At 41.9% G+C, this 60,000-nt stretch overlaps 4 protein-coding genes across 6 annotated transcripts in view; all 4 read right to left on the reverse strand.

The window, feature by feature from the left end:
* Positions 1 to 10,345: 10,345 nt before the first annotated feature.
* On the reverse strand, positions 10,346 to 17,880 carry LOC117378065 (putative monooxygenase p33MONOX). The gene is made up of 8 exons (XM_033974602.2): positions 17,723 to 17,880; positions 16,786 to 16,859; positions 16,357 to 16,541; positions 16,009 to 16,117; positions 15,734 to 15,861; positions 11,761 to 11,912; positions 11,511 to 11,680; positions 10,346 to 11,122 (listed from the first exon to the last, which is right to left on the reverse strand). The coding sequence occupies exons 2-8, from the start codon at positions 16,811 to 16,813 to the stop codon at positions 10,917 to 10,919; spliced, it is 978 nt and encodes a 325-aa protein (XP_033830493.1). The 5' UTR covers positions 16,814 to 16,859; positions 17,723 to 17,880; the 3' UTR covers positions 10,346 to 10,916.
* Positions 17,881 to 19,370: 1,490 nt separating this feature from the next.
* LOC117377883 (C-X-C motif chemokine 10-like) lies at positions 19,371 to 20,952 on the reverse strand. Of its 2 annotated transcripts, none has more exons than XM_033974395.2 (4): positions 20,824 to 20,952; positions 20,271 to 20,391; positions 20,104 to 20,184; positions 19,371 to 19,960 (listed from the first exon to the last, which is right to left on the reverse strand). In XM_033974395.2, the coding sequence occupies exons 1-4, from the start codon at positions 20,888 to 20,890 to the stop codon at positions 19,948 to 19,950; spliced, it is 282 nt and encodes a 93-aa protein (XP_033830286.1). In that variant the 5' UTR covers positions 20,891 to 20,952; the 3' UTR covers positions 19,371 to 19,947. The 2 variants fall into 2 exon arrangements, with proteins under 2 accessions (XP_033830286.1, XP_033830285.1); XM_033974394.2 differs by having other exon boundaries at positions 19,391 to 19,960; positions 20,092 to 20,184; positions 20,824 to 20,942.
* A 10,871-nt stretch (positions 20,953 to 31,823) lies between these two features.
* Positions 31,824 to 34,520, reverse strand: si:dkeyp-72g9.4 (uncharacterized). The gene is made up of 2 exons (XM_033974415.2): positions 34,448 to 34,520; positions 31,824 to 32,819 (listed from the first exon to the last, which is right to left on the reverse strand). Exon 2 carries the CDS (start codon positions 32,815 to 32,817, stop codon positions 32,260 to 32,262), a length of 558 nt encoding a protein of 185 aa, XP_033830306.1. The 5' UTR covers positions 32,818 to 32,819; positions 34,448 to 34,520; the 3' UTR covers positions 31,824 to 32,259.
* A 5,749-nt stretch (positions 34,521 to 40,269) lies between these two features.
* The window catches only part of LOC117377400 (A disintegrin and metalloproteinase with thrombospondin motifs 2-like), a 135,364-nt gene continuing 115,633 nt past the window's right edge, over positions 40,270 to 60,000 (reverse strand). Inside the window, exons 8-23 of one of the 2 annotated variants that reach the window (XM_055224775.1) lie at positions 58,304 to 58,447; positions 57,817 to 57,949; positions 53,954 to 54,067; positions 53,564 to 53,709; positions 52,611 to 52,786; positions 51,555 to 51,688; positions 50,401 to 50,524; positions 49,673 to 49,753; positions 49,435 to 49,598; positions 49,208 to 49,364; positions 48,316 to 48,451; positions 48,023 to 48,230; positions 46,243 to 46,372; positions 46,090 to 46,173; positions 41,689 to 43,428; positions 40,270 to 41,658 (exon numbers count right to left, since the gene is read on the reverse strand). In XM_055224775.1, the coding sequence (XP_055080750.1) occupies positions 41,174 to 41,658; positions 41,689 to 43,428; positions 46,090 to 46,173; positions 46,243 to 46,372; positions 48,023 to 48,230; positions 48,316 to 48,451; positions 49,208 to 49,364; positions 49,435 to 49,598; positions 49,673 to 49,753; positions 50,401 to 50,524; positions 51,555 to 51,688; positions 52,611 to 52,786; positions 53,564 to 53,709; positions 53,954 to 54,067; positions 57,817 to 57,949; positions 58,304 to 58,447 (4,156 nt within the window). In that variant the 3' untranslated portion in view covers positions 40,270 to 41,173. Of the gene's footprint in view, positions 43,429 to 46,089; positions 46,174 to 46,242; positions 46,373 to 48,022; positions 48,231 to 48,315; positions 48,452 to 49,207; positions 49,365 to 49,434; positions 49,599 to 49,672; positions 49,754 to 50,400; positions 50,525 to 51,554; positions 51,689 to 52,610; positions 52,787 to 53,563; positions 53,710 to 53,953; positions 54,068 to 57,816; positions 57,950 to 58,303; positions 58,448 to 60,000 lie in introns of both variants that reach the window. The other variant, XM_055224774.1, reaches the window with a different exon arrangement.

Raw genomic sequence — 60,000 nt, forward strand, 5'->3', positions numbered from 1 at the left:
TGTGTTACACACCTGTGTCACACACCTGTATCACACACCTGTATCACACACCTGTATCACACACCTGTGTTACACACCTGTATCACACACCTGTATCACACACCTGTATCTCACACACCTGTATCACACACACCTGTGTCACACACCTGTATCACACACCTGTATCACACACACCTGTGTCACACACCTGTCTTACACACTTGTATCACACACCTGTATCACACACCTGTGTCACACACCTGTGTCACACACCTGTATCACACACCTGTGTCACACACCTGTATCACACACCTGTGTCACACACCTGTATCACACACACCTGTCTTACACACTTGTATCACACACCTGTATCACACACCTGTGTCACACACCTGTATCACACACCTGTATCACACACACCTGTGTTACACACCTGTATCACACACCTGTATCACACACACCTGTATCACACACCTGTATCACACACACCTGTGTTACACACCTGTATCACACACCTGTATCACACACACCTGTGTCACACACCTGTATCACACACCTGTGTCACACACCTGTATCACACACCTGTATCACACACCTGTATCACACACCTGTGTCACACACCTGTATCACACACACCTGTCTTACACACTTGTATCACACACCTGTATCACACACCTGTGTCACACACCTGTGTCACACACCTGTATCACACACACCTGTGTCACACACCTGTATCACACACCTGTGTTACACACTTGTATCACACACCTGTGTCACACACACCTGTGTCACACACCTATATCACACACACCTGTGTCACACACTTGTATCACACACCTGTATCACACACCTGTGTCACACACCTGTATCACACACCTGTGTCACACACCTGTATCACACACCTGTATCACACACCTGTATCACACACCTGTGTCACACACACCTGTGTCACACACCTGTATCACACACCTGTATCACACACCTGTGTCACACACACCTGTGTCACACACCTGTATCACACACCTTAAAGGGGCACTCTGTAACTTTTCTTTATCTAGATGTAATTGATTTGCCTGGAAGGTTCCACAGTATGGCATTAAACTTATCTATCTCCCTGGAGAGAAGTTGGGGACACCACAAGGCCAAGTTACAGTTCAGATCTGTGGAGGAGCAAGTGTGTGTATAATTCATGTTTTCAAAGTAATAGAAACACCTGTGTCTGAATAAATGGACACAGCTAAAGTCAAACATCCACTAGAAAAGTGACACAGTGCACCTTTAAAAGATTATTACAGAGCAAAGGTCCCAAAGAAAAAGGCACAAACAGACGAAGATGAAATGATACGAACTATTTCCTCTTTCATGTTTGACACATTTTGGTTTCGTACTTCACCAAATGTAATAATGTTAATGTGCTTTTAATGTACTGTATAAATATATCTCTCTTGACAGTCTGTGGTATTAAAGCTCAGATAGAGATAAGAGGAGGCGTGGCCAAATGTAATGAAAGTCATTATGATGCCAATCTAAGGCGTTGTGTAAATGCTTCAATCTACGATTAATCATACATCATTTTATATATAATTACCTTTGTGGACCAACCCTGATATTTGGTTAATTACATTTACCGTTGTCTTCAGGGAGTTGCCATGAAGTCAGATAGTAGCTGACATGTTTTAAGAACAGGTATCTGGGGACTGCATGTGTGTGATAAAGTACATGTGTGTTAGCCCCTCCTCGAACTGTCACCTTAACGTGGTGCAGGGTTTGAGCCCAAATGATCCTGGGATCTATGTTGTCTGGGGCTTCATGCCCCTGGTCGGGTCACCCATGGTCAACAGGTCTTGGGGGACGGGTCAGACTAAGAGCTGTTCAGAACCGTTTCATGGGACGGATATGTCGCCTGAACCAGCGTCACCGGAAACCCTGAGAACCCTGTGGGGGACACCGGTAGTAAGGGATGCCGTCAGGCAGCTGACAAGTACCGGTGGGCCAAGCTTGCCGCAGCTTACATGGTCGGAATTGGGAGGAGGACGATCAGACGGCCTCAAAGAAATTTTGGCAAACCGTCCGACTCCTCAGGAGGGAGAAGCAGTGCTTCACCAACAATGTTTACAATGCGGGCAGAGAGCTGCTGACCTCCATTGTGGATGCTGTCAGACGGTGGAAGGAATACTTTGAGGATCTCCTCAATCCCACTGTCATGTCTTCCGAAGAAGAAGCAGAGACTGGGGACCAGGAGGCGGACTCCTCCATCAGACTCCTCCATCAGACTCCTCCATCAGACTCCTCCATCCCCCTGGCTGAAGTCAATGAGGTGGTGGGCAAGCTCTTCGGTGGCAAGGCTCCGGGGGTGGACGAGATGTGTCCTGAGTACCTTAGGTCTCTGGATGTTATGGATCTTGACAGACAACAACATGAAACATCGCGTGGCGGTCGGGGACAGTGCCTCTGGACTGGCAGACCGGGGTGGTGGTCCCTCTGTATAAGAAGGGGGACCAGAGGGTGTGTTCCAATTACAGGGGAATCACACTCCTCAGCCTTCCCGGTAAAGTCTGTTCCAGGGACTGGAGAGGAAAAGCTGACAGATAGTTGAACCTTGAATTCAGGATGAGCAGTGTGGTTTTTCCGTCCTGATCGTGGAACACTGGACCAGGTCCTCAAGGCTCATGGGAGTTTAACTGAAGGAGGTCTGGCTCAGGGGCTGGAGGGAGTCCGGTTCGGGAACCGTAGGATCTCATCTCATCTTTTTGCAGATGACGTTGTCAGGACCTGCAGCACTGGGGCAGTTTTCAGGCGAGTGTGAAGCGGCTGGGACGATCACGGATACAAGCAGCCAAAATGGGTTTCCTCCATAGGGTGGCTGGGCGCACCCTTAGAGATAGGGTGAGGACCTCGGAGTAGAGCTGCTGCTCCTCAACGTGAAGTGGAGCAGCTGAGGTGCCTCGGGCATCTGCTCAGGATACCTCCTGCGGGCATGTTCCACTGGGAGGAGGCCCCAGGCGAGACCCAGGACACGCTGGAGGGACTATGTCTCTCTGGCCTGGGAACGCCTTAGTGTCCCACCAGAGTAGCTGAAGGATGTGTCTGGGGTGAGGGAAGTCTGGGAGTACAGAATAGTACATGTGTGTTACAGAGCACGTGTGTGTTACAGAGTACATGTGTGTTACAGACTACGTGTGTTACAGAGCACGTGTGTGTTACAGAGCATGTGTGTGTTACAGAGTATGTGTGTGTTACAGAGTATGTGTGTGTTACAGAGCACGTGTGTTACAGAGTATGTGTGTGTTACAGAGCACATGTGTGTTACAGAGCACATGTGTGTTACAGAGCACGTGTGTTACAGAGTATGTGTGTGTTACAGAGTACGTGTGTGTTATAGAGTATGTGTGTTGTTACAGAGTACGTGTTTTACAGAGTACATGTGTGTTACAGAGCACGTGTGTTACAGAGTACGTGTGTTACAGAGTATGTGTGTGTTACAGAGCACGTGTGTGTTACAGAGCACATGTGTGCTACAGAGAACATGTGTGTTACAGAGTATGTGTGTGTTATAGAGTATGTGCGTGTTACAGAGTACGTGTGTGTTACAGAGCACGTGTGTGTTACAGAGTACATGTGTGTTACAGACTACGTGTGTTACAGAGCACGTGTGTGTTACAGAGCACGTGTGTGTTATAGAGTATGTGTGTGTTACAGAGTATGTGTGTGTTACAGAGTATGTGTGTGTTATAGAGTATGTGTGTGTTACAGAGTACGTGTGTGTTATAGAGTATGTGTGTTGTTACAGAGTACGTGTTTTACAGAGTACATGTGTGTTACAGAGTACGTGTGTTACAGAGTATGTGTGTGTTACAGAGCACGTGTGTGTTACAGAGCACATGTGTGCTACAGAGAACATGTGTGTTACAGAGTATGTGTGTGTTATAGATTATGTGTGTGTTACAGAGTACGTGTGTGTTATAGAGTATGTGTGTGTTACAGAGCACGTGTGTGTTATAGAGTATGTGTGTTACAGAGCACATGTGTGTTACAGAGCACATGTGTGTTACAGAGCACATGTGTGTTACAGAGCACATGTGTGTTACAGAGTATGTGTGTTACAGAGCACATGTGTGTTACAGAGTACATGTGTGTTACAGAGCACATGTGTGTTACAGAGTATGTGTGTTACAGAGCACATGTGTGTTACAGAGCATGTGTGTGTTACAGAGTATGTGTGTTACAGAGAACATGTGTGTTACAGAGCATGTGTGCTACAGAGCACGTGTGTGTTACAGAGCACGTGTGTTACAGAGCACATGTGTGTTACAGAGCACATGTGTGTTACAGAGCACATGTGTGTTACAGAGCACGTGTGTTACAGAGCACATGTGTGTTTTAGAGTACATGGGACACATATGTATGGGTGTAGTACTTTTTCCTCGTTCCTCGCCGCTCCGTGTGCAGAGGGGATCTTGTTTGCAGTCGTACATCTGCTTCCTGTTAGCAGCTTGTGGTCAGTGAATACACAGGGCTCTTCTGCTCTGTGGGGGACGGCAGGAACGTGACAGTCCAGTGACTGTGGGCAGAGCCGGGGTTTGAACCTCAGTCATTAGAATCCACTTAAAGATACACTATGGAACTTCTCGGGTGGGTGACGTGCCACATGTCTCCATGGAGATGTTATTGCGCTGCTTGGAATGTTTCACCATATGGCATTAAACTTTTTTTTTTTTTTTTTTTTTTTTAAGTGAAAGCATATTTGTTTCATTAATAATAGTTTATTTTCAGAGAAAAAGACTCAGAAAAAGACTATTACTCAAAATACTTTGAAAATGTGTATTTTTTTACTGTGAGTTTGCCTGTCTCTCCATGGAGGCAGAGTTAATGCTACACTGTGGAACATTCAAGGCAAAGTGCAATTTCAAAGTTCCTGTCAGTAATACCACTAAATCCTATCTGCTTCTTTTTATGACTGGACTCTGCCTCCTTGGCTCCGTGCCGTTACTGCATGTGTGTACTTCATAATCCAGCTCATTACAGCTCGTGTTTCTGTCGACTAAATAAACAAAGGATAAGAACCTCATTTGTCACAGGATCATTTTAGTTTTATTGCTTTCGATATTACTATATTTGATTCTTTATCAGCTCAAAATAATTCACCCAGAGTTTTCTTCAGTGTTTGTGACACGGAGCAGTGACACGACTCATGTGTGACCTGCATTTTATTATTAAATCAAACCTTTACGACCAAACTGTTCAGGTGTTTCTCCTGTTTCAGTCGTTTCTTCTCGTTGAGTCTGAAGTTTTATTTGGACTGATTCATGTTTGAGTTTAATCTTTAATCCACTATTTTCAAGACGCCATTTTGTCGATCTGCCCCCGTTTAACCTCCACTGTGACACGCCCACTGTGACACGCCCACTGTGACACGCCCACTGTGACACGCCCACTGTGACACGCCCACTGTGACACGCCCACTGTGACACGCCCACTGTGACACGTCTGAGCCCCCCCTCCTCCTCTGAGCCCCCCCCTCCTCTGAGCCCCCCTCCTCCTCTGAGCCCCCCCCTCCTCTGAGCCCCCCTCCTCCTCTCCTCTGAGCCCCCTCCTCCTCTGAGTCTCCCCTCCTCTGAGCCCCCTCCTCCTCCTCTGAGCCTCCTCCCTCCTCCTCTGAGCCCCCTCTCCTCTGAGTCTCCCCTCCTCTGAGCCCCCTCCTCCTCCTCTGAGCCCCCTCCTCTTGGGGGTTCAGCTCCAGGACATCTCACACTCTGAATCCAGCCCAGATGTGACTGAGTAAAGCGCAGAAACCCACCCAGCTGCGTACGTCAGCGCGAGTCCCCGGTGGAGGAGCGAGTCCCCGGTGGAGGATCGTCTGCAGCTGTTCTTCTGGAGCAGGTCACTCACGGCGTTTGTAAAGAGCTTTAAAAAAATCAGCAGACAATGAAAACTCAACACAACAAGAACAGTGTAGAAGACCTATCCAAGCAAGTGCAAAAGCAGTTTTAAAGGTGTATTCTGTCACTTTTCAGGTGTAGTTCACCACCTGCTTGTCTCCATGGAGACAAAGTGGGTGGAGCCTCTTTATGTAGATGACCTTTAATAAGAATAATTTTTATCTCTGTTGTGACTCATGGGTTTTGTCGGTTCTGAACTTTGAAGAACTTTGGTTCTGCTGGTTGTGTTTGGGGCTGGTTGTGGTGGGGCTGGTTATGATGAGGTTGATTGTGTTTGGGGCTGGTTGTGGTGGGGCTGGCTGTGTTTGGGGCTGGTTGTGTTTGGGGCTGGTTGTGTTTGGGGCTGGTTGTGATGGGGCTGGTTGTGGTGGGGCTGGTTGTGTTTGGGGCTCCAGAGACACACTGTGTTATGTCTTTGAACGAGGCCCCGCCCTGTGACCACGCCCCCTCTACAGCAACAACACACTAAACATCTGAAACACACACAGAACACACACACTGAGTACACACACACACACAGAGTACACACACACCCCACACACACACACACACACACCCCGAGTACACACACACACACAGAGTACACACACAGAACACACACAGAGTACACACAGAACACACACTGAGTACACACACACACAGAGTACACACACACACACACAGAGTACACACACACACACACCACACACACACACACACACTGATGTTGTGAGAATTCTTCACGTCACATTTGTTTTGTCTCCAGTAAAACTCTGCGGTTAAAAAGCTCGTACCTGATTTTAATTTAAGATAAATGGTTTTACGTCACGAGCCGCAAAAACAAAATAAAACACACACGGGTCACTCCAAAATAAAACACACACGGGTCACTCCAAAATAAAACACACACGGGTCACTCCAAAATAAAACACACACGGGTCACTCCAAAATAAAACACACACGGGTCACTCCAAAATAAAACACACACGGGTCACTCCAAAATAAAACACACACGGGTCACTCCAAAATAAAACACACACGGGTCACTCCAAAATAAAACACACACGGGTCACTCCAAAATAAAACACACACGGGTCACTCCAAAATACTGACCTTTCATTCATTCAAACACATTTTTATAAATATTCTATTTAACATGAGCTGAAACTCTCCAGACTCCTCCCACTCACAGACGTAAACTTAAAGTGGGCGGAGCTGGGAGTGCTATATGCAGATAACCACATGACACGCCCCCAGACGTCGTGACGCCGTTGTATGACAGAAAGGACAAAGAGGGCGGGGCTCAAAACCAGGTCCAGGCCCTTTAAGACGAGGACACAAGACATGACATCACCCCAAAAGACTCGGCTCTCCACCAAAAAGAATCGGCTCTCCACTTCCACTTTCGTTGGAATCCAGCAGAGCCGGTTGGCCCGGTCAAACGGCTCCCGATCGACCTGCCCCGTGTGTTTTTTAGGTCACGCCCCCTGCAGGTCTGAGCCTTCAGTGTAACATTAAACTTTAAATGAGCCTCACAAAAACAACAACACTGAAACTTTGAGGCTCGTTCAGGGGAGTCATGGAGACGGGACCCTCTCTGTTTAGAGCGAATAATAATAATGCATTTTATTTATCAGCGCCTTTCAAAACACCCAAGGACAAGATAAAAATTAGATAAAAATATACAAATACAATAAAACATGACAAAAAAGTGATTGATAAAAGACGTGTGATTGTTACGAGAGACAGGACAGACTGAAGAGAGGAGTTTGAGTCTGGATTTGAAGAGTGAAGAGTCTAAGGAGATCAGGAGGAGAGAGATCCAGAGCTGAGGAGCAGAGCGGCTCAAAGCCCCGGTCCCCACGGTCAGAAGACGGACAGAGGGGACAGTGAGCTGGAGAGAGGAGGAGGAGCAGAGGAGGAGCAGAGGGGACAGTGAGCTGGAGAGAGGAGGAGGAGCAGAGGGGACAGTGAGCTGGAGAGAGGAGGAGGAGGAGAGGGGACAGTGAGCTGGAGAGAGGAGGAGGAGAGGGGACAGTGAGCTGGAGAGAGGAGGAGGAGGAGGAGAGGAGGAGCAGGAGAGGAGGAGCAGAGGGGACAGTGAGCTGGAGAGAGGAGGAGCAGAGGGGACAGTGAGCTGGAGAGAGGAGGAGGAGAGGGGACAGTGAGCTGGAGAGAGGAGGAGGAGCAGAGGGGACAGTGAGCTGGAGAGAGGAGGAGGAGGAGGAGAGGAGGAGCAGGAGAGGAGGAGCAGAGGGGACAGTGAGCTGGAGAGAGGAGGAGGAGGAGAGGGGACAGTGAGCTGGAGAGAGGAGGAGGAGCAGAGGGGACAGTGAGCTGGAGAGAGGAGGAGGAGGAGGAGAGGAGGAGCAGGAGAGGAGGAGCAGCGGAGGAGGAGCAGCGGAGGAGGTCAGATATGTGTGAAGGGGCTACGTTGTGTATTGCTTAGCTAAAGCGGAACACTGGCAGAACATGAAGAGAACATGAAGAGAACATGAAGAGAACATGAAGAGAACATGAAGAGAACATGAAGAGAACATGAAGACAACATGAAGACAACATGAAGAGAACGTGAGCAGAACATACAAACCTCTGCTCTGGTTTAGTTTAGAGCTGTACTGTCCAGACAAACTGCTGTAATTCTGTGAGTCAAATCATGATGGATTTTAAATAAAGATTTCCCATGTGCCCTGCAAACTGTGTCCGCCCAGTTACTCACAAACCACAGTCATCACAAGCACTGGACACGGCCCCGTCAGTGGACAAGGCCCCGTCAGAGGACACGGCCCCGTCAGTGGACAAGGCCCCGTCAGAGGACAAGGCCCCGTCAGTGGACACGGCCCCGTCAGTGGACACGGCCCCGTCAGTGGACACGGCCCCGTCAGAGGACACGGCCCCGTCAGAGGACAAGGCCCCGTCAGAGGACACGGCCCCGTCAGTGGACACGGCCCCGTCAGTGGACACGGCCCCGTCAGAGGACACGGCCCCGTCAGAGGACACGGCCCCGTCAGAGGACAAGGCCCCGTCGCTGGACACAGCCCTGTCACTGACCGGCCCCACCTGCAGAGAATCCCCAGTAGAAACAGCAGTGACCCTGACACAGACTGAGCTGATTCGAACACGTGGAGTTTTAAATGAGACAAACACATTTGAACTGAATATCGGCAAAAACGAGGACAAGAGTCACGCCCTGAAACAAATCTGCCTCGTTCAGGTACGATCACGTGACCCGAGGCACGTGCAGACGATACACGGCCTAGACCAGGATCTAGACCGGGATCTAGACCAGGATCTAGACCAGGATCTAGACCGAGGCCGTGGATCTAGACCAGACACGGGCAAACTACGGTCCGGGGGCCACATATGGCCCTTTGGGCTTATTAATCTGGCCCGCTGAATGTGACCATTATATTAAAATAGGTGAGGGTAAACTTTGTAAACTTTCAACTGAAATTTATAAATTTATTAATTAACTGAATGCATTTGGAAAACAGTGTGTACAATGAGCCTTGTTATTCATAATATTCATTTGCTACATGTTACAGGCCAAATCTCTAATGTAATGTTTATTTATATATATATATATATATATATATATAAAATCTCCTGCCCCATCCCTATGTCAAATTTTAGAACCTTTTGTGGCCCATGTGTCTAAAGGTTTGCCCGCCCCGGGGTTAGACCAGAGCTCGTACCAGAGGGAGTCGACTCTCCTGACATAGATCTGGATTTACTTTACTCTTTCTCGAGTATTTGTGTGTATTTGTTTTACGCTGTGAAGAGGAATCACCTTGAACCAAACACACAAATATGACAAAGGGGCTTCATAATCCCACTGGACACAGAAAAAGGTGCAACACTACGTCACGTCTCAGGTTTATGACATTTAAAATCTAAATCTCACCTGTGGTTCCTTTAGTACTGACTTGTACATTCTGAAATCAGCTCTTCATTTTATCTGAACTCATTTCCGGTGTGTTTTTTCTGGTCTTTGAGCGCAGTCAAGAAGGTTTATGATTTTTACAACTCCTGCGCCCTCTACTGGCCAATGTTTGCATGTCCATCACGCTGCATTTTAAATGTAATAAACACGAGCTAAACATGTTCAAATCAAATAGAACTTTTACTGATAACAAGGCTAATGTGCATTTATTCTTAATCATAAAAACACTGGACAAGTCGTTTCTTTTGATTCAAAACCAATATCCAGTCAGTAAACAGAATGAGCCTCAGTCTCATTTGTGTTGCCAGGTTCAATGCTGAAATTCAGCTGATTTAAACCCAAAAGGACTCACCCTTAAACCACAAAACCTACAGTCAAATATGAACCAGGTCCAAATAGAAAAAGAAGCTCTTTAAAACCTGAAGAGCACAGGCCACACGCATCTCCTTTATCTGTAAAGATCCTAAATGTTTGAGAAGCACTGAAATAAACACAAGTTCCTCAGTTGTACCATTTTCTGACTGAGACACGGAGCCGTCCAGTCCCACATCAGTTGTTTATTTACAAACTGGAGACGAGCTCCTTGTGCAATCAAACAATTTAATAACACAATTTGTCATTGTACTTTGAAGAACAAAAAACAAAAACACAAAAACTATAGAAGCAATTTCAAATATAAAAAAAATGAAATGGTGGAAATGATTCTGCCATTAAATGAAAGAATTTTACACAATATAGAAAAAAAACCTGATGCAAACATTAAGCAGGAGCAGCAGTCCAATCCCCCGAGTTTACAGGCAGAAGCAATGCTACAACATGGGCACTGAACACGCACGACGGGGACGTCCCGAGACGCGGGGTCCCGAGACGCGGGGTCCCGATCATGAACGGATGACATATTTCAACACAAACAAAACAACACTGGGGATAAGCTTGACTGACAGAAAAGTGAAACATGGAGCTGCAAGGGGACGTCTCGTTTGTTGGTGGTCATCAGAGAGGGGAGAATATTAGAGACATGAGTCTCTGGGTGGCTACAGGGAGGTCAAAGGTCAGCTCCATGAATGGCACAGGGATTAGAAGCCTGATGGGGTGAGCACGTTCATGTCCCGGGGTTTGAGTTTGTGTGGACGGGCCGGAGGTGGTTTGGCCTCGATCCCTGTGATTTCAATCTTAGGAGGCACGAAGTGGGCCGGGTCCTCCACGTTCAGTTTGACCTGTGTGCTGGAGTAGTCCATGGTGGAGGACTTCTGAAGGCCGAAGTAGGCCTGCAGGGAAAAGCCTGAAACAGGCAACTGAGAAGTTATACCAAGAAACACATCACTAAGATACAAGTCTAACCCGACTAACCCTAATAACTATATTAGTTTGACCCCTGCTCGTTATAAAAGACACTTGGATAGCAAAAGGCGAAGTTAAATCTGTCAATAGCAGGGTCTTTGAGGACTGAATAGGGTCCAGCTGAAACTGGAGACAATAGCTGTTTACAGTTTCAGTGTGGTTAGCCCCTCCCCTCAGATTTAAGGCAGTGGCCACCAGCATCTGACCAGAACTGAAGAAACGATTTGTCCAGTTGACAAATTTAACTTTGCCTTTTGCTCTGGGTCAGATCTGGACAACTGAGGGTTTACACAGATAAAAGACACTTGGACTTAAAGCGTGTGACTCACCGGTGCCTGTGTCAGAGCCCGGGTCAGTGGGGGACTTCTGGACCATGGAGCGAGACCCAAAGAAGGTCCATTTGTCTCCTCCCCCTCCCTCATTCCCCATGTCTGCGCTGGGAGCAGGGCTCAGCTCTGGTGCTGTGAGAAAAGAGCCGGGGTTCACCGCAAACCAGTTTCTGTTCACAACAGTTATTTGAGTCAAATACAATCACTGAGACATATTTTGTTGTGTTAAATTTGGATAAATGTGACATACCTGCGGCTGAGGGCAGGTGACGAGTGTGGGGTGACACTGGGGGTGACAGAGGGGGTGACACTGGGGGTGACGGAGGGGGTGCCAACAGGAGTGGACTGTGCGGATGTTGTAAGCCTGTCCTCCCTAAAGTCCCCACTTGGCATCTTCAACTTCTGCAGGAGAAAACCAAAAACACATGTACATCTCAGTTCTTTGAAGGGTTTATCCTGATCGTGGTGGGTCAGAACTTTGAGACGAGGTGGATTTATTTACACATGATAAACACATAATGATCTGAAACCCACATCAGCCACTGCTGTGTCCAGGAAAAATAGACTTCTTGTAGATTCTTTCTACAGCCTGAGCCTCACCCGCAGGCCTCACCCGCAGGCCTCACCCGCAGGCCTCACCCGCAGGCCTCACCCGCAGGCCTCACCCGCAGGCCTCACCCGCAGGCCTCACCCGCAGGCCTCACCCGCAGGCCCGCACTCTGCTGAGGTCAGGGTGGGAGGGCACGTTGATTTAAACGACTTACCAGCAGAACACAGCCTCATGGGCTTTTGAACCTCAGAAGCACCTGAAAGAACGCACTAAACAGAAGCACTTTATTTCACTGTCAATTATGTTTTGATTCATTTGGACACGCCTCAGATGTATCGGCTCTTTTTCCACAGGGAGCTGCTGGTCCAAAGCCTGAGTACAGCCATTTGTATCAATGTATTTTTATACTGAAATTCTGATTCTGCCAAACAGTAAACGTCGTGACACCGGGCCTCCAGAGAGAAAAACACACGTGGAACAGAAGCCACAGAGTCGTCCAGAACAGGAGGCCAGTGACCCCTGGACACACAAAACACTAATGACAAAGTGCGTCAGTGTGTGGTCAGAGCCACTCACCTGAGGCTCTGCTGAAGGACAAAGACTCTGGGAACTGAGCCAGTCCAAACACTCGTGTGACCCCAAACAGAGTCACAGGGACAAAGTCACATTTGAGCCCAGTGTGTCGTAAACACAACTCTGAAAATCAACTGTATTTACTCTGTGTGTAATTTTACACACACACACACTCACACACACAGTCCATTTAGAAAAACAAAGCTGTTTCTGGAGGATTTTTTTCTTTTTCTGCGGTTTGACCTGAAAAAGCTCTAGGTTTTTCTTTACTTTATCTTGAAGTGTTTATATTTAGAGAGGAGTGAACACCTTTACCTCACTGTAAATATAAAGTGTAAATGTAAAGTGCCTCGTGGCTCCAGAGCCGGTTAGGGTCCCTCAGACCCAAAGATCCGAGTCTCAGAGCCGTCGACTCGGCTCTGTCCGGCTCTTTATTTGGAGCCGTTTTTGAATCTTTGAGTCTTTGTCTTTTGTTTGTGCCTGACGCAGATAAATATAATAAATCTAATAAACCCGTGAGAATAAACGGTCTTTAACCTCACAGAAGCGTTAGCCGTTACGCTAGTTAGCCCGTTAGCTTAGCATCAGGCCTTTTTTCCGTCTGGACCAAACGCTCAGACAGAACTCATTTATAAACTCACATTTATGAACTCAGATTTATAAACTCAGATTTACGCTCGTACCTTTTTAAAATTAGTCTTTTGTGTCGATCCTGCTCCGTGTGCGGTGTCATTCTGTCCATAGCTGCTGAGATTAAGAACTGAAAGGAGGAAACAGGACTCCGCTCTGTGCTAACTGTGCTAACTGTGCTAACTCTGCGCTAGCTCAGTTTGCTAACAGGATTTAGGTCACGTGCTCTTGGAAGAAGCGCTGTGATTGGTCCATCTGCCATTTAATTTATGTGCTAATGGGAGACAGGGGTGGGATTTAATACATTTTCTTCTTCCCTCACCTTTTCGAGCTTAAATAAGGATATTTATAAAATGTGCATTAAGTGAACCTGATACATGCGCTCGAAATAAATAAATAAATAAATAAATAAATAAAGTGAAACAATGAAAATGAGGTGGGCTTGTTTCACCTGTTCAAGGAAGAATCGAGTCTGTAGGTCAGTCTGTGCATCAGTCTGTAGGTCAGTCTGTGCATCAGTCTGTAGGTCAGTCTGTACATCAGTCTGTAGGTCAGTCTGTGCATCAGTCTGTAGGTCAGTCTGTGCATCAGTCTGTAGGTCAGTCTGTGCATCAGTCTGTGCATCAGTCTGTAGGTCAGTCTGTGCATCAGTCTGTAGGTCAGTCTGTGCATCAGTCTGTAGGTCAGTCTGTAGGTCAGTCTGTACATCAGTCTGTAGGTCAGTCTGTGCATCAGTCTGTAGGTCAGTCTGTGCATCAGTCTGTAGGTCAGTCTGTGCATCAGTCTGTAGGTCAGTCTGTGCATCAGTCTGTAGGTCAGTCTGTGCATCAGTCTGTAGGTCAGTCTGTGCATCAGTCTGTACATCAGTCTGTAGGTCAGTCTGTGCATCAGTCTGTAGGTCAGTCTGTGCATCAGTCTGTACATCAGTCTGTAGGTCAGTCTGTGCATCAGTCTGTAGGTCAGTCTGTGCATCAGTCTGTAGGTCAGTCTGCTGTCCATCTCCATCTCAAAGACACTGACCACTCCTTTGAAGAGAGTGAGGTTCAGATCTGAGTTAAAGAAACTATTTTTGTTGGGAAAGACAATCCTTCCTTGAACAGGAATGGGGGTGTCAGACATAATCTGTCCTACATCTTTAACTCCATCCTCAGACCCAAAGCAAACAAGGAACACAAAGAGAACAATAGAGTGAGCCAGTAGGCTCATTAAGGATGAATATACTAATTATGACTCGGGCACAGTGCACACTTAGTGTAGCTCCATCGACCCATCCTACAAACAGAAACTGTGAACAGAAGCTGTTTCAGTTTCAGTGTCGTTAGCGCCTCCTTCAGACAGATATGAGGCAGTGTCCAGCAGGAATCTGACCAGAACTGAAGAAGAGACTTGGACGAGCAGCCAAACGTCTTCACTCTAAAACTTTTGCCCAGTGACGGATTAAACTTTGACGTTTACTCTAGATCAGACCTGGACTGAGGGACACATACATTCTGTGTATAAATGTAATTTACTGCCTCAAAAACACTGATCAGGCCGACAGATTAAATATAGTCACATCACTGGTGTGTGGCATGTAGCATGTACTGTGTAGTCAGTTGTGGTAGTGTGTAGCATGTAGGGTGTAAGGTTTAGCATGGGAAGTGTAGTGTGTAGCATGCAGTCTAGCATGTAGTATGTAACATGTAATGTATAGCAATTAGCATTTATCGTGTAGTGTGTAGCATGTAGCGTTTAGTGTGCAGCATGTAGCGTGTAGCCTGTAGCGTGTAGCCTGTAGCGTGTAGCCTGTAGCGTGTAGCCTGTAGCCTGTAGCCTGTAGCCTGTAGCCTGTAGCCTGTAGCCTGTAGCCTGTAGCCTGTAGCCTGTAGCGTGTAGCCTGTAGCGTGTAGCCTGTAGCGTGTAGCCTGTAGCGCAGGGGTGTCCAAACTTTTCTCATGCAGGGCCACATATAAAACCACAGACAAAGCCGAGGGCCGATTGAGGGCCATAGACTGGTCGCCAGTACAGTGAATACTTTAAATCTGTGTTATTATTACAAGTTAGACTGAACCACTAGACCTTTATTCATGTTTACATCCTCAATGGAACACATTAAATATTTGATAAGGGCTTGTTAAAGTAGATTTTCAGAAATATATAGTAAAAAGTACTGTTTAAAGTAAAATAGGCCAATTCACCTGGAAACTTGAGGGTCAAGAAAAATTGGTCCGAGGGCCGCATTTGGCCCCCGGGCCGCAGTTTGGACATGCCTGCTGTAGCGTGTAGCCTGTAGCGTGTAGCCTGTAGCCTGTAGCGTGTAGCCTGTAGCGTGTAGCCTGTAGCGTGTAGCCTGTAGCGTGTAGCCTGTAGCCTGTAGCGTGTAGCCTGTAGCCTGTAGCCTGTAGCGTGTAGCCTGTAGCGTGTAGCCTGTAGCGTGTAGCCTGTAGCGTGTAGCCTGTAGCGTGTAGCGTGTAGCCTGCACTGTACTCACTGGCAGAGTGCCCTCCGCCCTCCGGTGGAAGCGCGTCTCCTCTGCAGACAGGCCTTTGTGTGGAGAGTAGCCGGTGTCTGTGAGACCGGCCTGGTGCTCGAACCGCTGCAGATTCTCGTGGCTTTGCTCTGGTTCAAACAGAGTCAGAGGTCAGAGGTCAGTGTCCGGCGGTACAGTCTGTTATACAGAACATTTGAAGAGACTGGGATGGGGCCGTCACACCTCCGTTTATATTTTTCAGATTTAGATTCATAAATAAAGACACTGTGACTCACTCATCAGAGCGCTCATTAAAGTGGTCGCTTTGGCCTTGACCACGGGAACAGGGGACTTTGCCGCTGCAGCTACCTCAAAACTCACTGACTTCCCACCGCTGTCCACCTCCTGCAACAAACAAATAAGCAAACAAACAGACAGATAAACAAACAGACAGATAAACAAACAGACAGATAAACAAACAGACAAAGAAAATGTTACCCTAGACACACACACACACACACTCAGAGGGCCGCACATGTCACATTTTGAGGTCAGTTTAAAGTTCAGTGTGTTGCCAAAGAGCACATTGACAACAGAAGGTCAAAGGTCACTGCACATGTAGTTAATGAGTATCCTTGACACACCTCTGCCGTGTTCCTAAACCTGTAGTGGGGTTTGAGCGGCTCCTTCCACAGGACGCTCCCGTGCAGGTCGGACGGAGGCGAGTGCAGGGGCGCGTCGATCAGCTCATCGTAGCTCATGTTACGCCGGAACATTGGCACCGGAGACGAGATGGCGCCAAACAGAGAAGGAGATCCAGACTCCAGGCCTTTAATAACAACAGAAACACTGTTATTTAGAGCAACACAAAGAAAGTCAGGGCCATTTTATTTAAGAATGAAACAGCAGCACGTCTGGAGCCTCAGGATTATGAAAACAGCAACTTTACTCCACTTAAGACTAATGGTTGTTATATTTTGTCTGATTATCACATATACTTTAATGTTAGCCTATTATTTCACTATTACTATATTTCCTACACATACGTCATTATTATGCAAACACAGTGTTACCTGGGACGTCTCCTTGCAGCGAGGACATGTTGAAGCGAATTTAGGACCAATGCGCTCGACCTGGAAATCCAAACCTGTCCCAAAGATCACATGATTATCATTATACATGTGATTATCATTATGTATGTGATTATCATTATACATGTGATTATCATTATACATGTGATTATCATTATGTATGTGATTATCATTATACATGTGATTAAAATGATATATGTGATTAAAATTACATATGTGATTAAAATTATATATGTGATTATCATTATACATGTGATTATCATTATACATGTGATTATCATTATACATGTGATTAAAATTATATATGTGATTAAAATTATATATGTGATTATCATTATACATGTGATTAAAATGACATATCCATCTGCAGTTAAATGCTTCAAAAACAGTATCTAATATCTGAATGTTACACAAATAGAAAGAGAGTTACGCTCCAGTTACAGTTATGTCTCCTCTAACAGCACGTCTGTTCTCTCTGTTCTTCTGCTCTGTCTGTTCTTCTATTCTCTCTGTTCTGTCTGTTCTCTCCGTTCTCTCTATTCTTCTGTTCTATTTGTTCTGGTTCAATGAGACAAACCCAAACCTCTTAGTGTCTCTAAGTGTCAGAGTTTGGTGTCAGACCAGAGCAACAACAGACTCTACGTCGTCGCTGTTTTAAGGTTTAACAGATGAGTCTCTGTCGGAGCCGCTTCAGACCTGAGTCTTTGGCTCTTTGGCTCTTTGGCTCTTTGACTCCTTGGCTCAGTGAATCATTCTATCGGTCTATTTCGGCTCCGGCTCCTGCGCGAGCCCCGGTGACTTGCAAAAACATGAACTTAAATGAGAGTCTGTGGGATGAGCGCGTTCACCTGACACTGAGGAACAGTCACGTTCCACTTTTAGATGAAAAACACACGAGTCTTTCATAAATAAAACGCACCTTTAATCCTCGCGCTGTTTCAGCTGCTGCGCTGGTTGAGCCGACAGAAAAAGCAAACACCATCTGTTTGTCCGTCCATGACTTTTGGACAAACTGTAAACAGACCCGCAGGCTCCGGTCCTCCTCCGGGACGCACGGAAGCGCGTAATGCCGCGCGCGCTCTCGGGAAATAGGAGCTGCTTTTAGAAGTCACCCCACCCCACGCGCTGACGTCAGCAAGTGCTGGACACACGCAAACGAACCCACAGCCACTGAAACACTAGTGACCCACAGCCACTGAAACACTAGTGACCCACAGCCACTGAAACACTAGTGACCCACAGCCACTGAAACACTACTGTGACCTACAGCCACTGAAACACTAGTGACCCACAGCCACTGAAACACTAGTGACCCACAGCCACTGAAACACTAGTGACCCACAGCCACTGAAACACTACTGTGACCCACAGCCACTGAAACACTAGTGACCCACAGCCACTGAAACACTAGTGACCCACAGCCACTGAAACACTACCGTGACCCACAGCCACTGAAACACTAGTGACCCACAGCCACTGAAACACTAGTGACCCACAGCCACTGAAACACTAGTGACCCACAGCCACTGAAACACTAGTGACCCACAGCCACTGAAACACTAGTGACCCACAGCCACTGAAACACTACTGTGACCCACAGCCACTGAAACACTAGTGACCCACAGCCACTGAAACACTACCGTGACCCACAGCCACTGAAACACTAGTGACCCACAGCCACTGAAACACTAGTGACCCACAGCCACTGAAACACTAGTGACCCACAGCCACTGAAACACTAGTGACCCACAGCCACTGAAACACTAGTGACCCACAGCCACTGAAACACTACCGTGACCTTCCGTCACATCGGGGCCTCCTTTAAATCCCTCTGTTTTTAGCCTCATCATCCACTTCACATCCTATTTTTTATCATTCTGAGAGAATGTGGACACTCGCTCTTGTCAGTGCGCCCCCTGTCCGTCGCGGGTCGTCCTGTGAGTGCGCCCCCTGTCTGTAGCCGGTGGTCCTGAGCCTGTTAGTCAGCTCTTACAGACTATTGCTCTTTTTTTTGTACCACAGACATGTGTCTGACACCAGTTTTGTGTTGTTTTTTTTTAAGTGTTGAGGCCTCGGGTTTTGGGATGGATCTCCCGCTCTCTCATCAGTGAGGAGCTGTTGGAGGAGCTGCTGGAGGAGTTGTTGGAGGAGCTGTTGGAGGAGTCGTTGGAGTTGTTGGAGGAGCTGTTGGAGGAGTTGTTGGAGGAGCTGTTGGAGGAGTTGTTGGAGGAGTTGTTGGAGGAGCTGTTGGAGGAGCTGTTGGAGGAGTTGTTGGAGGAGCTGTTGGAGGAGCTGTTGGAGGAGCTGTTGGAGGAGTTGTTGGAGGAGTTGTTGGAGGAGCTGTTGGAGGAGCTGTTGGAGGAGTTGTTAGAGGAGCTGTTCTGTGCTCGGCTCTTCATTACTTCTAGTATCGGTTCCTTCGGCTCTTGTGACGCGCAGCAGGAGGAACATTTTCCTTTTCATTTTGGTCAGTGAACCACCAGGGGGCGTTATTTTTCAAATATATTCTATTTTATGATAAATACAAATAAAACAGTTTCTCATTTCTTATTTCTTTATTTTTTATTCAAGAGAACAGTGAAGGCCTCAGGCTTTTTCATTGGCCCCGTTTCAAACGTGGTGCAAACAAAACAAAGTTTATGCGTCTATATAAAACATTTACTGCACATCAAGTCTTAAATTATAAAAACATTTAAACAGTAAAAACAGAAATGTAAAAACAAAAAATGTAAAAACAGAAATGTAAAAACAAAAAATGTAAAAACAGAAATGCCCTGTGGCCTTTAGCTTAAAATGACACATCAAAAACACTACAGTGTAAAACACTAAACTTCTGTTTCCACCGTTGTACATCCAGTGTGACGGTGGGGAGCTGCTCGGAGGTCAGAGAGAGGTCAGAGGGAGGTCAGAGGGAGGTCAGAGGGAGGTCAGAGGGAGGTCAGAGGGAGGTCAGAGGGGGGTCAGAGGGAGGTCAGAGGGGGGTCAGAGGGAGGTCAGAGAGAGGTCAAAGGGGAGGTCAGAGAGAGGTCAGAGGGAGGTCAGAGAGAGGTCAGAGGGAGGTCAGAGAGGGGTCAAGGGGAGGTCAGAGGGGGGTCAGTTGTCTCAGATTTTTAAAGCTGGTCTTGTGTTTGAGGCTCCAGCGTTTTACTTCTTTGACCTGAACGGGACAGACACAAGCCTGTTTTATTAGACATTATTGTATATTTAGTTTGAAACATAAACTTGTGTGTGTGTGTGTGTGTGGGTGTGTGTGTGTGTGTGTGTGTGTATATATATACACACACTCACTTAGAGACTGACCCGGTCATTCTGGTCAGAAACGTCTTGACGGCTTTGAGCTGGGGGTTGAGGCAGTATCGTCCGCCCTGTTTGTTGGTGATGCTGAAGAGCAAATAGAGTTTTCTTTAACTACAGGTTACAGCCGATAGTCGTTTCTATGGCGACTGATTGTCTCATTTGTGACTTACACAATCTCGACTTGGCGGCAGAAGTCTGAGGCCGGGTAGATCTGAATGTCTGAGATGTTTCTTCTTACATCGACTTTGTTCCTCACAGAGGAGCACAGACACTGCTGCCCAGACTGGTTTTCTACAACAAAGACCTTTCATGAGACTCCAGAATAATGTGATATGATTATATATGTTTATATATGATTTATATGTGTTTATGTGTTTATATATAATTTATATGTGTTTTATGTTTATATGTGTTTTTATGTTTTATATGTGTTTATGTATTATCTGTGTATGTCCTCATCATGAATGACCTAAATCAAAACATTTTACTCAGTTACTCAGTTTAATCTTGTGACAGAAAGTATATATATATATATATATATATATATATATATATATATATATATATATATATATATATATATGTATATATATATATATATATATATATATATATATATATATATATATATATATATATATATATATATATATATATACACACACACACACATACATACATATATGAAGACAGCCTAATAAAGATTAAAGTATAAAGCCTTACGTTGTGCGTGGCAAATGAAGGCCAGCGCGGCGATGACCAGCAGGACTCTGATGCTGTTGTCGTTCATGTTGAGGACAGATGATGATGATGATGATGATGATGATGTTTGGTCAGGAGCTGGACGCTGAAGTCTGTGAGAGTTCTGCCTCTGGACACTGACTTTTATACTTTCAAGAAGCATGACATCATAGATCTGAGAAAAAGGAAACTGCACAGAGACTGGAAAGTGAAACTGCAAGATTCTGCAGAGTGAAAACCACAGACTCCGCCCCCTCTTTTTGTCATTTTTGCAGATTAGGGAGATTTTTAACATAAAAACAAATCAAAGTTTTAATCTGATGTAAAAGCAAATATTTATAAGCTGTAAAGTTCATATATATATATATAGTAGAGCAGTATCTGTACTTTCACAAATATATAACTGCACTGAAAGTAAAAGTAACACTGTGTGCGTGTGTGTGTGGGGTGTGTGTGCGTGTGTGTTGTGTGTGTGTCTGAAATAATCATCTTTGACCACAGAAACATAAAATGTCAGCGTCACCTCCAGTCTCTCTCTCTAAAACCTTCAAATCAGGACAGAAATCTCGAGGTAAAAATGGACTCAGACTTGAACTTTAACAGACACATCAAATCAGTAACATCTGCAGCTTTTTACATCTAAAAACATCAAAAATCAAAGGTAAACTGTCAAAACCAGAGACTTATCCTGCATTTGTGTCCAGGAGGTCAGATGATTGTAACGTCCTGATCACTGGACTCTCCAAACGAGCCACAGAACAGAACATCCAGAACATCCAGAACATCCAGAACATCCAGAACATCCAGAACACTGCTGCTCGGGTCAGGACTAGAACCAGGAAGTATTTCACATGTGTCCTGTGGCTCAGGTCTCTGGCTCCTGTGGCTCAGAGACTTTAAAGCAGCTCAGTGTGAACAAGTCTCTCCATGGACCAGCACCAAAGAACATCTCCCACATGAGCCACAAGAACCATCTCACATGAGGAGGACTTCAGGGACCGGCCTCCTGATGTAGACCTGGTTTAGTCCTGGTTTAGTCCTGGTTTAATCCCGGTTTATTCCTGGTTTAGTCCTGGTTTAGTCCTGGTTTAGTCCTGGTTTAGTCCTGGTTTAGTCCTGCTTCAGTCCTGGTTTAGTCTTGGTTTAGTCCTGGTTTAGTTCTGGTTTAGTCCTGGTTTAGTCCTGGTTTAGTCCTGCTTCAGTCCTGGTTTAGTCCTAGTTTAGTCCTGGTTTAGTCCTGCTTCAGTCCTGGTTTAGTCCTGGTTTAGTCCTGGTTTAGTCCTGCTTCAGTCCTGGTTTAGTCCTGGTTTAGTCCTGGTTTAGTCCTGGTTTAGTCCTGGTTTAGTCCTGGTTTAGTCCTGCTTCAGTCCTGGTTTAGTCCTGGTTTAGTCCTGGTTTAGTCCCGGCCTCCCGCTGGTCCCAGAGTCAGGACTACACGTGGGGAGTCAGTTTGAGTTTTGTGCAGGTTCCTGTATTTTAATGTCTTTCTTATTCTGTAAAGCACTTTGAATTACTTTGTGTATAAATTGTGCTGTACAAATATACTTCCTTTGGCACATTGTGTGTCTGTGTGTCTGTGTGTCTGTGTGTGTCTGTGTGTGTCTGTGTGTGTCGGGGTGTGTGTGTGTGTGTGTGACAGTGTAAAGGTGTGAGCGTGTGGTGAGGCCGGGGGCGATGATGGAAATGATGAAATATTGTTTATTTCAGTTATTTGTGGGGCTGATGGTCCGAGGGGCTTCCCACTCACTTCAGTTCAGTGCAAGTTTCTTAAATAAGAGGAAACTGAAGCGGCTGATGCCTCTTCCTTTTCTCGTGGTTGATAAATTTCTGTTTCTGTGGAAATTGCCTCACTTTCCGTTTGTTTTATTAATAAAATCGTGCTAAAAGTCGTTGACGTATCACTGCTCACACACACATTATGAAGTATAGTAAATGTTTAAGTATAGTAACTGTAAGTATGGTAAATATAAGTATAGTAAATGTTTAAGTATAGTAACTGTAAGTATGGTAAATATAAGTATAGTAAATGTTTAAGTATAGTAAATGTTTAAGTATAGTGAATGTAAGTATAGTAAATGTAAAAATAGTAAATGTAAAAATAGTAAATGTAAGTATAGTAAATGTAAGTATAGTAAATGTTTAAGTATAGTAAATTTTTAAGTATAGTAAATGTTTAAGTATAGTAACTGTAAGTATAGTAAATATAAGTATAGTAAATGTAAGTATAGTAAATGTTTAAGTATAGTAAATGTTTAAGTATAGTAAATTTTTAAGTATAGTAAATGTAAGTATAGTAAATGTAAGTATAGTAAATGTTTAAGTATAGTAAATTTTTAAGTATAGTAACTGTAAGTATAGTAAATATAAGTATAGTAAATGTTTAAGTATAGTAAATGTTTAAGTATAGTAAATGTTTAAGTATAGTAAATGTAAAAATAGTAAATGTAAGTATAGTAAATGTAAGTATAGTAAATGTTTAAGTATAGTAAATTTTTAAGTATAGTAACTGTAAGTATAGTAAATATAAGTATAGTAAATGTTTAAGTATAGTAAATGTAAGTATAGTAAATGTAAGTATAGTAAATGTTTAAGTATAGTAAATTTTTAAGTATAGTAACTGTAAGTATAGTAAATATAAGTATAGTAAATGTTTAAGTATAGTAAATGTAAGTATAGTAAATGTAAGTATAGTAAATGTTTAAGTATAGTAAATGTAAGTATAGTAAATGTAAGTATAGTAAATATAAGTATAGTAAATGTTTAAGTATAGTAAATATAAGTATAGTAAATGTTTAAGTATAGTAAATGTAAGTATAGTAAATGTTTAAGTATAGTAAATGTAAGTATAGTAAATATAAGTATAGTAAATGTTTAAGTATAGTAAATATAAGTATAGTAAATGTTTAAGTATAGTAAATGTAAGTATAGTAAATGTAAGTATAGTAAATGTAAAAATAGTAAATGTAAAAATAGTAAATGTTTAAGTATAGTAAATGTAAGTATAGTAAATATAAGTATAGTAAATGTTTAAGTATAGTAAATGTTTAAGTATAGTAAATGTAAGTATAGTAAATGTTTAAGTATAGTAAATGTAAGTATAGTAAATATAAGTATAGTAAATGTAAGTATAGTAAATGTAAGTATAGTAAATGTAAAAATAGTAAATGTAAAAATAGTAAATGTAAAAATAGTAAATGTAAGTATAGTAAATGTAAGTATAGTAAATGTTTAAGTATAGTAAATGTTTAAGTATAGTAACTGTAAGTATAGTAAATATAAGTATAGTAAATGTTTAAGTATAGTAAATATAAGTATAGTAAATGTTTAAGTATAGTAAATGTAAGTATAGTAAATGTAAGTATAGTAAATGTTTAAGTATAGTAAATGTAAGTATAGTAAATGTAAGTATAGTAAATGTAAAAATAGTAAATGTAAGTATAGTAAATGTAAGTATAGTAAATGTTTAAGTATAGTAAATGTTTAAGTATAGTAAATGTAAGTATAGTAAATATAAGTATAGTAAATGTTTAAGTATAGTAAATGTAAGTATAGTAAATGTAAAAATAGTAAATGTAAAAATAGTAAATGTTTAAGTATAGTAAATGTAAGTATAGTAAATGTTTAAGTATAGTAAATGTAAGTATAGTAAATGTAAAAATAGTAAATGTAAAAATAGTAAATGTTTAAGTATAGTAAATGTAAGTATAGTAAATATAAGTATAGTAAATGTTTAAGTATAGTAAATGTAAGTATAGTAAATGTAAGTATAGTAAATGTAAGTATAGTAAATATAAGTATAGTAAATGTTTAAGTATAGTAAATGTAAGTATAGTAAATGTAAGTATAGTAAATGTAAGTATAGTAAATGTTTAAGTATAGTAAATGTAAGTATAGTAAATGTAAAAATAGTAAATGTAAAAATAGTAAATGTAAAAATAGTAAATGTAAGTATAGTAAATGTAAGTATAGTAAATGTAAGTATAGTAAATGTAAGTATAGTAAATGTTTAAGTATAGTAAATGTAAGTATAGTAAATGTTTAAGTATAGTAAATGTAAGTATAGTAAATGTAAGTATAGTAAATGTTTAAGTATAGTAAATGTAAGTATAGTAAATGTTTAAGTATAGTAAATGTAAGTATAGTAAATGTTTAAGTATAGTAAATATAAGTATAGTAAATGTAAGTATAGTAAATGTAAGTATAGTAAATGTTTAAGTATAGTAAATTTTTAAGTATAGTAAATGTAAGTATAGTAAATGTAAGTATAGTAAATGTTTAAGTATAGTAAATTTTTAAGTATAGTAAATGTAAGTATAGTAAATGTAAAAATAGTAAATGTAAGTATAGTAAATGTAAGTATAGTAAATGTTTAAGTATAGTAAATGTTTAAGTATAGTAAATGTAAGTATAGTAAATGTAAGTATAGTAAATGTTTAAGTATAGTAAATGTAAGTATAGTAAATGTTTAAGTATAGTAAATGTTTAAGTATAGTAAATGTTTAAGTATAGTAAATGTTTAAGTATAGTAAATGTAAGTATAGTAAATGTAAGTATAGTAAATATAAGTATAGTAAATGTTTAAGTATAGTAAATGTTTAAGTATAGTAAATGTAAGTATAGTAAATGTAAGTATAGTAAATGTAAGTATAGTAAATGTAAGTATAGTAAATGTTTAAGTATAGTAAATGTTTAAGTATAGTAAATGTAAGTATAGTAAATGTAAGTATAGTAAATGTAAGTATAGTAAATATAAGTATAGTAAATGTTTAAGTATAGTAAATGTAAGTATAGTAAATGTAAAAATAGTAAATGTAAGTATAGTAAATGTAAAAATAGTAAATGTAAGTATAGTAAATGTAAAAATAGTAAATGTAAGTATAGTAAATGTAAGTATAGTAAATGTAAGTATAGTAAATGTTTAAGTATAGTAAATGTAAGTATAGTAAATGTTTAAGTATAGTAAATGTAAGTATAGTAAATGTAAGTATAGTAAATGTAAAAATAGTAAATGTAAAAATAGTAAATGTAAGTATAGTAAATGTTTAAGTATAGTAAATGTTTAAGTATAGTAAATGTAAGTATAGTAAATGTTTAAGTATAGTAAATGTAAGTATAGTAAATGTAAGTATAGTAAATGTAAAAATAGTAAATGTAAAAATAGTAAATGTAAGTATAGTAAATGTAAGTATAGTAAATGTTTAAGTATAGTAAATGTTTAAGTATAGTAAATGTTTAAGTATAGTAACTGTAAGTATAGTAAATATAAGTATAGTAAATGTAAGTATAGTAAATGTAAGTATAGTAAATGTTTAAGTATCGTAAATTTTTAAGTATAGTAAATGTTTAAGTATAGTAACTGTAAGTATAGTAAATATAAGTATAGTCAATGTTTAAGTATAGTAAATGTAAGTATAGTAAATGTAAGTATAGTAAATGTAAGTATAGTAAATGTTTAAGTATAGTAAATGTAAGTATAGTAAATGTAAGTAAAGTAAATGTAAGTATAGTAAATGTTTAAGTATAGTAAATGTAAGTATAGTCAATATAAGTATAGTAAATGTAAGTATAGTAAATGTAAGTATAGTAAATGTTTAAGTATCGTAAATTTTTAAGTATAGTAAATGTTTAAGTATAGTAACTGTAAGTATAGTAAATATAAGTATAGTCAATGTTTAAGTATAGTAAATGTAAGTATAGTAAATGTAAGTATAGTAAATGTAAGTATAGTAAATGTTTAAGTATCGTAAATTTTTAAGTATAGTAAATGTTTAAGTATAGTAACTGTAAGTATAGTAAATATAAGTATAGTCAATGTTTAAGTATAGTAAATGTAAGTATAGTCAATATAAGTATAGTAAATGTAAGTATAGCAAATGTAAGTATAGTAAATGTAAGTATAGTAAATGTAAGTATAGTAAATGTAAGTATAGTAAATGTTTAAGTATAGTAAATGTAAGTATAGTCAATATAAGTATAGTAAATGTAAGTATAGTAAATGTAAGTATAGTAAATGTTTAAGTATAGTAAATGTTTAAGTATAGTAAATGTAAGTATAGTAAATGTTTAAGTATAGTAAATGTAAGTATAGTAAATGTAAGTATAGTAAATGTAAAAATAGTAAATGTAAAAATAGTAAATGTAAGTATAGTAAATGTAAGTATAGTAAATGTTTAAGTATAGTAAATGTTTAAGTATAGTAAATGTTTAAGTATAGTAACTGTAAGTATAGTAAATATAAGTATAGTAAATGTAAGTATAGTAAATGTAAGTATAGTAAATGTTTAAGTATCGTAAATTTTTAAGTATAGTAAATGTTTAAGTATAGTAACTGTAAGTATAGTAAATATAAGTATAGTCAATGTTTAAGTATAGTAAATGTAAGTATAGTAAATGTAAGTATAGTAAATGTAAGTATAGTAAATGTTTAAGTATAGTAAATGTAAGTATAGTAAATGTAAGTATAGTAAATGTAAGTATAGTAAATGTTTAAGTATAGTAAATGTAAGTATAGTCAATATAAGTATAGTAAATGTAAGTATAGTAAATGTAAGTATAGTAAATGTTTAAGTATAGTAAATGTTTAAGTATAGTAACTGTAAGTATAGTAAATATAAGTATAGTCAATGTTTAAGTATAGTAAATGTAAGTATAGTAAATGTAAGTATAGTAAATGTAAGTATAGTAAATGTTTAAGTATCGTAAATTTTTAAGTATAGTAAATGTTTAAGTATAGTAACTGTAGTATAGTCAAATATAAGTATAGTCAATGTTTAAGTATAGTAAATGTAAGTATAGTCAATATAAGTATAGTAAATGTAAGTATAGCAAATGTAAGTATAGTAAATGTAAGTATAGTAAATGTAAGTATAGTAAATGTAAGTATAGTAAATGTTTAAGTATAGTAAATGTAAGTATAGTCAATATAAGTATAGTAAATGTAAGTATAGTAAATGTAAGTATAGTAAATGTTTAAGTATCGTAAATTTTTAAGTATAGTAAATGTTTAAGTATAGTAACTGTAAGTATAGTAAATATAAGTATAGTCAATGTTTAAGTATAGTAAATGTAAGTATAGTAAATGTAAGTATAGTAAATGTAAGTATAGTAAATGTTTAAGTATCGTAAATTTTTAAGTATAGTAAATGTTTAAGTATAGTAACTGTAAGTATAGTAAATATAAGTATAGTCAATGTTTAAGTATAGTAAATGTAAGTATAGTCAATATAAGTATAGTAAATGTAAGTATAGCAAATGTAAGTATAGTAAATGTAAGTATAGTAAATGTAAGTATAGTAAATGTAAAAATAGTAAATGTAAAAATAGTAAATGTAAGTATAGTAAATGTAAGTATAGTAAATGTTTAAGTATAGTAAATGTTTAAGTATAGTAAATGTTTAAGTATAGTAACTGTAAGTATAGTAAATATAAGTATAGTAAATGTAAGTATAGTAAATGTAAGTATAGTAAATGTTTAAGTATCGTAAATTTTTAAGTATAGTAAATGTTTAAGTATAGTAACTGTAAGTATAGTAAATATAAGTATAGTCAATGTTTAAGTATAGTAAATGTAAGTATAGTAAATGTAAGTATAGTAAATGTTTAAGTATAGTAAATGTAAGTATAGTAAATGTAAGTATAGTAAATGTAAGTATAGTAAATGTTTAAGTATAGTAAATGTAAGTATAGTCAATATAAGTATAGTAAATGTAAGTATAGTAAATGTAAGTATAGTAAATGTTTAAGTATCGTAAATTTTTAAGTATAGTAAATGTTTAAGTATAGTAACTGTAAGTATAGTAAATATAAGTATAGTCAATGTTTAAGTATAGTAAATGTAAGTATAGTCAATATAAGTATAGTAAATGTAAGTATAGCAAATGTAAGTATAGTAAATGTAAGTATAGTAAATGTAAGTATAGTAAATGTTTAAGTATCGTAAATTTTTAAGTATAGTAAATGTTTAAGTATAGTAACTGTAAGTATAGTAAATATAAGTATAGTCAATGTTTAAGTATAGTAAATGTAAGTATAGTCAATATAAGTATAGTAAATGTAAGTATAGCAAATGTAAGTATAGTAAATGTAAGTATAGTAAATGTAAGTATAGTAAATGTAAGTATAGTAAATGTAAAAATAGTAAATGTAAAAATAGTAAATGTAAGTATAGTAAATGTAAAAATAGTAAATGTTTAAGTATAGTGAACGTAAGTATAGTAAATGTAAGTATAGTAAATGTTTAAGTATAGTAAATGTTTAAGTATAGTAAATGTTTAAGTATAGTAAATGTAAGTATAGTAAATGTAAGTATAGTAAATGTTTAAGTATAGTAAATGTTTAAGTATAGTAAATGTTTAAGTATAGTAACAGACCCCCACACACACAAACACACCCCCACACACACCCCAACACACACACCCCCACACAGACACACACACACACACACACACACACATGCACATACACAAACAGAGACGCACACACACACGCACAGAGACACACAGACACACGCACACAAACATACACAGACACACACACAAACTGCTGAGCTGCTCATAGACGTTCTTTTTATTTGAATTATTTTATAAATAAAGTTATTTTTTCTTTTGTTTTGTGTTTGTTCCAGGTTTTACAGTAATGTCCTGATATAGTTTCACTTTCACACACTTCAGAGGGGCTTCTGTCCTGCTCCTGACTCACTGCCCTCTTTGGCAATCGCAGACAGACGGGTTCTGTTTCACTTCCGTCTGGCTCAGTGAGTTTATTTGAAAGCAGAAGTGAAGAGAAATGCGACTAAATCAAAAACACTTTCACAAAATGAAAATCAGATTCATATTCAAACAATGCTGCAAAATGTGAGAGATTTTTTACCTTTATCTGTGAAAGAGCAGCCAATATGTCAGCCCACGAGATACACACAACACACACACACACACAATACAGTGTGTCAGCCCACGAGATACACACAACACACACACACACACACACACACACAATACAGTGTGTCAGCCCACGAGATACACACAACACACACACACACACACAATACAGTGTGTCAGCCCACGAGATACACACAACACACACACACACACACAATACAGTGTGTCAGCCCACGAGATACACACAACACACACACACACACACACAATACAGTGTGTCAGCCCACGAGATACACACAACACACACACACACACACACACACACCATACAGTGTGTCAGCCCACGAGATACACACAACACACACACACACATAATACAGTGTGTCAGCCCACGAGATACACACAACACACACACACACACATAATACAGTGTGTCAGCCCACGAGATACACACAACACACACACACACACACAATACAGTGTGTCAGCCCACGAGATACACACAACACACACACACAATACAGTGTGTCAGCCCACGAGATACACACAACACACACACACACACAATACAGTGTGTCAGCCCACGAGATACACACAACACACACACACACACACACATAATACAGTGTGTCAGCCCACGAGATACACACAACACACACACACACAATACAGTGTGTCAGCCCACGAGATACACACAACACACACACACACACACATAATACAGTGTGTCAGCCCACGAGATACACACAACACACACACACACACACACACACAATACAGTGTGTCAGCCCACGAGATACACACAACACACACACACACACAATACAGTGTGTCAGCCCACGAGATACACACAACACACACACACACATAATACAGTGTGTCAGCCCACGAGATACACACAACACACACACACACAGTGTGTCAGCCCACGAGATACACACAACACACACACACACAGTGTGTCAGCCCACGAGATACACACAACACACTGTGTCAGCCCACGAGATACACACAACACACACACACACACAGTGTGTCAGCCCACGAGATACACACAACACACACACACACACAATACAGTGTGTCAGCCCACGAGATACACACAACACACACACAATACAGTGTGTCAGCCCACGAGATACACACAACACACACACACACACAGTGTGTCAGCCCACGAGATACACACAACACACACACACACAATACAGTGTGTCAGCCCACGAGATACACACAACACACACACACACACACACACACAATACAGTGTGTCAGCCCACGAGATACACACAACACACACACACACACAATACAGTGTGTCAGCCCACGAGATACACACAACACACACACACACACACACACCCCATACAGTGTGTCAGCAAACGAGATACACACAACACACCCCCACACACACAATACAGTGTGTCAGCCCATGAGATACACACAATATACACACACACACACACACCCCCACAATACAGTGTGTCAGCCCATGAGATACACACAATACACACACACACCCCCACACACAATACAGTGTGTCAGCCTATGAGATACACGCACACACACACACACACACACACACACACCCCATCCAGTGTGTCAGCCCACACATATACACTATACACACACTATACACACACATCTATACACACACACACATAAAAAAAATCAAACTTATTTCAAGCCTCAAAGAGGCGAGCGCTCCATCTAGTGTCCACATGTGGAACTGCTCCTCTGTGTGTGAATGTGTGTGCTGTTTTTCTCAGTGTTGTTTTTCTCAGTGTTGTTTTTCTCAGTGTTGTTTTTCCAGTGTTGTTTTCGAGTCTTGTCTGTGTCCCTCAGTCGTCCACATCTCATCCATGTTTTTTTTCCAGTGTCATCGGCTCACGTCAGGTATTTGTTAAACAACATTTATAAATATAATTGTTAATAATTCATCACAAAAGATGAAGCAGAGTGTGAATAAGAGACGCTTTTGTTTCTGTTTATTTTGCCGTGCTGTTTGCCTCCACACGCCGAGTACGCTCCCGTCACCGTGGAAACGCCATCACACAAGACACCGGCAGATCTGGACTGTGACAAAACACAACATCAAGATCTGAGACCAAGTATCAAACACATTTATTCATTATTATTATAACAAGTTCACAAAACAAGATTAAAAAAAGAGCTTTTCGACATCACATGTGTCGGCCTAAACACGTTTCAAAACATGAAATAATCTGCATTTTCCACACGTGAACATGTATGTAGTGTGCTTAACAGCACAGACACAGGAGAGTGTTTATTGTCATGATATGAGTCACATTCTGCTCGTGTGTGTCAGAATAACAGTGTCCACAACGTGAAGACATTTGGCTAATGTGGTTTTGGTTCATTAAGAACAGGACTGTCCCACCACAACTGGAGCTGCCCGTCTCTCTGCACTGAACGCGCCTCATCCCGTCTACCTGCACTGAACGCGCCTCATCCCGTCTACCTGCACTGGCCACGCGCTCAGCTGCCCGTCTCTCTGCGGAGTCTCTGCACTGACCACGCCTCATATTTCGGCGATGGCGGGCAGCAGACAGGCTCGGGCACGCGTCTCTCTCCACGCCGCCCTACAGTCCGAGATCCACTGTGAAATGAGGGACGGTTTGACGGCGGGGTGCGGCCGTTCCTCCTCCGTCGCGTCTGTCGTCTTTGGTCCAGTTCGGGTGGCGTTGTGTAACTCGGGGCAGCTGCGTTTGCGTTGTTGGGTCAGGTCTGGAGTGGACGTGTTGGGGACGCTGTGCGCCCTCGTTCGTTCCTTGGACGTGGAACGCCGTCTTCCGCACTGGAGGCTGCAGTTGGGATGACCGTAGATGTGCTCCAGTGGGTCTGCGTCTCCATAGCAACCGATCTTGCCGTCTCGGTTGCTATGGGACGTGAGGTCCCGTGTGGGGAACGTGGGGTGGGCCAGGTGGCAGATGGACAGGAGGTAGTCCTCGGAGGAGCCGACCGGGCGGCCGCGGTCCGCGTTGGCGTCGTTCATCTCTCTCGCCAGCTCCTCGGTGCCCTCTGTGATTGTGGGCAGGAGGAGCGTCTGCTTGGGGGGCAGTCTGGACCGAGGCCTCATCTCTGGACAGAGCAAACACACATCACTTCATGTTTGCAGTGTGTTAAAGCTGCAGTGTGTAACTTTCGTGGAGCAGGGGTCCTCTGTGGAGATGCACATTTATAACCTGCTCCTGTTTGAACGGTTTGGTTTTATTGTTCTGTGTTTGATTCCTCCCTGTACAAATAAAGACATATTAATGAATATGTTTGTCTGGAATGTTCCACAGTGAAATGTGTTAAATACTTGTGTGGGCGTGTCACCTGCTCGTTCCCATGGAGACTGAATGTTCTGTCATACAAGTCAAGCAGTTTAGTACCATTTAAAGCCCGGTTTAGTCTGTGGTCTCTGTAAAGTCCTGGTTCAGACCTGGTTCAGACCTGGATTAGTCCTGGTTTAGTCCTGGTTTAGTCCTGGTTCAGACCTGGTTTAGTCCTGCAACTGTTTTAACCCAATATGATCATGGATGTTTGTTCCAAACCCGGTCCCGTCTTTCAGGTACAGGTGAGTCCCGTCTCTGGTCCCGTCCCTGGTCCCGTCCCTGGTCCAGTCCCTGGTCCAGTCCCTGGTCCCGTTCCAGTCTCAGGTGAGTCCAGGTGTTTACATTCGTGTCCTTCTGGTCATGTGCCTCTCCTGATTCTTTCTGTTCCAGGTTTGAGCAGCACAAATAAAACCCTGTGTTTACATCGTCCCTGGTCCTTCAGGACAGAGGAATGTTCTGCAGCTCCGTGGTTATTCTAAGCCCCTTCTAAGATCCTTTTCAAATCCTTCTAAGATCCCTTTAAATTTGATGTGCTCAGGCGCTGGAGACTGTCCAGATTACACCTATTTATTCATCATCATCTGGACTCCACTGTGTGCATCACTTTGACATGTGCAGCTTTTCCTACAGGTTTACACGGCCCAGACACGTCCTGTTTACTCTGAGAGGCAACAGCTCTGAGAAATACAACCCACCCACTCTGTTTTTGGCAAAGACCAACCAAAATAGACGAACGTGCAGCTGCAGACGCGTGCGCAGCTGCAGACGCGCTGGCAGCTGCAGACACGCTCGCAGCCGCAGACGTGCGAAGCCTCAGACTGTCCCAGTGTTTGGCTCACGCCTCGTTTTGTTCTAAACCTCAGAGTATTTTAGAGTCCGACCTCGGTGCCAAAAATAGAACATTTACAAAACCCAAAACGCAGCCTCACCCAGTTCATCCAAAGCACCAGATAAATATAGAGCTCCACACCACCCTCTGCGACTTCACCTACACCACCCTCTGCGACTTCACCTACACCACCCTCTGCGACTTCACCTACACCTCCCTCTACAGACTTCACCTACACCTCCCTCTACAGACTTCACCTACACCTCCCTCTGCGACTTCACCTACACCTCCCTCTGCAGACTTCACCTACACCTCCCTCTGCAGACTTAACCTACACCTCCCTCTGCAGACTTAACCTACACCTCCCTCTGCAGACTTAACCTACACCTCCCTCTGCAGACTTAACCTACACCTCCCTCTGCAGACTTAACCTACACCTCCCTCTGCAGACTTAACCTACACCTCCCTCTGCAGACTTAACCTACACCTCCCTCTGCAGACTTAACCTACACCTCCCTCTACGACCTAAACTCATCAAAAACAGCGGACATGTTCCTCACCTGCTCGTCTGTTGGTGATGCTGAGTCTGGAGTCGGGGATGCTTTGTCCTCTCTGTGTCTCCGAGTGTCTCTGACCAACGGCAGCAGCGCATACACATTTATCTCCTCCTCCTCCTCCTCCTCCTCCTCCTCCCTCCATAGCTTACTTTTGCTCTGCCCTCCTTCCCTGCTTCTAAAAATAGCCACACCATCCATTTCCTGATGCTGATGGAGCCCACAGCCGAGCGCGTGCCCGAGCGCGTGCGCTGGATTAGATTAGGGATTATTAAAGTCAAAGAGAATTACTGATGGACATGAGACTCATCACGGAACAATAAAGGATTTGCACTTCTGCAAACGTTTGACCCAAACAGAAAAACGAGCGTCACGTGAGAGCGCGGCACGTGCACAGGGGCTGGATGCGCGCGCAGGGGCTGGTGGAGGCTCTGGGGCTGGAGACTCTGGGGCTGGTGGCTCTGGGGCTGGAGGCTCTGGGGCTGGAGACTCTGGGGCTGGTGGCTCTGGGGCTGGAGACTCTGGGGCTGGAGACTCTGGGGCTGGTGACTCTGGGGCCAGTGGCTCTTGACCCGGTCACACGTTTGACCCGGTCACACGTTTGACCCGGTCACACGTCGTGGTCAAACAAAGAAACTCTGAGGAACCTGCATCAGCATCAGGGTCACGTGATCCTTTAATTCACTGTGAAAAAAGATCAAATCTTAGATCAAGATATAAAAGTTTAAAAGTATAAAAGTATAAAGTATAAAAGTATAAAAGTATAAAAGTATAAAAGTATGAAAGTTTAAAAGTACATGTCTCTGTTTCATTGTCTCTGTTTCGTTGTCTCTGTTTCTCTGTTTCATTGTCTCTGTTTCGTTGTCTCTGTTTCTCTGTCTCTGTTTCGTTGTCTCTGTTTCATTGTCTCTGTTTCATTGTCTCTGTTTCATTGTCTCTGTTTCGTTGTCTCTGTTTCATTGTCTCTGTTTCATTGTCTCTGTTTCATTGTCTCTGTTTCGTTGTCTCTGTTTCATTGTCTCTGTTTCTCTGTCTCTGTTTCGTTGTCTCTGTTTCATTGTCTCTGTTTCATTGTCTCTGTTTCATTGTCTCTGTTTCGTTGTCTCTGTTTCATTGTCTCTGTTTCATTGTCTCTGTTTCGTTGTCTCTGTTTCATTGTCTCTGTTTCTCTGTCTCTGTTTCATTGTCTCTGTTTCGTTGTCTCTGTTTCTCTGTCTCTGTTTCGTTGTCTCTGTTTCATTGTCTCTGTTTCATTGTCTCTGTTTCGTTGTCTCTGTTTCTCTGTCTCTGTTTCATTGTCTCTGTTTCTCTGTCTCTGTTTCATTGTCTCTGTTTCATTGTCTCTGTTTCTCTGTCTCTGTTTCATTGTCTCTGTTTCATTGTCTCTGTTTCGTTGTCTCTGTTTCATTGTCTCTGTTTCATTGTCTCTGTTTCATTGTCTCTGTTTCTCTGTCTCTGTTTCATTGTCTCTGTTTCGTTGTCTCTGTTTCTCTGTCTCTGTTTCGTTGTCTCTGTTTCATTGTCTCTGTTTCATTGTCTCTGTTTCGTTGTCTCTGTTTCTCTGTCTCTGTTTCATTGTCTCTGTTTCTCTGTCTCTGTTTCATTGTCTCTGTTTCATTGTCTCTGTTTCTCTGTCTCTGTTTCATTGTCTCTGTTTCATTGTCTCTGTTTCTCTGTCTCTGTTTCATTGTCTCTGTTTCATTGTCTCTGTTTCATTGTCTCTGTTTCATTGTCTCTGTTTCATTGTCTCTGTTTCGTTGTCTCTGTTTCATTGTCTCTGTTTCGTTGTCTCTGTTTCATTGTCTCTGTTTCATTGTCTCTGTTTCATTGTCTCTGTTTCTCTGTCTCTGTTTCATTGTCTCTGTTTCATTGTCTCTGTTTCATTGTCTCTGTTTCATCCTCTGTGAGACAAAAGTATTAGTGTTTTTAACAAAGTCATAATGAAATGAAATGAAATCAAAGTCATAACAGAATCACCAGAGACACGAGCTTCACATCAGATGTTTCAGAGGGACGGAGCCGATACTGGTATCAGGTATCGGCTCCAAGTATCGGTTCAGTCGAGTTTCTGGTTGGACATTTAAACTGAGGTACTGAGACATTCACAGGTCGAGCCACAAAGTCTCAGAGTTTCTTTTATTTATTTTTTTTGTACAAAGTTGTTCAGTCGTTACTGGAGAAATGAAAAACAGCTCCATAAACATTTGGATCAGTTTTATTTTATTTTTATTAAAATGAAATAAATGCTGTTTTCAGTATCAGAATCGGTGTCAGAGCTGAAAGAGCCGGATCGATACGTCTCTAATCAGAGAAATCCAGAAAATAAATCGACAGAACTCAGTCACGTCTGAGCATCTTCAGCTCATCAGGTCTTTGGAGAGAAAAACATTTGACCTTTGACCTGGAGTCATTTAAAGGCATTGGCTGCTTTAGCGTTCTGTCTTTTGAAAACACAGATACGCTCATCCAGTCGGTGATGAGCAGCTTCTAGAAAAACATCACCAGCATCTGCTCCGAGCTGAAACGTGCCAAGAACACGACGACTGAAGCGCATCACAGTCTCTTTACATCTAAACTATAAAAAGATCTGTGATTTTTACAGCTCGCTAATGTCACGACGAGTTATATTTAGTCCAAACACTCGCACATACGGACAGCTGCTTCCTCCACATAATGAGCCCATTCATCTCTTCAAACATGCAGAAAACGTCCAGATTGTGACGCTGTAGAACCGACCTAAAAACACCGAGGGAAACTGTCTCATCATTTAAAACATCACTCATGTTTATCTCATGTTTATGCCTGATTTGATTCAGCAAAAGACAAAAGAATATCCCATAGTAAAAAGTCAGGATCCTTTTAACTCTCATAAAAAACATACTTTGATTTCATACTCTCTGATTATAAACCAGGTAATAATTGAATCAAACTTTGTGTAAAAATCCCAGAGCACACGAAGCAGCACATAAAACCAGATGAACTCAGCTTCATAACAGGTGATGAATTTTAACATGAAACGGTGAAAAAAGCTTTTGTTTTTTTAACATTTGAAGGAAATGTAAACCTGGATGGACTGGAGCCATTGCAGCACTTTAATAATCTGGAGATAAACATTTAGAATCACACCTGCTCCTATTTTTGATAAAAGACAAAAGTTAAATCTGTCACTGTTCAAAAAGTTTCAGACTGAAGACGTTTCTCTGCTCGTCCAAGTCTCTTCTTCAGTTCTGGTCAGATTTCTGCTGGACACTGCCTCATATCTGTCTGAAGGAGGCGCTAACGACACTGAAACTGAAACAGCTTCTGATCACAGTTTCTGTTTGTGGAGCTACACTAAGTGTGCACTGTGTATGAGACACAATTAGCATGTTCATCCAGCTCTTATTAGGGACTGAGGGAAAGATGAGGTCTAAGGCCCCCCATAAGGAACGAGGGCCTAAGACCTCATCTATAACTCCACCTCAGACCCAAAGCAAACGGAGGAAACAAAGAGAACAATAGAGCAAGCCAGAATGCTAATAGGTGTGATAGCACCCAGTAAGAGCTGACAGAACTGAAGAAGAGACTTGGACGAGCAGCTAAACGTCTTCACTCTAAAGCAAAAGACAAAGTTTAAATCTGTGAACTGGACAGAAGTCTTCAGTCTAAAAGTTTTTGTCCAGTTGGCAGATTTTACTTTTGGCTTTTCCTCTGGATCAGACCTGGACTGAGGGACACAGACGTCCTTAATGTTTTAAATGGACCTGTGCAGTTATGTGTTTGTTTTAGGGCAGACCTCTTTGGGCTCTGGATGTAGAAAGATAAAAGAAAGACTGCACTCTCTTTTATTTCATTTGTGTAAGGCTAAACTGGGCAGAAGCTGAAACACGCCTGCAGTACTGATCCTGTCCTGTAGGGGGATACAGATTGAGTATTGTTTCTTCTATGAATCATGTTCAGTGTGGATCACGTCAGGCTTCTGCGGTGAGAGCTTCTTGGAAAAGCCTGTGATCTGTCCTGGTCGGCATTTCCACGAAAAGATAATAAACCTCCAGGACCTGCTTCAAATCTGCCAACACCATTTTATTCTTTTATTCAATTTAGTGACACGTAAAAAAAACATTTAGGAATTCAGTTATTCTGGAACAGACCCACCACAAGCCTTTTGTACACAAACCCTGAGGTGAGAGGCAGGAGTACACCAGGAGTACACCAGGAGTACACCAGTACACCAGGAGTACACCAGTACACCAGGAGTACACCAGGAGTACACCAGTACACCAGGAGTACACCAGGAGTACACCAGTACACCAGTACACCAGGAGTACACCAGGAGTACACCAGGAGTACACCAGTACACCAGGAGTACACCAGGAGTACACCAGTACACCAGGAGTACACCAGTACACCAGGAGTACACCAGGAGTACACCAGGAGTACACCAGGAGTACACCAGTAGTACACCAGGAGTACACCAGTACACCAGGAGTACACCAGGAGTACACTAGGAGTACACCAGGAGTACACCAGGAGTACACCAGTACACCAGGAGTACACCATGAGTACTCCAGGAGTACACCAGTACACCAGGAGTACACCAGTACACCAGGAGTACACCAGTACACCAGGAGTACACCAGGAGTACACCAGTACACCACGAGTACACCAGTACACCAGGGGTACACCAGGAGTACACCAGGAGTACACCAGGAGTACACCAGTACACCAGGAGTACACCAGGAGTACACCAGGAGTACACCAGGAGTACACCAGTACACCAGGAGTACACCAGGAGTACACCAGTACACCAGTACACCAGGAGTACACCAGTACACCAGAAGTACACCAGAGGTACACCAGGAGTACACCAGAAGTACACTAGTACACCAGAAGTACACCAGTACACCAGAAGTACAAAAGTATACCAGGAGTACACCAGTACACCAGAAGTACACCAGAGGTACACCAGGAGTACACCAGGAGTACACCAGGAGTACACCAGTGCACCAGGAGTACACCAGAAGTACACTAGTACACCAGAAGTACACCAGTACACCAGAAGTACAAAAGTATACCAGGAGTACACCGCAGCTTCATGAAATTAGTCCAAACCAAACCTTTGAAAAAAAGTTTTTTGTTATTTTGCTTCCTAAGAATGAAATCCGTTTGAAGGACATTTAAAGTGGTGCCACTGCAGCACTTTAAAATGTGGAGATAAATATTTATAATCTCACCTGCTCCTGTTTTTACTGTGTTAAATGGACCTATGCAGGTGTGTGTTTGTGTGTTTGTTTGTGTTTGTATTGTTCTGTACGTGACCTCACACAGTCTCCTCACAGATACAAATGAAACATTTGTTCAAAAGATACTGCAGTAATAGTACTGTATGAACAGCAGCATGTCTCCCCCTGTCGGCCAAACACGCTACAGCACCCACTGTGTGGATAAACATGAAACTCCAGGATATAGTAGTTTATGAACAGTAACATGTCTCCCCCTGTCGGCGAAACACGGTACAGCAGTTGTGTTGATAAACATGAAACACCAAAAAACACATTTAAAATACCACAGTTGCTTGAACTTTAATAAATACTCAAAATTAAATTCTTTTATGTACAGATATACACAAAGATCTGTTGGTGCTTTTGCTGCATTCAAAAATACAACTTCTGACAGGCCTCCAGGATATATATATATATATATATATATATATATATATATATATATATATATATATATATATATATATATATATATATATATATATATACATACACATATACATACACACACACATAGTATAGTATTGTATCTCTGTACACTGGAGCCTGTTTAACCACAGACACCATAGACTGGCCAAAACAAAATATAAAACATCTTATGTAGTTGTGGTCACCTGAGACGTCCAAGCAGCGAGACACAAGTGTAAACCAATGATTCTATTGTAGCACCATATTCGTTTAAAGCCGTTAGCTCAAAGCCGTTAGCTCAAAGCCGTTAGCTCAAAGCCGTTAGCTCGTAGCTCTTGCGAGTGTCTGCACAGTCTGGGGTGTGACGCTGTGTTGTGCTTAAGTGCTCAGGGGGACATTAGTTTTGTGTCTTTTCACTGACCCTGGATCAGGCTGAGCTGTGCGGGCCGTAGCTTTAAAGTGCTGGAAACCTACTCTATACTTTTTATTCCCTTTTATATTGCTTTCATTTGATATAAAATGTACACACCATAAACATTTTCTTTCAAAATAAATCTATACATATATAGATATAAAGAAATCCCTCATGTCTCCACTGCTGGTCACCTACGCTTTAAGTGACCAGTTTGAAAAATACTGTTTCTGGTCATAGTAGCAAAGGGTTCAAAGGTCATCTGATGAAGACACATTTCACAGACATGTTGAACGAGGAACTGAGAACTGAAACCTCTGGTATGGAAGTCAACTCAAAGACAAGCATCACCATGGTTTTGATCACGGCTTCTTTTTAAACAGTTTTCTCGTTGATGTTTTACTGTTTGTTCATAAAAATATTCCTCTTTTAAAGGCGCAGAACATCGTCCTGACTGCAGCTTTAGTCAAAGGCCCTCAGCCCCTGGTCCAAGTGTCACCCATGTGTCCATCTCTGATACAGCAGTCCAATCGTTTTGCGTGTTCTCTATGGTTTTGCATGTTCTCTATGGTTTTGCATGTTCTCTATGGTTTTGCATGTTCTCTATGGTTTTGCATGTTCTTGCTCCAGTCCTATAGTTTTGCATGTTCTCTATCGTTTTGCATGTTCTCGCTTCATTCGGAGGAGGAAGTTCCTCTTTTCCTCGAGCAGCTCCTGAATGCGTTTGTTCTTGGTTCGCTCTCGTAGGTTGATCCTGTGTTTAGAAATGAGGTTGTCGTGGGACACGTCGTCGTCGGCCGGAATGCCGTCAGACAGATCAATAATGTTGTTTTCACTTTCGGTATAGGCCGAAGTCATGACGATTGTATTTGGGCTCGTTCCTGGAGAGGTGGTCGTCAGAGGAGCTGTGCTGGGAGATGAGGTTGTCCCAAGAACATCGACCGGAAGGTACTCCTCCTGCCACGGAGGAGACGTCAGCTCCTTCATATCCTCATTAGTGATAGTGGGTATCACCATAGTTAGTCCGTCATCCAATATTGTTGTGTCAGTAGCCACACCCCCAGTGATGTAACCCCCCATAGCCACACCCCCTGTGATGTAATCCCCTGTAGCCACACCCCCTGTGATGTAATCCCCTGTAGCCACACCCCGTGTAATGTAATCACCACTCACCGCTGTCCCGCTGGTCACTCCCATGTCTCCACTGCTGGTCAGAGCGCCATCTATGTAGGGCATAGTGCCACCGGGCATCACTGCGCCCTCGTCTGGGTTTGAAGTAGAATACGCAGTATCATCGTAGTACCACAACAGGGTTTCTTGTGTTGTTGTCATGCCAGTTTTCATATTTATTACATTATTGATTAATTCAGAAAAACTGTTTGTAGTTGGATATATGTTTGTTGAGGTAAAGTACACATTAGGGCTTGTAGGAGTAGAAGTGATAGTAGTAGTAGTAGTAGTAGTAGTAGTAGTAGTAGTAGTAGTAGTAGTAGTAGTAGGAGAAGATTTCGGAGGCTTCTTTGGAGGATTTGTTTTTACGACAGTGAATTTGTTTACTTTTGGTTTTGAATTGGATTTCTTGGCTGGATATTCTGCCTTGATCACTGTAAACTTCTTGGTTCCTGTTTTAGGCCCAGTTTTCATTTTTGGACTTGTCTCCTTTGAAACTTTAATCTTTGGTTGAGTTTTCGTTTTGGTGTTTAATGATTTTTTGGGTGTATTTGTTGTCAGCGTCGTCTGGTCGTCGTCTGGTGGAGCAGGTGATGTGGTGCGAGCTGAAGTTGTCTTTTTGGGTGTGGTCTTTTTGGGTGTGGTCTTTTTAGGTGCGGTCTTTTTAGGTGTGGTCTTTTTAGGTGTGGTCTTTTTAGGTGTGGTCTTTTTGGGTGTAGGCGGTTTCTTCGCAGTGTTTTTCTTGGGACTGGGTTTTGGACCTGTGTTCTTTGGTGGAGACTTTTTGGGGATAATCTTTTCTGGCTTTTTCTTGACAATTTTCATTTTGGACATATCGTCTTTTTTGGGTGTAATTTTGTCTTTCATAATCTTTTTATCAACTTTGGGAGGGGTGATTTTCTTCTTTGGTGGCTCTGTCTTTTTAGGTTTCACTTTCACTTTAGTCACATGTTCTACTGTCCCTGGAGTCTCCGTTTCTGGTCCCTTTGTTGGACTACTCTGTGATAACGTTGTGGAGTCTTTTGTGTCCTGTTTGGTGGTGGGCGGAGACTGGGGCTGAGAAGTAGATTCAGGGGCAGATGTTGTGAAGTCCACAGGGGTTGAAAAAGTTGGAGACATAGACGCTGATGTAGATCTAGTCCAAAGGGTGGGTTTAGGAGAGGTCAGTCTAGGAGTTGTCGATCTAGGAGGCAAGGATCTAGAAGGCAAGGCTGTAGTAAACAAGGCTGTTGAAGACATGGTTGTATGAGAAAAGGTTCTAGGAGATGAGAATGAAGATGTAGGAGACAATGTTGTAGGAGACATGGATGTTGGGGACAAGGTTGTAGACATGGATGTTGGGGACAAGGTTGTATGAGGCAAGGTTGTAGGAGACATGGATGTTGGGGACAAGGTTGTAGACATGGATGTTGGGGACAAGGTTGTAGGAGACATGGATGTTGGGGACAAGGTTGTAGACATGGATGTTGGGGACAAGGTTGTAGACATGGATGTTGGGGACAAGGTTGTAGGAGACATGGATGTTGGGGACAAGGTTGAAGAAGTCTTAGGGGTTGAGGGTCTGATTGTCGTAGATCTCGATGTGGATCTGAGTGTTGTGCTCGTGCTGCTGACGTTTGTGTTGCTCTCATTGCTGCATGTTTTGCAGCAGAGGCGTCTATATTCCGGTAGGGAGCAGTGTCGTTTCAGGGCCTCCATTCGACAGAACACAGACCGGTCTCCATGACAACGCTGGCCTGTGAAGAGAGAGAGAGGAGTGAGCGCGGCGACTGGGCGTAACCCGTGGGAACAGTCTACATGTGTGAGAAAGCAGCGTGTGTCACCTAGAGATGCCACATCTCTATACACACAAGTGAATGCAAAACATGCTGCTGTTGGTTCAGACTCAAAACAGTAGAAGAGGATGCAAAGTAAAGGAGGAAAGATGTACTGCAGACATGAAAATAGAAGAGAAAATGTACCAGTCTTGTGTTGTGTTTGTAGCTCAGTTTAGAATCTATCAAAAGTCAAATGGTCTAATATTTTATAACACCAGTTCTGTTCTTGTAATCGACACAGACCCATGACCAACCCCTGAGGAGCAAAAACACACTTTTAAAACATTTTTATTGATACAACTTTGCTGTTGAGAATGACAGAACTCAAACCATGAGATGTATGGCCCTTGCTCAATATATAGATATTTTCTTTTCTTAAGAAAAATAATTCAACTGTATCGAAAGTTACAAGTTCACAGTCACTTTGGTAAAACACTTCATTACGTGGAAATCATTTTATCGATAAAAAAAAGAAGTACATAAATGATCTGTGAAATCAAACTCAGAATCTCCATGACGATGTAAAAACTGGAATGGCACATTAAGTGTCATATGAAACATTTACAAAACATTAATAAAATTTCCCTGATAAATCAAAGTGCATATAGACGCAGTGCACATAGTCCATCTGAACGTTTGTTCAACGTTAGCCGAACGTTAGCCAAACGTTAGCCGAACGTTAGCCGAACGTTAGCCAGCCCCACGCAGCAGGCCAGTGAAGCCACAAAACACTTACCCATAGTATAGAATATTATAGAAGAAGTTAACAGTCATGAACATTATTACAGTCAACACCAATGTTATATACAGTATCGCACTGCTAGGTCTGTCTCACAGTCCGACTCCAGCAGAAGAAACCTTGGATAGCTCGCTACATATTCACAACAGAACATGTGATCACAATACAATGGCTGAAGTGTTTCAGTGTCTGTACCCTCGGCCTTCTCAGCAGTCGGACACTGGCCCAACGGTTTGATGTTTGGCGATGTGAGTTTGTTAAGTTGAAGCTGCCTCTAATCCGAGCAAAACTTTGTATGAGTAAAGCCACCTCATTCACAGATAAATGCCGTTACATTCAATCCAAGATAAGGCATTGTTCATGTGGTTAATGTTCATCAAAGTAAAATGAGACCGTCGGACACTCAAAGAAAAGTTTATGAGGTATTTGTGTGTCTGATCGCAAATGTGTAAGAGCCCAAAGATGGAGTCAGACGCATGACGCACACTCAGAGACTTGATTTGGCCTGCACCCGTGTCGAGAAACACAAACGCACACAGGTGATGGAGGTAAATGACAAAACGTGATCCTAACTTCAAAAGAAATAGACAAAAATAAAACTAACAAATAAACAAGAAGCGACAGTAAACCACTGATCCATCTGAGAGAATGAAGAGGCAACTGACCAAGTCCTGCATAATATTTTCCCCCGTTACCCCGGAAACACTTTAAACCTTTATTAAATATTCATCTGTACTTATGTAAAATCAATAAAAAAATACACGTAACAGTCAAGGATCTAAGCGATCGATAGCAGTCCAAAGGTTTTTAGGCAAATAAGCTACAGCTTATTCATGGTAAAACGTGTTTCATATTATTGTTACTCATATATAGATTTAGATTCATAGGTATATATATAGAGATATATATTTATAAATACAAATATATTTATAGATGTTTTTGTTTAAAGTCTGCAAGCACAAATAAGCTGCATTTATTGAACTTTAGTATAACAGTCAAAGAGAGATGGCAGATGATGAGGTGACATGGGGCAGACTACCCTGTGTTTGTTTCTTTTCAGTCTTCACCTCACACTTCTCCCCGTTCTCAGGTTTACGCATGTCACTTCCTGTCCCTATGCTGACTGAGAATGGAATGTAGTATGGGCCATTCTCGTCCCGATGGAACCAGGATGTCAGATGAGCACTTTAGCAAAGGTGTCCTCATTGTGACAAGATCACATTCACATAAAGCTTTCATATTTTTTAACTTTTTATATAGATATTTATATACCTTTATCTGGTTATTTTCACATCTGTTTTCTCCCCACAAGAAGAGTGTGCTACAAAAAGAAAGAAGCACACCTCATCTCAGGAGTGGTAACCCAGAACAATACGCAGCTAGCTTGCGCAAAACATGGCCGCCAAATGCAGAGGAGGCCCCACAGACTGAGCAGCTCTTCGACACGTTCGGTGTGTCGAGAAAACCCGGTGCCCTTCCACTGAAATATTTGTTAGGCGTCAAATATTTAGTTGATCTTTTGAGAGTTCGACTGGCCAGCGGTTACAACACACACTCCACAGAGGAGAGAGAAAGAGAGAGAGAGACAGAGCCGTCAGAGCCGTCTCATACACAGAGAGAGACACTACATCCCCTCCACCAAAAGAGAAGCCCAGGGCCACAGGCACCAGCGCAGAGGGGTCAGAGTGCCAGGCGGGCGCCCGGCAGAGACAGGAGCACAGAGAGCGGTCAGGGGGCCAGGCGGGCGCCCGGCAGAGACAGGAGCACAGAGAGCGGCAGCGCCCACAGCACACGCATGCTGCCATGGAGACCTGGCTGGCTACTATAGAGGGAGGTTTTACGTGAGGAGGTCTTTGGGTAAGGGTTGGGTCTGGACAGAAACTGGATCAGCATGTTGCCGTTCTTGTTGAGGTCCGAGGTGCCCTCTGCAGAAGACAAAAACACATTAGGAAAATGTAGTTTAAACAGTTTCCTTTTCATATGAAATCACTCACTGGGACATGGGTCCATGCGGCAGATTCTGATGGTGTCCGGTTTACTGTCCAGACACAGGCCGATGGTGTTATCCCGAGTGTGACACAGAGCCTGCCTCTGCTGCGTCCCATTCCCACATGTGACCGAGCACTGCAACACAGAATACACTCATCAAAGTTTATGCACTGTATTATCAGGGGCCCTATGAGGGTCCTCACATTGTCACACTATGTTTACAAGGGTCCTCACACTGCCACATTGTGTTTACAAGGGCCCTCAGAGGGTCCTCACACTGTCACACTGTGTTTACAAGGGTCCTCACACTGCCACACTGTTTACAAGGGTCCTCACACTGCCACATTGTGTTTACAAGGGTCCTCACACTGCCACACTGTGTTTACAAGGGTCCTATGAGGGTCCTCACACTGTCACACTGTGTTTACAAGGGTCCTCACACTGCCACACTGTGTTTACAAGGGTCCTCACACTGCCACACTGTGTTTACAAGGGTCCTCACACTGCCACACTGTGTTTACAAGGGTCCTCACACTGCCACACTGTGTTTACAAGGGTCCTATGAGGGTCCTCTCACTGTCACACTGTGTTTACAAGGGTCCTATGAGGGTCGCCACACTGCCACACTGTGTTTACAAGGGTCCTCACACTGCCACATTGTGTTTACAAGGGTCCTCTGAGGGTCCTCACACTGTCACACTGTGTTTACAAGGGCCCTCTGAGGGTCCTTACACTGTCACACTGTGTTTACAGGGGCCCTCCGAGGGTCCTCACACTGTCACAATCTGTTGACAAGGGTCCTATGAGGGTCCTCACACTGTCACACTGTATCAACAGGGACCTTCTGAGGGTCCTCACACTGTCACATTGTGCTTTCAGGGGCCCTCTGAGGATCCTCAAACTGTCACACTGTGTTTGCAAGGGCCCTCTGAGGGTACTCACACTGTCACTCTGTGTTAATAGAGGCCCTCCGAGGGTCCTCACACTGTCACTCTGTGTTTACAAGGGTCCTCTGAGGGTCCTCACACTGTCACACTGTGTTTACAAGGGTCCTATGAGGGTCCTCACTCTGCCACACTGTGTTTACAAGGGTCCTCACACTGTCACACTACATTTACAAGGGTCCTCTGAGGGTCCTCACACTGTCACACTGTGTTTGCATGGGCCCTCAGAGGGTCCTCACACTGTCACACTACATTTACAAGGGTCCTCTGAGGGTCCTCACACTGTCACACTGTGTTTACAGGGGCCCTCTGAGGGTCCTCACACTGTCACACTGTGTTTACAGGGGCCCTCTGAGGGTCCTCACACTGTCACACTGTGTTCATAAGGGCCCTCTGAGGGTCCTCACACTGTCACACTGTGTCAACAAAGAGCTTCTGAGGGTCCTCACACTGTCACACTGTGTCAACAAAGACCCTCTGAGGGTCCTCACACTGTCACAATGTGTTTAAAAGGGTCCTCTGAGGGTCCTCACACTGTGTTTACAAGGGCCCTCTGAGGGTCCTCACACTGTCACACTGTGTCAACAAAGAGCTTCTGAGGGTCCTCACACTGTCACACTGTGTCAACAAAGACCCTCTGAGGGTCCTCACACTGTGTTTACAAGGGCCCTCTGAGGGTCCTCACACTGTCACACTGTGTCAACAAAGACCCTCTGAGGGTCCTCACACTGTCACAATGTGTTTAAAAGGGCCCTCTGAGGGTCCTCACACTGTCACACTGTGTTAATATAGGCCCTTTGAGGGTCCTCACACTGTCACTCTGTGTTTGCAGAGTCCTCACCTGCGTCCAGGGCCCCATTCTCCACTGGGTGGGGCAGGGGTGCCGGTTGCAGGGCTGGCGGGACTCTGGGCGGTGGTCGTTACAGTGCTTGTTGTGGATGGAGCGGGTGGTGTTGTCGTCTGAAGGCTGGACACAGCTGACGGAGCGTACCTGCAAACCTGTCTTTCCACACGGTTTACTGCAGTTCTGCCACTCTCCTGTCACCCAACTGCAGCACCGCGACAAGACGGAGAGAAACACAAGATTTAAGGAGGAAAACACAAAGCCAAACCTCTTTAAGGTGAGGAGCTTACATTGGGGGAGGGCAGGGCTTTGGGTTGCAGTCGCGAACGTCTGCAATAGGCTTCCTATTGGACTTGTTGCAGAAGCTTTTGTGAACCATTTTGCTGTCAACGATCCGTCTGCATCCATAACGCTGATACTGTTTTCCTGTAACACAAAGCAGTGTTAGAAATCCACCTTTTCAGCTGACGTCCAAGGTTTCCCATGTTATGACATATGTTATTTTATATATATGTTTTTTTTTTATAGGTTATTACATAAGTTATCACATTATTACACAGTTGAATTTGTTTGTCTGTACCTATGTTACTACATATGTTACTATAGAGGTTAACATAGAGCTTATTATATATGTTATCACAGAGGTTATCTGTGATAACATGTTATATTTGTTTGGCTGTACCTATGATACCACATGTGTTATTATAAAGGTTGTTATTATTATATGTTATTATATTTTATTACATATGTTATTATAAACATGATTATATATGTTATCACAGAGGATATCTGTGATATATGTTATATTTGTTTGGCTGTACCTATGTTACTACATATGTTATTATATATGTGGAGGTTATAACATGTTATTACATAAGTTATCACATTGTTTCACAGTCGTTTGGCTGTACCTATGTTATTATAAAGATGATTACATATATTATTATATATGTTATCACATGTTATACATGTTATTATAAAGGCTATTGCACATGTTATAAAGATTATCACATATGTTATCACAGATGGTATCTGTGATGTATATGTTATATTTGTTTGGCTGTACCTACGTTACTACATATTTTATTATGTATGTTATCAAATATGTTATTGTACATGTGGAGGTTATAACATATGTTATTACATAACTTAACAGATTGTTTCACAGTCGTTTGGCTGTACCTCCGCCACAGGGCTTGGAGCAGTAAGACCATTTCTTGGGCGCCCAGTCGTAGGCGCTGTCCTCCACCAGCATGTTGTTCTGAATGGCACTGTTACTGTCCATGTTCATCATGTACTTATATGATAGGTTCACATCCTCGTCTCCCTGCAGCTTCACCTGAAAGTTCAAATGTTTAACACACAGGATGTACAGTATGTAGAGCCAGACACATAAAGCTGTTTATTACCATAATGAGGACTCCATGTCTGAGAGGGCCAGTGGACTGAAGGGTCTCTTTACCGCTGTCGTTCTCATACTCCCACTCCACCCCCTTCTCAATGAGTGAGCGAGTTTCTGGATTATCACTCTCCCCGTTTAGAAAGAACAGTCCTGATGCCACATTTTTCACAGCTGATGAAATAAAATTAGATTAATAATAAACATAAAACAGGATCAAATCAGATTAAATCTCAAGTGGTACAAACCTAAAGTGTGTGGAGCTGCTTTGAGCTCCTGAATCAACAAGTGCCTTGCTCCTTGTGGGATCTCGAGAACTTTAAGGAACCCTGAATGAAATACAGACTAGTTTTATGACATCATGAACAATGAACAGCCGCAGTTTTTCCATAAAAACTTTCTTACTCAAAATTACAAAATAATCCTGCCTCATGACTGAAATCCCACTGGTCTTAGCTTTCTTCGTGGCAAACTGCAGTGACTTTAGTTTTTAAAAATGTGGTATTTTCCAACCTCAGCTTTGATGTAATCTATTGGCAATGCACAACATGTAAAAGCTGTTGGAAAGCTCAGCGTGGTTGGGGCAGTTTTAGATCTCCTCTAGAGGGCAGCATTGAGCTAAAGATGAATTTTGCTTAGGGTGACCAGATTTTAAAATTAAAACTGGGACACACTGTGGTGTTTGATATTAACAAAACTGAAAAGAGCAGTTCACATGGTCCATTCTCATTTCTTTTGTGTCAGAATCTGAGGGACTTCTGTTGTTTTCCTTATGCTCATTTTCAAGGTCAGTGTTCTGTATTTTAACAAAACAAATGACAATATACCCCCTCTTTACTGTTGGCGAGGACATTTCTTGTGTAAAACTTGAAATCACTGGTTTTGTATGAATCTCCTGAGACACAGGGTTCAAACCTGTCCCGGGCCAGTAGGACGTCTGGTCACCTGATCACTGTTATCTTAAAGGGCGGTGTACCCTGTTTCTTGGTGGTGCGAGTGATGGTGTCCTTGAACGTTTTGCAGCTTGCGTTGTCTCCTCCACACACTCCACACTTGTCTTCCTGCTTTGACGAGCCCACCACACCATCGCAGCCCACTCTCTGTCCGATCAAAGACAGGGGTTAAACTGTTAGTTTTACATTGGACTATTAAGTAAATGTAGCTCATATTGATGTGAGTAATAATCTGAAGTCATGCACATGTTCACGCACACCGGCCTTAAAAACAGACTTAAAATAGACCACAGGCACAGCCGTTAGGTTTGCTCCTGTTTTTTTGCACCACATTTGAGTTTCTTCTGTCCTGATTTCTTTTAAAATCATGTTATTGGATAAAGTTGGTTCACTATGTAACTTTTCTAGAGGGGAGTCTGCATCAAACTCTCTGTCCATCTGACCACACGTCAGAAATGAAATGGCATCACTTGTTGCAGACATAGAGGTCGATACATTTAATCTTCTAAGACCCGAGCTCTTGCATGTTGTGCTTTATTAATTTCTCTTTGTTATTTGGGCTGATTGGACCCGATGATGTAAAAACAAAGAATTATCTTTTTACATTATGTAGTTTCTGAGAAAAGTGATGTTAATCGAATGTCCTCATATGTGGACATTTTAATCATTTTGACAAAAAAATGTAATAATGATTTGCAAAAACTATTTATCAAGTGCTTGAACACAGCAACATTTGTCCTGAGTAAAAACAAAATGAGAAACAACAATTGTGCCTCTTGGAACAATGTGTCTCATGTGAACAGCTGCAGGAACAGGAAGACATGTGCCTTTACAAAAAAGAATATTCTGGACATTGTAAACCCTTAAAAATATTCTAAATTGAAAATTTTTGCATTGTTGCTGTTCTTCTTCTTCTAAAAATCTGCATTGTGGCCGAGACAACCCAAAACGGTGTTGTCCACATATGTGGATGTCAGGTCCTAGGAGGTTAATGCAATACTGTGGAGCATTCCAGTGAAAACAATATCTCCATGGAGACAGCAGACCCTTTACCAGAACAGTTACAGGGAGCGTCTTTATGACCATATTAACACTGGAGTGTTGTGAATTGTGGCCACTGATCCTGCAATAACACCAATGTGAAAAGTGAATGAGTGTAACGGCGTCCGAGGCTGACCTCACACTCCCCACGCACACACACACTGTGAGGGTCTTTGTACGAGCAGCGTGTCCCGTCCAGCACCATCCTCTGCATGAAGACCACGTCACGAGTCTCCTTTGACTGGCAATGTAAGTGGCAGCGTTTGTTAGCTGCAAAACAAAACAAGATGAATTATTATGGAGGCACAGGTTTGTCTGGTGATGTCATCACAGGTCTGGTGATGTCATCACAGGTCTGGTGATGTCATCACAGGTCTGGTGATGTCATCACAGGTCTGGTGATGTCATTATAATCCCTCCTGAGAGAGCAGACCTGTGAGAGCTCATGCATCATGTGATTATGTGTTTCTTTAGTGTTCTTATTTGAATTTACACAGATGTGTTTTCTGTTTGATTGACATCAGTCATAATCTGTAACTTGATCAAAATATTTGTGATGCAATGATTTTCTCTAAAAAACACATTTAATTAAAGCCTAAATCTGTTCAGAATGGCAGTAGTTAGCTCGGTCTGTTTCAATAAACAGACTCTAATGTGGCAGAACCACTAACAAGGCTGAGAATGCTGTTTCTGTGTTGACACAGTGAAACCTAAATCTCTTTCACTAAACAAATCTACAATTTCACACTGGGAGCATGAACTGTCTTCAGCTTAAACACATCACTGCACCACAAAGAAAAAACATCTGAGTCAATGAGACAGAAAAGATCTGAGCTGTTTGTGAGGAGCCTGGAGCATCCAGGGCCTTTACGTATAGAACATAATGATTTCAGACTAAAAGTCACACAGAGCAGGTTAAACTACATCTATGAGGTAATATCAAGAGGAACACAAAGACTTTCATAACACATTCTGGAGGAGGGCGTTGTCTGGCCTCAAAGCCGGACAAGCAGATGTCAATGACTCTAACAGACCTCCGTCTATATATGAACAGTACAAACCAAACTATGAACCAAACCACATCCAGAAATTATACGTTAACTTTAGGGCTGTAATTTGAATTAACAACTTGGGGATCTTTACTTTGTTTGTTTCCGTTTTGCACAAGCTGCATGTGTAGGTGTTTGCTTACGGTCTGGGTGTTCATAAGGCAGCCAGTGGTGTATGTTGCTATGGAGATCAAAGCGCGGGTCCCAGGCGTGGCACTGCTCCTCTCGCGGGTCGCTGTAAATGTCCTCGCACTCCTCGATGTTGCACATCTGGAACTGGTATGTGGCGCCCACACAAGTGCGCCCTCCGTTGGCTGGTCTGGAATTAGCATAAAACAGAGGATTACAATGCAATACAAGGTGTTCACTCACTTTCAAAGTATTTAGCTTTTATACTTGTTTAAAATAATTTTATAAATAGAGACAAGGATCATTTCGTGTTATGTATAAAGACCCTGAAGTAACTTAATAATAATGAAATGCTGTAAAAATCTATATTCTAATGGTGAACATGGCATACATTCATCGATCCTCGGGCTTGTATTTGTCTTCAACCGAGATACACAGATATATTTCCCTAAGGCCACAGTTCAATGTGCTGTACCTTACACAAAATGTACTGTGCCTGACCCCAGAGAGTCTCAAAGAGCTCATATCTATACAGATTCAGTAATAATTGTACTTTTACACTGAGGTCTTTTACACTGAGGCCTTTTACACTGAGGCCTTTTACACTGAGGTCTTTTACATTGAGGCCTTTTACACTGAGGCCTTTTACACTGAGGTCTTTTACATTGAGGCCTTTTACACTGAGGCCTTTTACATTGAGGCCTTTTACACTGAGGCCTTTTACACTGAGGTCTTTTACATTGAGGCCTTTTACACTGAGGCCTTTTACACTGAGGCCTTTTACACTGAGGTCTTTTACATTGAGGCCTTTTACACTGAGGCCTTTTACACTGAGGCCTTTTACACTGAGGCCTTTTACACTGAGGTCTTTTACATTGAGGCCTTTTACACTGAGGCCTTTTACACTGAGGCCTTTTACACTGAGGCCTTTTACAGTAAACTCTTGTTCCTCATTTTCAGAGAGCACCTGGGATTGTCACAGTCGCGTGTGCGGAACTGCACTCCTCCTCCACAGCTCCGGGAGCACTGTCCAAACTCACTCCAGGCGCCCCAGTTTCCGTCTTGTTTGATGATGTCGGGGGTCAGCCAGATGCAGTGACCTTTAAAACAGTGCTGAGAAACACAGGAGAGTTCACTTTAAGATCCAAGACTCCATCAACCACTCAAGTGTTTGGTTTGCATCTTTAGAGGACCACTACAGCACATACTAAAGATGAACTACCAAGTCAGAATAAAACCAGGTTTATATCACAAACAGAACCAACACAAACAGCCAAATAGATACAAATATAGAAATAAAAAAATAAAGTATTAAACTGGCAGTGTGCTCCGGCCCTATAATGTCTTTGGTCTGTACCTTGCCGTCTCCACACATGGTGCCGTCGATGGGTGGTCCCTTCTTGGTCTTGCAGAAGAAGGGATTGTCTGGGTGGCTGCACCACAGCTGTTTACACGGGTCAAAGGTGCGATACTGCAGAGCACAGAAGAAGCACAAATCTGACCTCGAGAATAATCACAGATTGGACAGCTTGAATGACTCAACACTGAAAATAGAAAATAAAAATAGATGAAAATAGGGATTTCACAACAATAAGCACAACCGTGTTATACTGACAGACACACCACCCCTTCAATGAGTCACTGCTCCACAAACACAGACCATTCATGCAAACTCAGCCAGGGATCACCTCCACAACAACACGCCGTTCAGAAGATCAGGCCACAGGGCACATTACAGGGAAGAGGCCAGAGGGTCAGGCCTGTCTGACCTCCAAAATGCCCGTGGACACTGGTAAAGGATCAAATTGAGTGTGCACCACATCGACACACAGTCTAGTGTCCTAACCGTGATGACCCTTGACCTTAGGGGTCAAACACCAAGTTATAATAAAAGACTTGACTGTGGTAGGTGCAGGTACAGATGACATTAGACTGGAGGATTCTACAGGGAACATAGAAACAATTAATGTTCTATGTACATAATGTTTGCTGTTCAAGGCCATCAGTGCAGTTATGATATGTTTATTATGTATTTGAAGAGGAGGGGACGAGATCTCATGCCACAGGATTGTGCACACGTGAGAACAATGACCTTGTGAGGATTTTGGATTGGACAATTGGTGATGGTGAGTTATACTCTTAAGATGTTGTGGTTCCATAAAACAACGACAATGAAACAAAACATATAAATACATATTTATGTCAAAGTCTCAATCTTGAGGCTTGTCCTGTGGAACGACGTCTCATCCCAACCCCGGGTTTCAGACTAAGGAATTGCACTGTGCCTCAAACAGAAAACAATGACACATTTTAACAGTTTAAAGTTTGAGAATCCTACAGTCTGATGTCCACAGTATGAAATGACCAAACTGATTAAGAAACTGCACCAAAAGAATTCACACAGACACAGAAACACATGTGTGAAGGTGTGGTCACCTTACCTGTGTTCCCTGTAATTGGCCCGCCTTTTGTAGCTGAAGGGAATGGGTTTGACAAGAGAATGAAGGATAACTAGTAACGTGAGCAAAGCCCCGTAAAGAATCACCCTTCTACAGCACAGGGCCACAGTGGCTTCACAATCAGACAGACACAAGAGAAACTACTCTACTCTGGGACATTTAGTCTGCGTTTCCTAAACATATAAATCATGACAGGATCATGTGAAGGCACTGTGGATGAAACTTAAACATATCGCCTCATATACAGGTGAGAACTATCAAAGCCAAATTACCTGCTTTTAAACAGATGTCAATCCCACCAGAGGCAGAGAGAGAAGCACAAGACATCACACAAATGTGAATCTCCGAGTAAAGCCACTTTTGTCGACAGTGTATTTTATGTTTTTATAAGACTCTGGATTTATGCTGGAGGTACGTGGAACAATCTCTACTACTGCAGTGAGACTAGTCACATGGAGTCATACTACATCCACACACTATAATCAAATACTACAGTCACATTATAATCACTCTATAATCACACTGTAATCACACTACAGTGACATTATAATCACACTGTAATGGAATACTATAATCACATTATAATCGCACTATAATCACACTACAATCACAATATAATCACATTATTATCGCACTATAATCACACTACAATCACAATATAATCACATTATAATCTCACTATAATCGCACTATAATCACATTATAATCACACTGTGATCACATTATAATCACACTTTAATTAAATACTATAATCACACTATAATCACATTATAATCACACTGTGATCACATTATAATCACACTTTAATCAAATACTATAATCACACTATAATCACATTATAATCACACTGTGATCACATTATAATCACACTTTAATCAAATACTATAATCACACTATAATCACACTATAATCACATTATAATCACACTGTGATCACATTATAATCACACTACAATCACTTTATAATTGCACTATAATCACACTATAATCACATTATAATCGCACTATAATCACACTATAATCACACTGTAATCACATTATAATCTCACTATAATCGCACTATAATCACATTATAATCACACTGTAATCACACTATAATCACACTGTAATCACATTATAATCTCACTATAATTGCACTATAATCACATTATAATCTCACTATAATCACACTATAATCACATAATCTCACTAAAATCCTACTATAATCACACTATAATCACATTATAATCACACTGTGATCACATTATAATCACACTTGAATCAAATACTATAATCACACTATAATCAAATTATAATCACATTATAATCTCACTATAATCACATTATAATCTCACTAAAATCCTACTATAATCACACTATAATCACATTATAATCACACTGTGATCACATTATAATCACACTTGAATCAAATACTATAATCACACTATAATCATAGTATAATCACATTATAATCTCACTGTAATCAAATACTATAATCACACTATAATCAAATTATAATCACACTAAAATCACAGAATGGGAAAATGCATGGTTTGATTGTAAATGGATGTATACTTAAAGGTATTTTAATTCTTTGTAACCTGCAAGGGGCCTGCAGGAAACTAGCTTTAGCTAAATCTGGTGAAAAGCATCTCTTTTTTATGAGATTAATGTGTTTACACATAGTCCCTGTTCAAATAAACCAATAAACTAAACTATGATCACACTATAGCCACATTATAATCACGTACTGTAATTACTCCAGTGAGACTATAATCACACTATAATCACATACTGTAGTCAAACTATAACCACACTGTAATCACATTATAGTCACACTATAATCACATTATAATCACAATATACTCACACTATATTCACTAAAATCACACTATAGTCACACTATAATCCCACTGAAAGTACACTATAATCACACTAAAATAACAATATAATCACATTATAGTCATACTATAATCACATACTGCAGTCACAATATAATCAGATTATGATCACACTATAATCACATTATAGTCACATTATAATCACACTATAGGAACACTAAATTCACCCTATAATCACACTATATTCACATACTGTAGTCACATATGATCACATAGTCACACTAAAATCACAGTTATCACATCAAATCACCCTAAATCTGATGAAAAGTATCTCTTTTTTATGAGATTAATGTGTTTGCACATGGTCCCTGTTAAAATAAACTAATAACCTAAAATATAATCACATTATAGTCACATTATAACCACACTAAAATCACACTATAATCACATTATAATCATATTATAATGACAATAAAACCACACTATAATCACATTCACATTATAATCACACTATAATCACATTCACATTATAATCACACTATAATCACATTACCGTCATACTATAATCACACTATAATCACATTACCATCATACTATAATCACATTACCGTCATACTATAATCACACTATAATCACATTATAGTCACACTATATTCACACCATAATCACATTATCATCACATTATAATCACACTACAGGGGGTTTCTTACCGCGGTGCACATTAATACCCTAAAATAATAACCTAAAATATAATCACATTATAGTCACATTATAACCACACTAAAATCACACTATAATCACATTATAATCACATTATAATGACAATAAAACCACACTATAATCACATTCACATTATAATCACACTATAATCACATTCACATTATAATCACACTATAATCACATTATCATCACATTATAATCACACTACAGGGGGTTTCTTACCGCGGTGCACATTGCGTAGCCCACACCAAAGTCGAAGCGACACTGTTCATTCATGGAATAGTGCAAACCAGGAAGTTGAGGCAGAGATGGCCAATTATGGTCAAAGGGGTCGTCACGGAGACAGTCATAGGAACTGGAAGAGGAGGAGTATGTCAGCTCAGAACCACAATAACAACATAAACACCAAACATGCTCCAGTCACGGTGTTGGGTCTGGTTTACATATTTTGCTGTTAAATAGTGAAAAGTAGACATATTGTACTGGTCATAAACACATCGACTTTCCCAAATAAAAAACATGTCCAAACTAAGACGAGTCAAATCACACAAACCTCACAGAGCTGTTTGACTGTGTGTGTGTGTGTGTGTGTGTGCATGTGTGTCGGTGTGTGTATATGTGTGCATGTGTTAGTGTGTGTATCTGTGTGAGTGTGTGTAGGTGTGTATGTGGGGGTGTGCATGTGTGTGTCTGTGTGTGTGAGACTCACTGCAGGTATCGGCCCAGTTCCTGCATGCTGCATCTGGACCAGTGGAAACGGTGAAACGCGGCTTGAACCAGCGGCGCCATGATGCTCCCCATGTGAACCTCGTCCCCACAGCGGTTCCCCTGGCCATCGTGCTCCATCCCCAGTCTGAAGAGGAAGAGAGAGGAGGAGGAGAGACGAGGAGAAGAGAGGGGGAGAGAGGAGGAGGAGAGAGGAGGAGGAGAGAGAAGGAGGAGAAGAGGGAGAGAAGAGAGAGGGGGAGACAGGAGGAGGAGAGTGGAGGAGGAGAGGGAGAGAGGAGAGTGGAGGAGAGAGGTGGAGAGGAGGGGGAGGAGAGGGAGAGAGGGGGAGGGAGGAGCGAGAAGGAGGAGGCGAGAAAAGGAGAAGAGAGGGAAGAGGAGGATAGAGGGGAGAGAGGAAGATGAGATAGGAGGAGAGGGAGAGGAGGAGAGAGGAGGAGGAGAGGGGGAGGAGGAGAGAGGGAGGAGGAGAGAGGGAGGAGGAGACAGGAGGAGAGGGAGAAGAGGAAAGAGGCGGAGGAGAAGAGAAGAGGAGGAGGAGAGAGGAGGAGAAGCAGGAGAGGGAGGAGGAGGGAGGAGAGGGAGGGAGGAGAAGAGGGATGGAAGAGTCAGATCAGGGCAGACAGATTGTGAACATGTGGGAGGAGAAAACAGAACAGAGAAAGAGGAAAAACAGATGTGACAATCAGCAAATCAAACATGGACTCAGTCATGAGCATTTCATCCTGAACATCACAGCAGTGTGTTCATGAGGTCATGTTCAGGAGGTTTTGTTTAGGAGGTCGTGTTCAGGAGGTCGTGTTCAGGACGTCGTGTTTAGGACATCGTCTTCAGGAGTTTGTGTTCAGGACGTCGTGTTCAGGAGGTCGTGTTCAGGAGGTCGTGTTCAGGACGTCGTGTTCAGAAGGTCGTGTTCAGGACGTCGTGTTTACAAAGTCGTGTTCAGGATGTCGTGTTTAGGAAGTTGTAATCGGGAGGTCATGTTCGGGATGTCGTGTTTAGGAGCTCGTGTTCAGAAGCTTGTGTTCAGGAGGTTGTGCGCAGGAGGTCGTGTTCAGGAGGTCGTGTTGAGGAGGTCGCGTTCAGGAGGCCGTCTTCAGGACGTCGTGTTTAGGAGATCGTGTTCAGGACGTCGTGTTTAGGAGGTTGTGTTCAGGAGCTTGTTCTCAGGAGGTTATGTTCAGGACGTCATGTTCAGGATGTCATGCTCAGGAGGTCGTGTTCAGGACGTTGTGTTTAGGAGGTCATGTTCAGGATGTCGTGTTTAGGAGGTTGTGTTCAGGACGTCGTGTTTAGGAGGTCATGTTCAGGATGTCGTGTTTAGGAGGTTATGTTCAGGACGTCGTGTGCAGGAGGTCGTGTTCAGAAGGTCATGTTCAGGACGTCGTGTTTAGGAGGTTGTGTTCGGGACATCGTGTTTAGAAGATCGTGTTCAGGACATCGTGTTCAGGACGTCGTGCTCAGGAGGTTATGTTCAGGATGTCGTGTTCAGGACGTTGTGTTCAGGACGTCGTGTTCAGGATGTCGTGTTTAGGAGGTCGTGTTCAGGACGTTGTGTTCAGGACATCATGTTTAGGAGGTCATGTTCAGGACATCGTGTTTAGGAGGTTATGTTCAGGACGTCGTGCTCAGGAGGTTATGTTCAGGAGGTCGTGTTCAGGACGTTGAGTTTAGGAGGTC

This window comes from Periophthalmus magnuspinnatus, chromosome 10, assembly GCF_009829125.3.
Source record: "Periophthalmus magnuspinnatus isolate fPerMag1 chromosome 10, fPerMag1.2.pri, whole genome shotgun sequence".
Classification (NCBI taxonomy): Eukaryota; Metazoa; Chordata; class Actinopteri; order Gobiiformes; family Gobiidae; genus Periophthalmus; species Periophthalmus magnuspinnatus.

Coding starts and splice junctions, on each gene's coding strand:
- LOC117378065 (XM_033974602.2), bottom strand. CDS start 16,813: ATGTCCTCGCTGCAAGGAGACGTCCCAG. Junction 11,913..15,733: donor GGGCGGAGGGCACTCTGCCA/GTGAGTACAGTG, acceptor TTTCTCCTGCAG/AAGTTGAAGATGCCAAGTGG. Junction 11,681..11,760: donor TCACCTGCCCTCAGCCGCAG/GTATGTCACATT, acceptor TGTTGTGAACAG/AAACTGGTTTGCGGTGAACC.
- LOC117377883 (XM_033974394.2), bottom strand. CDS start 20,890: ATGAACGACAACAGCATCAGAGTCCTGCTGGTCATCGCCGCGCTGGCC. Junction 20,392..20,823: donor CTTCATTTGCCACGCACAAC/GTAAGGCTTTAT, acceptor TCTTTGTTGTAG/AAAACCAGTCTGGGCAGCAG. Junction 20,185..20,270: donor TGCCGCCAAGTCGAGATTGT/GTAAGTCACAAA, acceptor TTTGCTCTTCAG/CATCACCAACAAACAGGGCG.
- si:dkeyp-72g9.4 (XM_033974415.2), bottom strand. CDS start 32,817: ATGAGGCCTCGGTCCAGACTGCCCCCCAAGCAGACGCTCCTCCTGCCC.